Genomic DNA, 70195 nt, shown 5'->3' with positions numbered 1-70195 from the left:
ATCTTGTTCTATCGATGGACTGCACATGGCCAACGATTAATTATAAAACAGTCAATTCATCACAAATATATCCTTCAAAACCATGTTGTTTATTCGATAGCCTGCATTTGATTACGTATACTTCCTATTACGTTCCCCGCGCGGTTTAGTTTTAAAACTTTCATTGGTTGAAAGGCTCTCAGGCAGCCAATCCACAGGTTGTATCCGTCCATATCCCTAGACGTCAGAAGTGTGCACCGACGTGACGAAGCTTAGTCATCATGGCCCACTCCCCACTTATATTATTTTAAAATATAATATAATATAATATAATATAATGTAATATAATATAATATAGCGGTTGATTTCGCAATTAAATGAAAATACTTAGGCCTGTGTAGCCTAATAAAATGTAATATTTGAAATGCATTCTTCTTCTTAGTCCTCATATCAATAAAACCACTTTATTCTGTGTAGACTATACCACAAAGTTCATGTGTTGTGAAATGGAAGCTTTCCAGCACATTTGCTTGAACATTTGATTTGAATGCGTTTAGCATTTGTCAGTGCAAAGGTTTCAACCGTTCAATTTGGTTCAATGAATTTCAATTCTTCAGATAGGCTAGATTTTAAGGGTGTGTAGGCCTAGTGGGGAGGGTGTTAATCTAATGTTCAGTAGGCCTACCTTACTTCCCAAGAACCGCTAACCATTCTGTTGTAACCGCGATTTAGGCTATGCCTGTCATTCTGCCTAACCAAACTAATTTATCAATTTAATACCTGAATTTATGGGTGGCTATTTTGAGCAGTTCAATGTTTATGTTTAACCCTCTTTTGTGACTGCCAATGGAACCCTTCAGCATATATTTGCCCTGTCAGAGAGCTGCCCCTGCTGGTGCATAGCCTATAGCCTACTGTAAAATAAGCCAGTGCTAGACTTCAGTATCTAGGTTTGAAAAATATTGAGCGTTGAGACAGGAGAGAGACAAGCAGATCAATTGGTATCAACATGGCCAGTAATGTTGCATGGCAAATGGTGCAAGCGTGTCCCTCGGCGCCCTCTGCCTCTCAGCTCAATGGCAGAGCTCTTGCCAAGTACTGCCTCTGGTGTGGATATGGGTCTGAGTTGTTTTCAGAGTAGGCCTCTTTCTGGTCATCTCTAGTGTTACACACATAATCGATCCACTCAAGGTAAACACTACTTGCCAGTCCATTAGAGACATGCTGTTGCCATGCTGACACCTATTTCTAGTAAACTATCAAAAATTGATTGTGTAGGATCAATGTATACAAACATACAGCACAATAATGTGTCTAAGTGTGTATGTGTGTGTGTGTGTGTGTGTGTGTGTTGCTGTAAAAAATAGGAATAGGTGGGGTTATAACTGCACCTCCTCAGGAGGTATGAAAACACCCTTCCTAAGCCTTGGCCAATATTGTGTTTGAGTGCAATATCAGAGCTATGAAGGGGCGATTGTTCCCATATGGACTCCCACGCTTTTCCCTCTTGTCGTGGTGTTCCTGGGAAGCCTGGCACTGCAGCAGGGAGGATGGGCTTCTGAGAGGTGAAAAGATCCCATTAAAATTTAATCAACACCGTCTCATGAATTTTTAAGTACTTTCGCTATTGTGCCATGAAACCTCTGCGCACACAGCAAGAGCCGCATGCTGCAGACACAACATAGAAGGCAGGGGGATCACCCGTCAGCCCGTCAACTGCAGCTGACACCAATGCCGTTGGCACACCATCTTGACCATTCCTCCAAATGGATGTGGCACTGCCCAGGCAGAGGAGAGACTCACCTGCTATTGAATCAAATACCCCATTTTTGTATTTTGAACCTGGTTATCCTGTTCCTGCAAAATTATCTAAAAAAAATTTGCTTGGATTCACAGCACTACCTGTTAAAGAGTGAGCAATGCACACACACACATATGAGAACACATACATGTCATGCACACACACACACACACACACACATTTATTCTTTCACTTGTGCTGGTGCTACATCCAGTAGTCTGACAGAGTCTTATGAGTTACACTCTAGCAATGTGAGTGTGTATATTTAGTTCTGAGTTTGAGAAGAGGTGGGAGAGGGAAAGGACTGCAGACTCTGCAGTAACTCAGTAATAACTCGGGTAGGTGATGGTGCTACGGGTCACGTAGAGTTGCATTATGAAAGTCTAAATAAGCTTTAGTTGATACAAAGGCTAAAATAGAACTTGAGAAATTAGTCAGATAATATGCTGACAATTGTGTGTTGGCGCATATTTTTCATATTGCGAGTAGAATACAATGGTGATCAGTGTGAGACAGAAGTTCAATGGGTGATGTGCAAAATGTGTATTTACCATAGACTGTAAAAAAGGTATTTACACATGTAAAGGTAACTGAGAGGAGAGCTGATGTCAACAGCCATGAGAAATCAGGTCAAGTTACCGTGGCAGCCGGGAGAGAAGTCAGATACTTTCCCCCTTCACCAGCATTGGAGGTTACTACAGGTCGTTCCCTTGATACAGATGTAATCAAAAATGAAACTGAAATGTATTTTTTAGAATACAACAGGCATTTGGTATACCAGAGTGTTTCTTAAATCAGGAATCCTGTCTTTTTAAACTGGTGAGCTGGTGAGAGAGGAAACCAACAGCACCTCTGACTCCCCCTATCAAGTGTCGTACTGAGTTTCAGCTCGTGTAAACATACATCAGCCATCAAAATATCAGAGTAACTCGTGATGAAAAATAATCCAGCCACATAGGAGTCTTTAGAGACGATACAAGAGCATCCATATAGGGATACAAAGCAACAGTGGTATACTGTGCTTGCTGTAAGTGTGTTAGCTTGTTTGGTCACATAAAAAAACAACTTTGATCATACTTTTGCGATAAAGAGTAGAGGCCTGACTAAAAGATCATTACATACTTAATGGGCCTGTTTCCTACAGAGTCACTCAAAGACTTAAGTGTTGACAAAGCCTCTTTAAACCAAATAATTAAGCGCAGCCTGTAAACCCTGTGCTACATTCCAGTGGGTCCAGCCAGGCCCCTTATGGCAACGCACTTTGAGCCAACAAAGCTACAACTACAAATGCACAGCAGATGTGATCAGTAAACAGCTGTGTATGTGGAGGAGAGGGGGGTAGCGGGGAACAGGACTCATCCACCAAAAAAATCAGCACCATTCTGCTAAATCGAAAGCATTCTTCAGTGCTGCGCTGTCTAAACTGACATGTAGACCACAGAATTTCCCCCACTCGCTTTATGACTCAGTTAAACATACACCCCTGCCTGCCCAATCCTGTCATGACAAGTTCTGTGTCAGTCTCACCCGCACCTCAACCCCCCCTCCCCCCTCACAATCACACCCACACACACTCGTCCCGGTCACATGCAGCAGCCTCTTCCTCTACTGGACTTTGACCTCTGTGTTTCTGCCTTTTTTCTTAGTCATAAACAACAACCACAGGCTGAGTAGGTTAGCCATTTCCTCATAAAGACTGTTTTGAAAGAAATAAGTGTGGGGCCATGCTAAGCAACAGCCCCTCTCTAGCCTGGCAGGAAACGCAGATAAAGAGCTTAAAATTCACACTGACTCAACGACACCACATGTGCACACAATGATGCAAATATACTTATGGAAAGCAGCACAGAGCAGGACACACATTCAACACAAAACAGGTTCCTTTGAATAACAAAATGAAACCAAATGCACTTCCAAAAAACACCCTCAGTATAAAACCAAAGTCCTCTTTGACTTATGAGAGCTTAGTTTCTAGATACACCACTGAAAAAAACTTAATTAATGTGCTTTTGGCAAAATGCTTTTATTTATACTTCCTCTTTTGCATTATTCAAGTACATGGATTCTCAGATACCCTCCTTTGAATCCAGAGGAACAATCAGCAGGAACACCTTTTTTGACACCATATAGAACCTTACACTGCTTACAATTTCCACCTCAAGAAAACACAGTCGCAGTCTCATTCCGACAACACAGACCATTTGTAAACATGATACATGGCAATCATTTCAATTACAAAAACAACCAAACCAAAAAATCTCATAGAAAAATATCAATCTTTTCATAAGTATCTCTCTCTGTGTTATTTACATGATTTTTTCATTTTTACTTTTATAGGAAAAGTATAAGAAAAAAATTTAACCGAAACAGGGGCCAGGGTCGGAAAAAAAGGCCTTTGGTTTCAAGACAAAAACAAAAGAGATCACAGTCAATTTACAGGTACGGTTCCCTGTGAGCAGTGTGGCTTCACTGTACGTACATTTCTTGCTCAGACCTGTTGTAGAATGTTTCCCATGGCAGCTCTCCAGACCGGTAGAATCCTCCGGGTGTGTCCAAGGGACGCCGAGAGTGTTTTGGGTGGCTACAATCAGGCGTCGGTCTGGGCCAGGCTGGCAGGGGCTGAGCAGAGGCGCCGGTAGGCCATGTGCGCCAGGACAGTGAGCAGCATCTCCGAGGTGCTGCTGAGGGCCACGATGAAGGGCGCCTGGGAGGCGTAATCGGCCTCGGCCCTGCGGAAGGACAGCTGCATGACCGCCAGGGCCAGCAGGCTGTTCTGCACGCCCACCTCGATGCCCACCGTCTTCCTCTGAGCCAGCGGCAGCCCGGCGCCCCGTGCCATGCACAGCCCGAGTGCCAGGCCGAAGAGTGGCACCGTCACGCCCGCCGCCACGATCTGCGGCCGCACGTGCGCCAGGATGGAGGCGCCCATCTGGTAGGCCATGAAGATGCCACCCACGATGAGGACGAAGCTGAAGGGCCGGATGAGGGTGAGCAGAACGCGGGTGAGGGCCGGCAGACGCAGCTTCACCAGCATGCCCAGGGAGATGGGGATGGCAATGAACAGGAGTGTGCCCAGGATCTTGACGAAGGGTACATGCAGGGCGGCATGGACACCCAGCAGGTGCCCGTACAGCGCTGATGACAGAGGCATGGCTGCTGCTGCCACCACCGTGGACACCAGCGTCATTGAAATGGCGAGGGTCACATCTCCGCCCAGCAGCAAGCTGTAAAGGTAGCCTCCACCGCCGCCTGGAGCTGAGCAGGTGATGACCAGACCCAAGGCCAGTGGCTTGGGCAGGGACACCAGCCTGGACAAACTGTACGCATAGAGAGGCATGACCAAGAATTGGCCCACTACACCAAGCAGCAGTGGCACAGGCCTCTTCAGCAGGCCTCGTAACACCTCAACCTCCACTTTGCACCCAAAAGCACACTTGTTGATGAATATAAGCGGCAGCAGGGCGAAAAGCACAGGATTCTCTGAGAAATGGGACAACCCACCCGACTGTATGAGCCGGGTGGCGGGGTCGTCGTCTCCAGGCGCCACTCTGATAGAATAGTCCGACCGCTCTTCGATGAGAACAGGATTTGAGTTCTGGTCCAGGTCTATTAGCTGGATGAGCAGCGGAGCCCGGCCTGCTAGACCTGAGCGAATGCTGATAATGTAACTCCTCACAGGTCCCGTGTGTCCGCTATCAGTAACGTTCAAAATGGAAAGCACATCTGGGTCCAAAGAGCGCACTTGGACTGTTTGCTTCCAGCTTTCTCGGCCCTTCCTACTCGCCGCACTCCCGTACTTACTTGATAGAACAATCACGCCTTTCGTATTCTCGGGGAACTCGAATTCTTGAGATGTCCCATCTCCAATATTCAGATACCTTCTGTTGCTGTCGGCCGTCACGTTCTCGTCGATGTTGCTGTTTGCCGTGGACCTGTCTGCCGTTGTATGGTCCGCTCTCCCCGTTACGAAGAAGAGACAACAGAATGCTAATAGCGTCCTCATCGTTTTGACGGACAGGGGGCAGAGGGGCGCTACACAACGCGTCCCCTGTCTGCCGTGTCCCTGGTCCGTCTAGAGCCGTCTTTCGTTCACCGTACCCCGAAAAAACTTATCCAGTCCGGGAATACAATCAGTACGTCGGCAGCCGCGCCCGGTAAATTCCGTCTGGTACCCATTTGGCTGTGCTCGCTTTCTCTCGCTCTACCGGAACTTAGACATTACCCCGCCCCGTGCAGCTCAAATGGCTCAATTCCCCACGGATATGAAATGTCATATTTGTGTCGAATTGACCTAGCTCACATTTCTCCTTACGTGAAACAGAAAAAAATGTCTACCGTCCAAAAGTCGACGTTGTGCGTGCGTGCTCCTTTTTGTCTGTTTGATTGCAGCTGTCATTACCCCTGCCTACCCAGCTTCTATCTTTTCCCATTCACTTGCTGAGCCTCGGCTAATCCAATCAGAGCAGCCCAAACCGTTAACTCTCTGGGTGCCTTCCTGAAGAAACGCCAACGTCATATGAGAGAAATCACATACAGGGGGTGTTCTCCCCCGGATCCCCTGGATAGCCTACATTGTGTTGTGTGGGGGATGTAGGCTATGCAATTATGCACACAAAAGCGGCTCTAACTGTAGATGGGCTGAAGATGCTGTCACAGATGCCGCAGTGCAATTCATTGGCGAAATAAAAGGCTTAATCATTTACGTAACGTAATGGGACCTACATATTTAGCCTTGCTTTTATGTTGAGATAAATAAAACCAGAGCAATCCTGACCAACCAAAATAAACAAAGGACAATGGTTTTAAGGTGGCTTGATTTCAGTGTGCCAGTAACCTACGGGATGGGGCAAAGGGATATTCCATGTTTTGTTGTGTTGTTTTGTTGTTGTTGTTTTTTTTAACATGTCACGACTCTCACTTTCAAATTAATTTCCTGTGTTGATGCTGTATTTGGTTAGTGAGGCTAGGTCTATAATGACACTCACATAGGTAAATATAGCTATCTCCATAATTTGACATATATTAAACTCATTCTTCAAATCTGACCTAGTAGGCTCAAATCTGCCCATGAGCTCAATGAATAATTTAGAGCTAATATCCTGCAGGCCCACATTTTAATGGTGTCCAGTTTCAGGTCTTGCATAACAGTATGTTTGAGTAGGCTATAAACTAGCCTACATCAGACTGAAATCCTACCCACCTATTTGCAACTGAAAAGTAAATATCCCCTCCCCAACACACACACACACACACACACACACACACACACACACACACACACACACACACACACACACACTCCAAAGACATTGCGACATCAAAAAAACTGGCTGGTGGCGCAATTGTTGCAGCTTGCTTTGAGAAGTCACAACAAAGGTTTGCAAGGCTGTAATCATAATCACATTTTTAAATCGTTTTGAATCGTAATCATAGTCATATTTTTTCCTTGCAGATGGTGTGAACTAGTGTTTCCCATTTTTTTTTCCTTAAGCCCCCCTTGCCTGTGTCTAAGACAAGCAAAGGCCCCCTAGCCGAACTCCTTACTCACATACACACACAACACATCATTTTATTCAACAATTCAACAATTTTATTCAACAATGTTATTCAACAGGGATGGGATGAATTACCAATGCCTTGTCTTGTCTTGTTGAAGGTTGCTTACACAAGTTCAGAGGTCAGATAATGGTATAATAGCTACATGAATTTAAATGTGGAATGTAAAATATGTTTAATTTGGATTACAGAGTTTTGACTATCCAACTGGGTGTGTTATTGAGTATTGAGTGTGTCATTTAATTTATTGAGTATTGAGTGTGTCATTTAATGTGCACAAATATCATTTTGGGAACCTCACATTCTTAGCCCAAGCAACAGTGTGCAGACCCCCTGCAATCTCTGGCGACCCCTATTGGGGTCTCCAGACCCCAGGATGGGAATCACTGATGATGGTTTGTCATCAGCATGGATGGGTAGTATTTCTGATAGGCTAAATGTGTTTAAAATACAAATACTAAATATTATTTTGTAATTTGTATTTGGTTGAGATAATTGAGATGCCTTCATATTTTGTATCAAAATACTTCAGTGTTTTGTATTTTTAAAATGCTGTGAAATACTTTCTGAGACATAGACCTAATGTTATGATATCATACACAGTAGAAAATAAGTGTCAGGGCTGTCCCAATTGATCAAACTATATTACACTGCACTTACATAAAACAATGTTTGGAATGAAATACAAGCTTATTGTATTGTCAAAAGAGGGTTTTCCACAGTTAGGCTAAACGACAAAACATGAAATTAAGCAAAGCATGTTTTTCTTTCAACACAATGTTATTATGTTAAACTCACCTATTTTTCAACAGCAATGCATTTATTCAACAGAATCATCTAAGACCAAGGTGAAGCACCTAAGGTCTAAGCCAGTAAGGCAAATTAACTCATAAGATGTCTTAGTGTGTCACCATTTCATTGTGTTTCCATGACACTTGTCTTAAATATTATATTTAGAGACCAGTGGAATTTGGAGCTGAGTTGTATCTTATCTTATGCTTTGAGATGACCTATACGCTTTGTGAATACTGTTGCACAACATTCTTGTGCAACCAATGTACGCAATAAAATCAAGTAAATCCAGCAGGGTTTTTTTTCAGTGTGGCCTCTAATACTGTAATTCTCATCATTCATTTGAATTATACATTGAATCATTGTTGCCGATGCAAAGTAGATCACCTATTGCTGATCAAGAAAGTAAATTAGGATATCATTAAGTCAAAAGTTCTTTGAACATGAGTTACAGTACTTTAAAACTAACTTTTATCTGGATAGTCTGCTTACTTTCACAGTGGACTGTCCAACAGGGTAGCATTGCTGAAAGCCAGAATCAGCCTCATCTTCTTCACCTGCACCCTGCATATCAGAGGCTGGTAGGAGAGTAAATGGTTAAAAAAAAGAGGTGTGTTCTACGGAACCTGGGACCATGACTGCATCACTGCATGGCTTCCCAACCCAAGGAGGGACCATCATCACTCGGTGAGAAGAAGGGCCGACAATGTGTCAACATTGAGTCCCTGATCATGAACAGGTCAACCTCTGCCCTGCCGATGTGAGACCAGATCTCCTCATCCACCTGGGGGTGAAGTCTCCGCTCTGAGGGAGAAGAAAAGTGAGTCCATTGCCACAGACCTGTGGCCAGCTTACAGAGAGCTGGAGAGCCCAGGCCCCTTTGCCTGTTGATATAATAGGCATCCACTGTGCTATTGGTCCTGAGGTTGACATGTTGACCCCTTGGCCTCGGCGAGAAGCAATGAAGGCTGAGCAGAGCAGCCCTCAACTCCAGGGCCTTGATGTGCTCGGACACTGGGACACCAGATCAGACGTTGATGCCACAGCCTGCTGCGGACATACCGGAATACCAGGTCCAACAGGCCGTCTCTCCCTGATGTTGGCTGGATCCCTCCACCAGCACAGGTCTTTGTGAAGCGTCCGAGTAACCACCACCTTGGTATGGGGTTGAGGGCACAAGCTCAGCAGACACCTCTGTGTAGGCCGTATGTGCATGAGGGTAGGAGTACCTCCTGTCCCATAGTCGCCATTAGGCCCTGTCATTACATTACATTACATTACATTTGGCTGACGCTTTCTAATTTTAACCAAAGCGACTTTTCAAGCAACATTTCAAGCTTTTAAGAGCAATTCTAACAACACTTTAAAAAACACAATAAGTGCATCAATGAGTGTAGCAAGAGCATCAATGAGTGCAACTATCAATATAGACAACCCTCGAGAGATGTAAGTGAAATAAGCACATTATCATGGTTATGCACTTTTTTTTTAATCTACTTTGATCAACATGGATTTGAGTCCAGGTGAATGGAGGCCATATTTACATCTAGCATCCAGCAGCAATGACACAGATCCACAGTAATATTTTGCAGCAAAAAGCACACGCAGACCTAAAACAAAATTTACCAAATGTTGTCTCAATATTCACACTATGAGCTGTTCAATATTCACACGACTTTGAGCTGTCTTGACTTTCAAATGTTGGTCTACTATATTAACCCTTCAAGGAATATTCAGGAGCAACAACAACCTAGGGTCTATTTCAAGAAGCTAACTGGTTCAAGCAGATGTTTGAGAGCATATTTACATTAATTGGTGCAGTTTTGAGCAAGTAATTGTGGTTATGGACATTTTGTAATATAAATAGAATGCTATGGGGGGGATGGGGTAGTATAAAATATGTTTAAACATATCACTCCATCTGTTCATGAATTTGTATAGGATGTGTGGTCCCCCCCCCCCCCAATGTTGACTATATGGCCTTGGTTTGCAATATTTAACCCTTGTTAAAGAGTTCCCAGCGCTAATGCTATGTCACAGAGAAGGCGCACTGGCCTACTTCAAATCATGACTCACACATCTCAGGACGTGGTTCCGAGAAAGACAAAAGAGGTTCTGTCTCGCTGCGGCACTCTGAACCTGACAACCTGCTGATGTGGAGAGCTCTTGTGACATTAGCAGGAGTGACAGCTGCGGAGAGTGGCAAGGCAGAGGCCGTGCCTAACCACTGCAGCTGGGGGAAACCAGCTCGTACCTGACACAGGAAAAAACAAAACTGCCCCAAGTCAATTCGTTCCCAGGCTGCAATGCTCTTTGTGATGAGCAGATTCACATCCCTTCCTAATGCAGATTACATTAGCCTAATGGGCGATGACAGGTGTCACAGCAATATTACAGATAATGTTAAAGAGCAAGATCAACTGTGTAAACCATTACATACAATAATAAAACAAACACACAAAAAATTATATCAGAGGGAATTTTATTTCCACAAGTTAAATATACAAAAGAAAAATCTCTGCCGCTTTGAGTCATTTTTGTAAGTTAAAGTACAAATAAACCCCATGCCCTACCATCTCAACTGAGAGACTGGGAGAGCCACCAAACAAAACAAACTGAAATTAAAATCATGATAGTCATCCTGGCAGAAGGAACCAAGCAAAGATTTACCCAGGGCTGATTGTGGCAGGACTACAGAGTGCGTGAGAGAGAGAAAAGGGGGACTTCCTTGTTTCCATGACAACATGGAGCCAGTAATGGTAATGATGGTGGATGGGATGAGATGGGAGGTGTGTGTGTGTGTGTGTGTGTGTGTGTGTGTGTGTGTGTGTGTGTGTGTGTGTGTGTGTGTGTGTGTGTGCTGGGGGGTGTTCTTATTGTCATTACAGCTCTTAAGCTCTCTATGGGTTTTCTGACTGAGGCACTGAGGAGGAGCACCCAGACAAGCAGCTGTGTGAAAGTAAGGCCTTCATGAAATAAAACAACAACAACAAACAATTCACCAAAGCATCCAGACACATCAGAACAATAAAAACATGAAACACTGAAAGACAAATAAAAAAATGAAATTGAATAATCCAGCAACCAAAAAAAGAAAATAACCAATGTATTACATAAATTCAAAAGCTGTTTTACAGAGCAAAAAATGATGAATTTTACAGCAGTATTACACTGCATGCAATGCAAATGATGACTGTTTATGCTGTGACTAAGTCCCATGACTTTAAATTATGTGATATAGGAGCGAAGGGGGGGGGGGTGGTCTAAAGGAAACCAGTTCCCAGATGTCTTAGTGTTCCTCCAAAAATATCCATGTTCCTGTCCTGACTAATATCTACAGCAAAACAAGTCGGAGAAAGAGACATGACTCTGTTCTGTGGTTGGCAGCTCTCACGACTGCATCAGAACAATCCCCTGCAATCCTGATTTTCATTTCAGCTCTCGTATTATCGTATTCCTGCCTCAGTCTGAACAAAACAGGTATATAAAACTCTCGAGGAGACTCTCTGTGAAACCTAAAATGCTATTGGGGAAAGGTGAGCTCCATCATCCAAGGATATGGCTGGGCTGAAAGCAGCACTCATTCCTAAATACAGTAAACTTAAACTTATATGTTTTTTTTTTTTTTACATTTCCTTTGTACATACTGAAAACATCTCTGGATAAAAGACTATGTTGAGATCGGCTCCTCTGATCAAATACTGAACCTCACATGTGAGGGGCTCACACTGAAGACAGCATCTGTGGGGGCCTGGGGGTGGGGGGTGGTGGCAGAGAAGAGAACAGAGGAGAGAGGGGGACATATGGGGAAAGAGGTGATGGGAAAGAGACAGAGGACAGAAATAGAAAGAGAGGACAAAAAGTCACAGGGGAGACAGATTGTTTACAGCGTAAAACGGGAGAAAGTGAGTGTGTGTGCGTGGGTGGGAGAAAGAACGAAACACACACTCAGTAGTATTTTCAGCCACACCGAGTGCCAATGTGTATATAAATAGACGAGGGGGTGAATCAATACAGGCTTGTCAGGTCTTCGCTGTAGGAACAGTTCAATAGAATTGCAGCGAGCCAAACTGTCCTGGTTGTCTCTTTCTCGGCGAACATATAGCCTCTGCTCTCTGCTCTTTGAAACAGCCACTGAGACGGGGCCTCAGTTCCGCAAGGCGGCCAACCTGGAAAGAACAAGAACAAATCCATATATGCCTGGGCGTCTACTAATGTGTGTGTGTGTGTATGTGTGTGTGTGTGTGTGTGTATGTGCGTGTGTGTGTCTAAAAGTCACTGCAATTCACTGTTTAGACACCTAATTCTAAACAATAACACTGACAAAGCAGTGGATTAATTTGGATGTTTCTGAGAGCACTAAAGTACTAAAATAATCGCCAGTTATTTTGATAATTGTTTAAAAATAAAAAGGCAAATTATGATACTAGCTTCTGAAATGTGAAACCTGTCGAGTTTTTATACTACAGTACTTACTATTAAATAGTATATTTAGGGGAGGAGACAAAACAATTCATTGAGAATTTTGATCTTCGACTTCAGAAAACATAATTTTCACCTATTTGTGATATTGCATAAGATAAGATCAGATAAGACTAATAAATCCCACACATGGGATATTTACTATAGACCACACAACCAATTAATAATAAATCATGGGCATACTATGCAGCCAGATAATATATCCATAGTACATCGATCAGCTTCATCATTATGACCACTGATGTGAAGTGAACACTGATTATCTTGTCACCGGCTAGTGGGATATATTAGGTAGCAAGTGAACATTCTGTCCTTTAGGTTGATGTGAAAATGGGAAAGCATAAAGATTTCAAAGAGCATCACCACAACTGCAGCTCTTGTGGGGTGTTCCCGGTCTGCAGTGACACCTATTGCACCTGCACCTATCAAACGTGGTCCAAGGAAGGAAGGAAAAAGCGGTGAACCGGCAACGGGCCATGGGTGGCAAAGGCTCAGTGATGCACGTGGAGAGTGAGGCCTGGCCCATGCGCTCAAATGAAACAGAAGAGCGACTGTAGCTCAAACACACAGTGCATCACAGTTTATTGTGTATGGGGCTGTGTAGTCGCAGACTTGTCAGAGTGCCCATGCTGACCCTTGTCTACTGCTGAACGCGCCAACAATGGGCACATGAGCATCAGAACTGAACCACAGAGAGCAACAGAAGAAGGTGGAATGGTACAATATACCAACCAATGATTTCAGAGCGGCTGTGTAGCATTCAATAATCTTTCCTTGAAAATACTTTACTTTTACTGCAGTAAAGCTAATAACCAAATGTACTCCAATTCTGAATGGATTATTCATATATTTTGGCGAGTCAATTTTAAACTGCTAAAACTGCATTTCTTGACATTCCATGACTTCGCCCCCAAAAAATGATCAAATTCCCTGACTTTCCAAAATTCCATGATATTCCAGAAATTCCATGACCCATGGGAACCATGGATTAATCATGTTTTTAATTTGGGCAATGTTCTACTAGGAACCTTGGGGCCTGCCATTCATGTGACTCGTACCACCTTCCTTCCTAAGAATTGTTGCAGACCATGACCACCCATTGGAAACTGTATTCCCTGATGGCAGAGGCCTCTTACAAAAGGATAATGCGGCCCACCACAACGCAAAGATTATTCATGAATGGTTTGAGACACACAACGAGTTCAAGGTGTTGACTTAGCCTCCAAATTCCCCAGATCTCAATCCAATCAAGCATCTGTGAGATGTGCTAGACAAGCAAGATCCATGGAGGCCCCATCTTGCAATTTACAGGACTTAAAGGATCTGCTGCTGACGTCTTGGTGCCAGATATCACAGCACACCTTCAAAGGTCTAGTGGTCCAGGCCTCGACAGATCAGGGCTGTTTTGGCACCAAAAGGGGGACCTACACAATATTGTGTGTATGGTCAGTGTATATGGTTAGTGTGTGTGCATGCGTGTTTGAGTGTGTGTGACCACTTACCTGCGCGAAAGTTGGTCCTCCTTCTCCTGGGCCCGGGAGCTCTCCCCCAGAGAACTGGCACCAGCTGGCAGCTGGTTGAGCTGGTCCATCACCTCCAGACCGCTCTCCTCAGCTATCTGCACAATCAGGTCGTCCACCTGCTCCTGGGGTGTGCTCAGGGTGGTGGCAGAGCTCATCGAGTCCTCCATCACCTGAAGGGGAATGTGGAGAGGTAGGAATTGGTGTTCACTAGCTGGACTGACAACAACAACAACAACGACAACAACAACAACGACAACAACAACAACAACAACAACAACAACAACACAACAACACACTGCTGGTAATGTGGCTGCAATATGATCTAAGACTGAAGGACAAAGACAGCCACAACCAAAACCAAGGAATAGTGTAAATAAAACTACCCGCTAAGAGATATTAATACTTGAAGCAGATTTTTAAAAAATCACTGCGCAATATAAACTAAGTACTCAGTCTAGGCTGGTTAGGTGGAACTTACCGAGGTGTGAACATCCAGGTTCTGCACCTGTGTCTCAAACTTGTCCATGACGGCTGACACCTTCTGCAAATCCATGGAGCCAAGAGCCTTATCTAGGGCCTTGGTCACCTGAGTCATGTTCTTTGTGACCTATGTTATGAGAAGTGGAATATGATAACATGTTTTATTTGGCAACATGAGTATCTCGATTCTGCAAAACGGATTAATCATCTATTCATAAGGGTGCTACACAAATACAAAACAGTCACCAGTGATGTAAACGCCCCTTATGTAAATCCCTGCAGGCTGCAGTATCACCATGCAAATAAGCTTCCAAATAGCAAACTTTAATTCTTTGTATGGTCCTTGTCCTAAAAGGCATGGTCCAACTCTGATATTTCACATTGTGACCCTGCAAAGCGAAACCAGTCGCTCTGGTAAAATGTACAAAATTAAGTTATTGTGCTCACATGAACGGCCATAAACTAAGCTTTCTAACGATATGTATATCGAGGGTATTACACGAACTATCGCTAAGATAACCGCATTCAAAGTTGACATGGTTCTCCCGTCACGATATGCCAGAAGAGGAGAAATCTCCTTTTTAAGTGGTGTGGACAACGGGAATGACTGCTAATGTGTTGAATCTTCACCAGGTTTAACAGTCAAAACGTATGTTTTTCCGTGAAATGAGTTCACGATATGAACCTGTAGACTATATACTGTCGAATTATGCGAAAGCGTGAAATTCAACATTTTAACCCAGAGGTTTGTTTATTGTGCATCTTCTCAAAATATTATCGTGCGCAAAGCGACTGATTTCGCTTTACAGGGTCACATTTTTGATTACCATCACCATGATCAGCCAAGGCAGCATCATGGACACTTTTTGACCAGGGATACGCACATTGTGACTCATTGGCATCACACATGTCAATCAGTGAGCTGTGTATTGGTCATAGCCTGCAAAGCCACTCATACTCACTCCTTTCATGGTGACTGCAGTCTGGACCTTAGAGGCCACAGCATCCACACGTGAGGCCATGCGCAGCCAGTTAACGCCCTCGTTTTTTTTGCGAATGGCGTTCTCGGCATACACCCTGGCGCACTCCACATTCTTCTGCTGGAGGGCCTGGAGTCAGGAAAGAACACACACAAACACCAAAACAAAGTCAACAAAGTTAACCTTATTGAGCTTGTTTTGCTGATAATCACAAAACACAACACATGCTACAGGCCATTAGAGTTCAGACACTGGAGAAAAGCTGTTGTTTGATACAGGAAACTATCCTTTAGCACTGTGAGTGGTCTTGATGCTGCTATCATATGTAGAGACTACAGAAAATTGAATACCAAAGACCTTCAGTCAGACACATTGCCAGAGTAATCTTCTGTGCCTGTCTTTAATCGTAAAATCTGGGGTTAATACAATGCCAAACATCTAGTGTGGTTCACTTGTGGTAATGTTATATATATGCAATGGACTTCCTTTTCGACGGTAAACATGAAAAACTGGCATTTCTACATCTGTTTTGGATTTCAGTCAATGACCTCTTCTAAGCTGTATTTGTTTTACACTGCTGGGAAACAGCTTGTAAAAAGAACAGAAGTGTCTTTAAGCTACAACAACATTTTCCATTAGGTCAGAAAAGTCATTACATTCCAAACCATATGATGCCCTGCCCCCTGCTGGTCACCAATTGAATTGTATACAGGGTGCTTGCTCTTTTGTCAACTAAAAATTCCAGACTTTTTCCAACCTTTTTCCAAACGTATATTTTTTTCTTCAAGACCGACATTTTGTAGTTTTGAGAGTCAGGCTGCCAACACGCAATAATTTTTACTAGAGATGCACCGATTGCAATTTTTTGGCCGATTCCGATTTCCGATTTTTCATCGAGTTTGACCGGCCGATACCGATTTTAGCCGATTCCGATTTAATTTCTTCTAACCACTTTACAGCACAAACAAAGAGTTATTTTCTAGCCTATATTTTCTTTAATACAACATGTTAGAAATGTAATCAACTTATCAATGGCTGGTAGAAAAATGTGAATAGACAGATTCTTCTTCAAGTCTTCTTCAGCTGCAGTAATCCCAGTGTGGGACATTCATTTCACACATGTAGAAATGCACTAGGAACACTTTCTTTCTTCTCACATCCATATGCAATATCCAACTGTAAATATCTTCAGAATAGCCTACTGATAACTGAAGTTAGTGCTACATAGGCTGAGATGTTGGAAAATGACAACAAAAAAAACTAATTTTGAGAAGCCTTGAAACACAGCAAATGACATACATTCTCAGTCCACACTCTTCTTTGAACTTTCGCGATTGCTTGCGGATACTAAGGAAGTGTCCATATTTGGATGGCATAACGTCATGCAGGAGATCGAAACACAGCTTTCCAACGACACCACGCATGATATGTTTTGTATCAGGGTCGCGGTATGGTTTATGACACGTTAGAATGCTAACTTTTGGCGAATTTAGAAGAAATATACAGGCGTGATCAGACAAAAGGTAATGAAATAAACCTCTAAATGTGTAAATCGGACTTAGTTGTTGTAGTAGTGTGAAAGAATACATGATAAAATGGCAAACCGAAGCAAAACTATGTTTATTCCTGCCGTGTCTCGCCTTAAGTTGAGTAAAGGCTATGTCGCTGCTTATTGATAGCGCTTGTGGTTCAGCTGTGGGCACGCAATTAGCGGCAAGGACGGGCTTTTGACCGCTGTAACCTGAAGTGACGGCTTAGTATAGTAAATTCCACACAATATGGCAAAGCACAGCGTTCGCTGCATAGAAAAACTCAGTATTAGCGCTTTATCCAGCCCTGACTGTTGGCCTAGCTTCATCAAACTTTGCAAACTCAGCTGTGTGAGTGTGATGTTGTTACAAGTACGTGCGAGTGCATTTGACCGGCATAAAATCGGCATGTCTCAGACTGACCGGCCGGTCGCCGGTCGTGGCCGATCACGTGAAAATCGGCCGATTCCAATCGGCGGCCGGTCGATCGGTGCATCTCTAATTTTTACTCTCAAATAGTAGTATAATGAGATGTAATGCAGATTGCAGCCATACCGAGACCCCCATGGCAGGACCATCTCCCTCCCAAAGACCCTCTCAGATGCCCATGGCAGGATCGACCTATACCCCACCCCTTGATTCAACACTAACTCTGGACTAGAGTTGCTCGATTATGGTAACAATCATTATCACGATTATTTTGTGCAATATTGACATCAGGATTATTAAACGTGATTACTCAGTGATTTTGGAACTATCATCCATATTCAAAATATTAAATTTAAATTGATTGTTTAAATATAATCCAACAAGGAAAAAAACATGTAAACTCAAGAAAAAAGATCTTTTTACATCATATTGAATATCATATTGGATATTGCCTCTGCAAAATCTATGGACATCCTGTAGCCTACCCTAGCTACTGATTTACTGCATGGGTCAGCCCCTTGAGTTGTGGAACTGCACAGGTTTCTTCCTATCACTGAATTGAATAGAGTTGAATTAATGAAGACAATCTTGAATCTTGAACAGACTTGAGACTGATATCTAGAGATCATCCTAGATGAGGTTTAAAATGAAAAACATTGCAAAAATAGTACTTGCATCAGTTCTTCATGAGCTACACTTCCAAGACTTTTCCGAGACTTTTCTACAAAATTCCAAACTTTTCAAGGTCTGGAAAAAGGCACTTTAAAATTCCATACTTTTTAAGACTTTCAAGACTTGAGCAAGCACCCTGTGTATATGAGGGCTAGGGTGTACCCTCAACCCTTGAAGCTGCTGTACATACATGGTGGTCACGTCACGCTAACTTCAACCTGGTTGGGTGACTGTCAGTCTCCAATTCCTTCCATTAATGTACAAAAGCAAAACAAACAGATATTTGGAACGACCTTCACCTTGAAATTCTCTCATCTACAACACAACTGTTTACAACAACATTAACACAATTGTTTAAGAGTCTAAAGGCCCTTTCAGACATGCACTGGACTCATGATCCGAGAATCAAATGGGCGGGCTGTATGTGTGACACAATGTCCAAATTATTTTACTTCAAAATCACCCTTGTCTGAAACTACCAGCCCCGTAGTACTAAGTCCAGAAGTCACACAGGTGAGCGCATATTTGACCACTGTAGATTAAACAAATAAGGGGCCACGGTGATGACGTGCCATGCAAAGCTAAAGGTGTCTTTTTGGCTTAACAGTTTTTTAGAAGTTTGTGACACTGTCATAATCAAGTTCATCCATTACTCATCATGACAGACTGGCTCTAATTTGCAAAAACAGGAAGAGATGGGAACATTGTAGGCCACTGTTCGGATGCAGATTGATTCACTATGTAAACACAGTTAAAGAGAAAAACAAACTGTTTCGTGAGCCAAGATAACAACCATTGCATTGTAATATAACGGTAGGCTATATATGGTCAGATTGCCGTGATCGCCTTTATGTGGACAGGGTTTTGGCGATCACTTTGGCGATGACAATGATAACTTAGGTGCTACACAAACTATAGCCTATACTGAGGCAAACTTGAGGCAACTTGTGGTCCACAGCGTTTTCGTATAGTGAGTACATCTTGAGGACTGATGGAAAAGTGTCAACATTTTGTTTCAACCATAGACTGTATATCTATACATGTATATACAGTCTATGGTTTCAACGATCTGGACTTGCCATATTAACATTATCAATCATCGTTTTTGATTGACATGTTGCCATGTGTCATACCACGACAACATATTCTACATCAATCCTGGATCCTCCCCTCATTAACTACCCAGAGTATTTACGTCCCACCCGTGCAATGTCCGTGTATAAGGATCTTTTTTTGAACACCTGACTGCTTTTAAGGTTTGGACCTAATTACTTGGGCATTGTGCAGAGGTCATGTCTGAAAACAGCTCAAGAATCATCTGTATGATCATAATCCTCATTTTTGATTATAATCAGACAACACATTTTAAACAAAAAAGCATTGCAGCAGCTTCAAGCTCTCATTACGGTGTGTGCTATCTTTGTACTATCCTCCTGAGACCCGGCCATTCATTTTTGTCCTCTGTAGGGGACATCAGTCTGAGTCTTATAAATGAAATACCATTCATGCCAACTATTCAAATCCTTTTGTACTCTCAAGAGGACATCCTGGGGGTCATTCCGTGTCAAATCACCCAATTTCAGCTACATTTGGAAAGTGACCCTCTCCAAAAAAATCTGAAATAAATCACAGGTGTTTGTAGACTAAACCTATGCATAAATCTTAAATAGTATGTCTGGATCGCTAATGGTTTAAAAACTACAGCCCTTTGAAGCTTCAAGTCATTTTAAGCATTGTGGTGAACAATCCTTTTTGGTCAACTTGCAACATTATTGGTTCTTTTGGTATTTCACACACATCAGTGAAACTATGTGAATGGAAGCACATTTTCCTGTTGAATTAAGAAATCTAATCAGATGAGACGTGTCTTGTGTAATGTCCCCTCTGCAAAGCTCTGAAAATGGCTATAAATTCATTATGTGAAAAGACTATCACTTTTGAAGGCTTCTCATTCGAAAGGTATGTGCCACAAATTTCATCAGGTTTTTTCCCCACTCATATATGGACTATAAGGTCATGTCCATGCATCAACTTTGGTTGTAATCGTTGTCATATTGTCAGAGCATTTTGTTTTAATTGGGCTTGATTTTCAAAAAGCCCATTTTCGTCCTATCATTTCACCATGTGGACAGTTAACAGGATTTTTTTTAATTTTACCATAACACATTCTGTATGTGAGGATAATCTGTTCAAAATTTGGGCTTGTTGCTGAGTTAATTTATTGGAGATATGATTTTTGGAAAATATTCTCTATAAATCCACTGAACTCGCATTGGATCTGCAGTACCACTTTGCACCACATGGGATGCTCTTTTAATACAATGGAAGTCAATGGAAGAGTAAGAGATTCACTTGTTTGCTGCACATATCCAATCTAAACACAGATTGTATGGTTCATAGTTGAATTTCTCCAAGTAATTATTGCAACATGAGCAACATACTACTCATAAATAAATCTTATTTAGAGAAAATAAGCGGATCAAGCAAATTATACACACATAAGACTGACTGGTCATCATACATGCAGCAAGAGGATTTAGCATAATTGCCATCTTTGGCAGTTCCCACTGATATAGATAAAGAATGATGGGGCGGCAACAATAGGATAGCATATCCAGTGTTAGTTAGATCAGTGGGAATGAGCCTGGAGGACCTTCCTCCAGAGTTGAGGAGAGAGGTTGAGAAGGGGCCTATATGCTTGGTATGCAGTCCTCTGTGAGAGACAAAGAGCATCAAGGTGGATCAGTGGGTTGTCTCCATGTTATCTGGGAAAGAAGTGGGAAAATGAATGTCATGAAGGAACATTAAAAAGGGGGGGGGGGGTTGTCAGGTATTTTAAAAAGATACTTGATGAGTTATCTCTTTTTCATGAATGCGTCTTGGATCCAGGCAATAGCGTTTCGAGCCCTCATACCTTTTGATGAATACTTTTATGTGATGGAAACATGCATGGTCATCTTCATCAAGTGAAATACCTGAACTGCATCTGACGCTTTTTCTGCATCTGACAATGCACTGAATTCTTGAAACCCCTTTTTTCTTGAATTTGTTCATGACTTTCATTTTCCAACTTCTATGGTGGTGTAGAAAACTGTTACAAAGATGGCAAGCTAAATCCTCTTGCTGCATGTACTGTATGATCAGTCAGTCTTATGTGTGTATATTTTGCTTGATCAGAAAATTTAGCTAAATACGATTTACTTATGAGTAGTTTGTTGTTCATGTTGCAATCATTACTTGGAGAAATTCAACTATGAACCATAAAATGTGTGTTTAGATTGGATATGTGCAGCAAACAAGTGAATCTCTTACTCTTCCATTGACTTCCATTGTATTAAAAGAGCACCCCATTTGGTGCAAAGTGGTACTGCAGATCCAATGCAAGTTCAGTGGATTTATAGAGAATATTTTCCAAAAATTATATCTCCAATAAAGAAACTCAGCAACAAGCCCAAATTTTGGACAGATGATCCTCACATACAGAATGTGATATGGTAAAATAAAAAAAAAATCCTGTTAACTGTCCACATGGTGAAATGATAGGACGAAAATGGGCTTTTTGAAAATCAAGCCCAATTAAAACAAAATGCTCTGACAATATGACAACGATTACAACCAAAGTTGATGCATGGACATGACCTTATAGTCCATATATGAGTGGGGAAAAAATCTGATGAAATTTGTGGCACATACCTTTCGAATGAGAAGCCTTCAAAAGTGATGATGTCTTTTCACATAATGAATTTATAGCCATTTTCAGAGCTTTGCAGAGGGGAAATTACACAAGACACGTCTCATCTGATTAGATTTCTTAATTCAACAGGAAAATGTGCTTCCATTCACATAGTTTCACTGATGTGTGTGAAATACCAAAAGAACCAATAACGTTGCAAGTTGACCAAAAAGGATTGTTCACCACAATGCTTATAATGACTTGAAGCTTCAAAGGGCTGTAGATTTTAAACCATTAGTGATCCAGGTATACTATTTCAGATTTGTGCATAGGTCTAGTCTACAAACACCTGTGATTTATTTCAGATTTTTTCGGAGAGGGTCACTTTCCGGCACTGGGTGATTTGACACGGAATGACCCCTGGGCTTTCTGGTGATACCACAATTATGTGGGTTGGGTTAACAGATTTCACACATTTTATTTTCAAAATGGCGGCTATTGAATTTTTTTAATTTCATGGCACCATCTACATGCTCCCCCTTGGACAGATAATCCGTCAACATGGACTCAGCTTTCACTGCTATGCGGACGACACCCAGTTGTACATCAGCACAAAACCCTCTTCCCAGCTTCCACCCCTGCAACTCAACAACTGCCTGCAGGAAATTAAAAACTGGATGACCTCTAACCTCCTAAAACTAAACAGCAGCAAAACAGAGCTCATGGTGGTGGCTCCAGCACCACTGCTTAAGAAGGTTGGAGATCTTGCCCTGGTCATAGATGGCTGTTCCACCTCCCTATCACCAGAGGCGCGGAATCTGGGTGTTATCATCGACCCCACCCTCTCATTCCGGTCTCACATCAAGAACATCACCAAATCTGCCTTCTTCCACCTGCGCAACATCTCAAGACTCCGGCCATCACTATCCGACTCAGTTACTGAGACTCTCATCCACTCATTCATCACCTCCCGCCTGGACTACTGTAATGGTGTTCTGTCTGGGCTGCCTAGTAAGGCCCTGGACAGATTGCAGTATGTCCAGAACTCAGCTGCCAGGGTGCTAACTCACACCAAGCCCTGGCAGCACATCACCCCCATACTCAAGAAACTCCACTGGCTCCCTGTCAAAGCACGCATCACATACAAAATCCTCCTCCTCACGTACAAATCACTACACTCACTGGCACCCAAGTACATTACTGATCTCCTCCACCCCTACTCCCAATCACGGTCCCTGCGCTCCACAGGCAAGGATCTACTCACCATTCCCCGCACCAAACTAAAGACCTTTGGTGATAGGGCCTTCTGCGTAACTGCCCCTACCCTATGGAACAACCTACCATCTCCCATCCGTTCTGCCACCTCCCTGTCAATGTTCAAAAAGCACCTGAAAACACACCTCTTCTCTCTGACCTACCCCTCTTAGCCCCCCACCCCCTCCCACCCTCCCCACTCCTACTCTTGTTAAGCGACCTTGAGTATCTTGAAAGGCGCTATATAAATATAATTTATTATTATTATTATTAGCAACAGAGGTAATTGACCATTTTTGGTCATTATTATGTGTTTTATTGCACACAGTCAATTTGTGTCATGAAAATGACAGTCTCAACTTGAATTCAGAGAAATTTCAGAAAGATCCAACAATTCTAACACCTTCAAAACATAACTTTTGTTCAATGTCCCCTGTAGCGGACATCGGGAGTCAGTACCCCTGCTTTTTAACCAATTTCTACATTTTAGAAGGCAGAGGGTTGAGTGAGACAACAAGGTCTTTTCTACTTATTTCTAATAAATAAAAGGAGATACAGGATAAAAGGGGATCCCTTAAGGTACAATACAGCCCCAGAAGCAGTGTGTAAGCTAGAACTTTAAGGTTTATTAAGAAATAAGTACATCGTAGGTGAATTTGCCTCAATGTACATTACCCAATTTGTATTTTGGGTAACTGATTACTCCATTTACCTGTAAATGATTATTTGCCACTCCTAAAAGTGCTTTCACATTTACAATTTATCCATCAAGCATCCCTTTAGTGTACCTCTGCCATCCTAGAATGCCCTGAACACTAACGTTTCATTCGTCTCTTGGGTCTTTGGCACAGGGGTCAGAGGTCAAATAATGAGAGTCCCTATCATGGTGTATACTCTCTGATGCCCTCACAGCAAGCCATTGCACTTCTTCAACACATGTTCATTAAAGGGAGAGTGTAGTAACCCCTCCAAACCTAAAACCTAGCTCTACAGTGTGCCATGTATGCAGACTGGCTGCAACACCGATGAGCCAGGCTCATTATTATGGCCGTCTGAATGCTAATTCAGCCATTATGGCAACACTTCATTATAGTAGCCATCTCTGAAAGCTATGTTAAAAAAACTTGAGGGGGAGCAAAGCCTTTCTTGGCCACCTATTTGCCTGTAATATCTCACATACCCTAACACTCCATTGACTTTAATGCAATACTATTACTATTCCCATAGGGATAGGACATTCGGATAGTCCCGATGTCCTTTGCAGAGGACATCTGATAACTCAGCAACTAAGAAAATTTTTGGAATTTTTTTTGCTGCAGCATGTTTCTTTAGACCAAAATACTTAAATCATCTAAAAAAAATCTCAAAATTAAAACTTTTTTTCCCCGGGTCTCAGGAGGCTATACAATGAAACGAGTAAAGTGTTCGGCATGTAAATAAACATCCGGACAAGGAAGCAAGAAGGAAATTTCATTACAGGGTTAGAAAAATCAATTAGCTCCCTGGTGGAATTTGCACAGTGCAGTCTATAGGACAGTATCTACACATACACAGCATTCAACAACCATGACTCAGGATATTTCTATTACTACAGAGATCACGCCCTTTGAAAATATGACTGATGGGAGATGCTCACATTCACTTTGTACCCAAGAACAATATATGTCATTAGAATGAGTATGATGCTGCTACAGGGAACAAGATGCCACTCGGGTTACGCAGTCAAATTATATTATGTTACAACTAGTCTCAAATGCAACATCAATGGTTAAACAACCCTAATTGTACACACCTTCTTAACCTTGGCTTGTTCTGACTTTGAGTCCTTCTCTGCCTTCTTTGACAGTCTTTCCAACTGCTTTGCTGTGAACTTTAAAAATGAGAGTTAATAGTCCAATAGTCCAACAAATCTGTACTTGTCCTTATGCTATTCATTTTCTTTGGAGGCAATTACACCAGTTCTAAGGTACAACATTTTTGATATTCAGAGTAAAGTAGTGGTTATCTACCTTTAATTGAAAGAGTGTCTCTATTGGGGAAAGAAATACAAGAGAAACATTACATTATATTATATTGCATTACATGACATTACATGAAATTACATGAAATTACAGTTTTTCACTCTCACATTGTCCAAAACTGTTTTTGTGCTGATTTACAGTTTATAGACTGTATAAAGCTCCAGCCACCACTTCATAATCAATTATGATAATTGACAGCAATATACACTTGATACAACCCCTGACTGCGTATCTGTGGCCTGAACACGCAGGTGCTGAACCTACATTATCTAAAATAGAGTGTTAGAACGATTAGCTCACGGTCACTGTCTCACACAGGTGCATTGACATCATTCTCAAATCAGCATACAGCATCATGGCATATTAGGTCGTTGTTGCTCAGGGAACATATTTTGCATGAAACACCGTTGATGTTAGCTTGCTAAGTAACAGGTAGTTTTGCAAGGCATCTAACTTAACTTAACCTTATTGAGTATTTTCAAGGAACGTTATGACCTATATTTATACAATATCTAGGTAGGTTTAAAAAAAGAAAAAAAAATAGAAACGGGTGAGGTTATAAGTAAAAACCAAATTAGGTACAGTTGTCTTACAGTACGTACTTAATACACTAACGTTAGGCTAATTAAAATTATCCAACATGGACTAACGTTAGCTAGGCGGCGGCGGATAGCAGGATGGCTAGAGGTGTGTAAAAAGTTTGATAAGTGAATAAAATACATAGTCAGTGAAGCATAATAACACATTAACAATATTGACAGAAATACGTGTTCTTCCTGTCTGTTATGTACTGTCAACAGCTAAATCACAATCATATAATTAACCTTGCCTGCTAAGCCAGCTAAGTTACCTCCCTGGCTAGACTGCTAACGTTAGCTTTTAGGCTAAACATTCAGACAATCAATACAAAACACGCTGGCCAGCAAGTGGCTGGTCTTTTGAAGGATTAAACGAGAATATTTTACCGTCCATGGCAGTGGATGTTTGTTCTTTCCTTTCTGTTAATTCTCACGGCGCTGACACAGCTACTTCTAATTTCAGGTATTTGTTGTTTTCCTTCTTGGCAATCCTCTTCCTGGTTCTGATTCAGTGTTGTGACGTGATAAATGATGGCCAAATGAATCCACCAAGAGACTAGGCATCAAATATTGAAAAAGGGAGGCCTGATGTTATTACAAGCAATGGAATACATATGTCAGCTAAATAAGATGATTTTATTATTTATCTAATAATGTCCAGTCGCCTAGAATAAATATATAGTCATATGGCTCTAATTTAATTTACATCTTATAAAAATGTTCCAACAAAAGAGTGTGAAAATAAGCCCCATCTCATCCTATTCAGTGCACAGGCATTGACCTAATTGTTTGTGAACCGATTGTCCGACAGGGATGGAGACAGATTGTTGGATTGAGTGAGTGAGTGAGTGGGCAGAGAGAGAGAGAGAGGGAGAGAGAGAGAGAGAGAGAGAGAGTTAGAGAGGGAGGGGGAGAGAGACTTTAGTCTACAGTATCACAGTAACAGCAGTTTGATGTAGCCTAGATGCCTGCCACATCGAATCCTTTCCTTTTCATGGGGAATGGGGTCTGGAGTAGGCAAGAACACCAACAGTGCCGGTGAGTTGTGATCAATAGGTTGTTTTGTCTTTGTTCAAGGTCTAATTTCTTCACAAGAGAAACGGATGATTGTTGATGTGCTTTGGATAAATGTATATCAAATTGTGCAATTGCTACCTATTACCTGTATTGGCGTTAAAAGTGAATGTGAGTAATGTTAGAAGACATTGTGAACATTTTAAGGGGCATGACTTGCTTAGGAAAATGCCAGTAATCCACTTTAGAGATTCAGCACTGCTTTCTAAGAACAACGCATACTTCTCATTGTCAATGACTGAATCTGAAGCTCTGTATGCTAGGCTGTACACCTACATACAATAATAGTATGTTCATTTGTTTGCGCTAATATAATGTAAATGGTGCATGTTTGTATTAATGTAAACTCAGTATCCCAGACCATATAGGCATAATATTTTTCAGCTGACCTAAACAAACTTGTTATTGACACCTGATATGTCAATCCGACTAATTATGTTTAGGACTATATCATATAAAATAATAGAATCATGGATTATATACACAGCAGTGAACCCATAGCAGACTTCATATACATTCTCATAACTGATGCTGAAGAATGAGCCATGTCTTCCCACTTTTCACAGTTGCAGCTGAACCCAATTCAACTACATCATTACAGAGCAGTAACTCTTCGTTAAATTGTGGCCCTCCACCTGTCCCAAGCATCTTAATTACAGCCCCCTCAAGAGAGGACCTGCTGGCTGGCCCCCCTGCCAAAACTATTGAAGAGGCTGGACGTGAAGCAAGGGAAGCAATCCCTAGAAGATCACCTGTAGTTGTTGGACGTGGACCTATTACCGCCCGTTCTTAATGTTTAGCCTACATCTAAAATATGGAGATTTCACACAGGTATCACCTCCAACATTCAGGCTGTAAACAGTGTTGTTTCTAAGTTTTGTTTCATTGTTTAATCAAATTTCTAATTACCCTTCATTCATCCACTCACACATTGTTTTGATGTAGCCTAAACTCATTCTCACACACTCTCTATGATATAACAACAACAACAATAGTGTTATTATGAATTAATTAACTTAGTTATGATGCTTATTACACTTATTCATATATTATTATCATCCTCATCATCATCATCATCGTGTGTGTGTGTGTGTGTGTGTGTGTGTGTGTGTGTGTGTGTGTGTGTGTGTGTGTGTGTGTGTGTGTGCGCACGCGCGCTTGTCTGTGAAATGAATTCATTGGTAACTCCGCGAAAGTTTATGGTTGGCTAAGCGTTGCTCGAAAAATATTCTTTTCAGCGTTAAAGAACAGTCCAGTTATCCGATGGAGACAACGACAGATGCGCACCAGGAGCCGATCAAATTGAAATCTCTCAAAAATGGCAAGACATTTACAGTTCCACAAAAAGACAGGGTGAGTGTTCGGAGCGTTAACAGGAGATCTTCCTGCAAAGCATGTTTTGTGTAAAGCGCTTATCCCTTTCTGCAGTTCCTCCTTCATTGACTAGCATTTAGCCTAACCTTAATCACAGATCGGTTAAATTGATCTCAATAGGCCTTTAACGTCAGTGGGGTAGTTTTGAAAACCTCTTACGTCAATCACTTGACTCTCTAACAAGTTACGTCAATCACTTGACTCTCTAACAAGCTTTACCTGTACCTGGATGACGAAAAACACTTGTAAAGATTCCATTGCACTTATGAGTTTGAATGAAGATTCTTTAATGTAGCCTAACATGATGCCAACCATATCTTGACAGCTGGGGAACTGCAGAAGTGTCAAGGAGTTTGAGAAGTTTAATCGGATAGGTGAAGGAACATATGGAATTGTGTGTAAGTAATTCATTGTCATGGAATTTCTTACATGTGTGGCAGTGGCCACAAAGAGAGGGATTTTACATTGCTATGTTATACTCTCTAGATAGAGCTCGTGACACAAAGACAGATGAGATTGTGGCTCTTAAGAAAGTACGGATGGACAAGGAGAAAGATGGTGAGTGTGTCATGTCAACAAACACATTTAGGCTGATTCTTTTGTCTTCACTTTGTTTACTGCTGACATGTGATGCTTCCTCACTTGAGTAAGATGCACTTTTAATTTTGGGTGTTCATTTCAGGTATACCAATCAGCAGTTTAAGGGAGATTACCCTGCTCCTCGAATTGAGGCATCCTAATATAGTGGAACTTAAGGAGGTTGTGGTAGGCAACCATTTAGAAAGGTAAGGTAGCTTAACACACGTCTGATTCTGAATCAGCACCAGTAGTTTGGACTGACGTCTGTGATTTCCTCTCAGCCTCTTTCTGGTCATGGGCTACTGTGAGCAGGACCTGGCAAGCCTGCTAGAGAACATGCAGTCTCCTTTTTCAGAGGCACAGGTATACATACACAGATATATAAATGACATGTACCTACATCCACATGCTGATTTTGCATGCATCTAAGTGCTCAACTGTGCTGTCCTTTTTTGTAGGTGAAGTGCATTGTTCTTCAGTTGCTTAAGGGACTGGCTTATCTTCACCATAATTTCATTCTCCACAGGTAAGACCTCTGGCTGTCTCAGCCAGACTCCTAAAGCCCTAAGCCCTGGCTAGTCTGTTTTCCTTCAGCCCCTGGCACTCCTAATATGTGCTTGACCTGTACGCTGCCAACCAGGGAACTGTTTCAGATGAAGTTGCTCTGAACTGTCCAAAGCAGTAGCTTGATTTGTTTTATATAGATGAGTTGCCTTTGTTTGTTTCTGACTGGCAGGGATCTTAAAGTCTCCAATCTACTCATGACTGACAAAGGCTGTGTTAAAATAGGTGAGTGGCTGCATACAGATGTGGCTCAAGGTCATTATAATTCAAACAGTTACTCAAATCCTACAGATTTACTGATTGTTGTGCAGACCTGTTTTACAACAAAAGGCTGTTTTTAGAAAAGCCTGATTTGTCTTACTGTTACTGTTGTTGTTTTCCTCTCCTTTAAGCTGACTTTGGTTTGGCACGGGTCTATGGTGTTCCCCTCCAGCCTATGACGCCTCGTGTGGTGACGCTGTGGTAAGCCCGCAAAATGGCATGGGATCTCCTGTCCACTGATGCCCTCTCAATCCTGTCTGTAGTGTTGTCTCTCTCTGACACGATCACTCTTTATTTATCTTGTCCTGCAGGTACAGAGCTCCAGAGCTTCTACTTGGGTCCAAGACTCAGACCACAGCCCTGGACATGTGGTACGTCTCCCATGCTGCTAGGGTTAGGGTTAGGGTTAGGCTGACTGTCCACGTTGGCTAACTGCCCAATCACGCACTGATTTACTGGAGGTCCCGTCTTGAGCTATTGGATTTCCTCCCCTCACAGGGAACAGTCAATCCTCCACATGCTGACGCTGTTCTTTCGAACTAGCCCTCCCCGCTCAGGAGGGCTCCTTTAGTGGTTGTAATTCTCATGAGCTGTGCAGGTGGTCATACAATCCCTGTGAGTTGTGGTGCTCTGTAATAAATCCCCCTGCCTCCCTCTCCTCGCTCACAGGGCGGTGGGCTGCATCCTGGCAGAGCTTCTGGCCCATAAGCCCCTGTTGCCGGGTGGCTCAGAGATTCAGCAGGTGGACATGATTGTGCAGCTCCTGGGGACGCCCAACGAAAACATATGGCCGGTACTGTCCGATCGTCTCTGTTTATCTTGCTGGATCTTAGAACCAATGAAGAAAATCATGTTGCCATAAAGTTCTACTGGGTTCCTTTTCAAGCACATCCTAAATGTGGTTTTGTGTATGGGTATGTCTCAGTCGATGGAGCATGACTACCTTCAGAATGGTTTTCTAACTGGAGCCCTTTTATCCTGGTCATCCCGTCTGAAGCCCTGACTTGACTCATTTATAAGGGTTGCATCTTGTGGAAGGGCGGCATGAATGCTTGCAAAAAAAAATGCATTATAAAAGCTAGGACCGCCACTGTGTATTTGTTTTCTGCTCTCGTGCCATTACCGTATGTTATGACACTGTATCTCCCTGTGGTACATTTGTTGCTTGCATCGCAGGGTTTTTCCCGGCTGCCTCTTGTGGGTCAGTACAGTCTGAGGAAGCAGCCGTACAACAACCTGAAGAATAAATTCACCTGGCTCTCGGAGGCTGGCTTGCGTCTGCTCAACCTGCTTTTCATGTACAACCCTCAGCGCAGGTAGACACCTACTCAACCACGGCCCTACGTCCCTGACCCATACACAGTTACAGGGACCTAGCAGTAAACAATTCCAGCCAATCAGCACGTTGCTTCTAGAGCATAAAAGGAAGGGCTGTAATTTGATTGCCTATTGAGATATCACCTGCATTGCACTTATATACTTATTTGTAAGTATAGTTTTATTGAGGAAGCAGTTACGAAGAAGTATGTAGACATTTAAAAAATCAATGATTTAATGGGATTTGTTGTGTATAGTCCCTGCATGTTTAACCTCTGGCTTTGCCTTTTTTCTTAGGGCCTCTGCTAGAGACAGCTTAGAGAGCTCCTACTTTAAAGAAAAGCCTTTGCGTAAGTATGGTTTTTGACTTTGCAAAAAATAAAAGGGTTGATGGTAGTTATCTTGTCATAATCAGTCTATTTCCTTGTCTCCCTTGCAGCATGCGAACCGGAGCTCATGCCAACCTTTCCGCATCATCGCAACAAAAGGCACGGCCCAGCCGCCGAGGGCCAGTCAAAACGCAGCAAAGTATGACCTCATTCATCCCCCTCTGCTGTCAAATAAATAGACTGGGGGTGCGGAGAATTACATGACAAAACAAGGACAGTTTACTGTATGAATTACTGTATGTATGATAACAATACTGAGGTGTGTCTCAGTGTACAAGAACAGAACTAGCTGCTAGCTGCTATCTGCTTGTGAAAACTATTGGCATGAATACTTTTTCAGCCATACTACTGCTAATTTGTACATAGCTGCAGTGCGAATATGTGTGCAGAACCCATCAGTACATGTCCACTTACATTACACCATTCATGTCAAGGAAGTCGAAGTTTGTAGATCTAGTCCGTCTGATGTGTGAGCAGTGTGCATCCGTCTGGTCTGGCAAGTTTTTAAATAACTTTGGAAACGTCAAAAGGGTCACTGGATAGTAAGGGACCATTGACTGACTGTGCCTTTCTGGCCTTGGAGGGTCTTTAGGAGTATGTGTGGACAGCAGATCATTGCTAACAAACAATCTCATTAGCTAACAGAATTTCTCTCCAGTTTGCTTTCCCTCGATCCAGATGTCCAGTATGTCTGGATGCATGCATTCGCTAGCCTGCTTTATCGTAATTCATGTTTACAATGTAAGATGACTGGACAGATTTATGTGTATAAGGACATCATATTTTGTATACTGGATTACGTCTTGATGGCCTCAAACATTTGATCCTCTTTGGGAGGAGGGGCTATTTTTCATGAATTAAAGAGCCTTATTGAACCCAAGTTGTCTCTCGGGATACGTTTTTTTTCAGGGAGATACATTGTGTGTAAGTGTAAACGTGTCTTCCGTTGTTGCATCCTTAAAACAACACAGGCGCTCAGACTGTTTTAGAATCGCAGTTTAATCAGATCAGGCAAAGTCTGTAGTCATGACAGGTGACGGCTGCCTCTGTGGACACCAAGGCTGACATCACTATCTGCACCATTAACTATCTAGACAGAGACAGATAGAAGAAACGAGCGCATCTTCTGCAGTGTGACTGAGGCCTTTTGCGTATTCAGTCCTTTCGTCAGGTAAACAAAAACATCACTCAGTCAATATACCCCTCCATACTGTAAGACTTCTGGGGACTGTGGGGGACTGTGAGGTACTGCCCCAGAACTTTCAATACTATCTCCGTTAGGTTAGTGGAGAAGACTAAACAAAAAGCTTATGCTGTTTCTTTTAGTTGCCCAGTAAACATCTTCAGTTTTTAGTGTCCTACATGGCAAACAAATAAATAAATATAAATAACGTAATACGGTCTAGAACAGAGAGCAACAATTCCTCCTTCACAAGGTGAGCATCGATAATCGCAACAGAGCCGGAGTGATGGAGGTCACACTCCGAATCAAACAATAGCAGTCTTGGTACGCATTCACACATCTCACACACAACAATAAAAAATAAACATTTACAGACGGGGACATTCTTACAGTAAATGCACAGGTACCCACACAGCAATCCTTCAACATAAAAATGATTAGCTTCTTGTTCAACGTGCCATTGGTTCGTCCTTTGAAATGATTCTTTTTTTTTTTTTCCCCGAAAACATCAAACAGCACTGGTGTGGTGCACAGAGAGATAAAAGTCCTTCAGCCTTTTTCTTTTTGTTATGCTTTGCGCGATCAAAGAGAGAAAAAAAGGTACACATTAGAGAAAAGGTAAAACACTCCTTCATTGTCACCATGGTGGGTTAGTCTAGAGTAGATAGTCCAGTGGTGGTCAGTCGAGTTTGCAGGTGCTACTGTTTGAATGGGATGGGATTGTATGAATGAGAGAGGATCTGGGTTGTGGGAGGGGGATGGTACTAGGGATGCCGGATAATAAGGTTGGTGTCCGAAGCTGGGATAGATACGCCACCACAACTCTCTCGAGCCCTCTCAGCCCTCCTGTCCAAAGTCGTCTGTGAACTTCTTCACCTTCAGCAGGTCCTCAGTGTTCACCGTGGGACGAGTGGTGGCCAGAGACCGCAGCATATCAGACTGAGGAAACAGAACAGGTGTGCACCGTTCAGTCACACTACAACAACAACCAGTGATCACAACAATCTGGGTATTTAGATAGTCCATTCATTGGGTTTGGCAAAAAGCCAAGATGTGTGCTGACACCAAGCTTACCATGCACACAATGGGTTCTAGAAGCTTGTCGCTAGGCACGTCCATCCAGGTCAATTCTATGGCAGCGGGGTCACCAGGGGAGCAGGGAGTCAGCAGGTCGTCCACCATCATTGAGCTGTTTGAGCGGGATGGGCCTCTTACCTGCACATGCACAGCGCCATTGCCAGGTGAGACCAGGTATGGGTGAGAATTTACTTTACTTTCACTGACTGAGCTATGCTCAGCAGCTGTGTCTAAAAGCCTGTTCTGTATAAACATACAATCCTCCAGCTGGACACAAACAAACATACAGGTCTTTCAGCAATGCATATGGAAATATAAAACTCAATGCTATGATTTTGTCTGCTGACTGAAAACACCAGCCTGGAAGGTTTCACTTTACGCCACAGGGTGGCACTGTCTCATAACACTAAGCTCATACATATAGAAATTAAGACTTGTAGTGCATTTACATGTCAAATGCTATGTTCTGACATACAGACATGTCATTGGGCAGCCTGCTACATTATTCCATTGCATATTCAGAAAACAAAATTTAAACAATTTCCTACACCATCTGCTTAGCACACTCCAATGTCAAAAAAACAGGGACGTATCTCAAGTGCATGATGTAGTGACAAACCTGAGCAAGATAAAAAGGAGTAAGGTGCTGTGTCCACCAAACGCGTTTTTAACAGCCAGAGCGCCCTCAACCTCCTTCTCTCGGCGCTTCGATAAGTGTTTATTGTTGCTAAGTTACCAAAACCAGAGACGGTTTATAACGAGAAGTGCCATTGACGAGCCCGGCGCTGTTCTAAAAGTTGAACAGATTTCAACTTTGAGCGCTCTGAGCGCTGCGACAAAAAACGGTCAGCGCCGACAGCTTTTTTCCGCCGAGGGCGCTCAGTGCTGTGAGCGCTGAGCTACATAGACTTTACATTGAAAATTGTCGCCGTCGGCGCAAAAAACGCGTTTGGTGGACACAGCACCTAAACCTCCAAATAGAAACAGCTTATGGTTTCATTCTCATATCAATACAGCTAACAAGGGTTTAACAAGGTTCTTCTATTAGTTTTGCACCACTTCATCATCCAGGTTTGCACATAAACACAACATACCAGAAAACATACAAAAGCAACTCAACATAATGACCATCTAATCATGATATACTGTACATCATAGCATCATATACACTATAGCCATATGCAATGCAATATAATTATAGTAATATGTGATACAATTTGTGACATTTGGCTCTACCTTGGTGGAGGGTGGGGGGTGGTTCTCAATTGTAACAACTTGATGAAATACATATGGCTCCGACCCTGTTCTTCTATTGACCATCTGCTATCAATTACCTTCTTGAAGTGCGTGGCCGACTGGACCTTCCGCACGGGCTGCATGAGTGCGTCGCGCACGATGACGCTGATGTCGGCGCCCGAGTAGCCGTCGGTCTTGCGCGCCAGCTGTCGCAGGTCGGCGTCGCTCAGGCTGTGCGGCGTGTTGCCCAGGTGCAGGCGGAACATGGCCGAGCGCGCCGGCTCCTCGGGCAGCGGGATGTAGATCCGCTTCTCAAACCTGGCCGCGTGATATGAAGGGAGATCAGAAACCACACCACAACTAAAAAAGCTTTCCCTGCATCGTGCTCACAATATGGAATTATACAACAAATGACATGTTTAAGACAAGAAGGTACTATAAATGTTGCGACAAAAAGTAAGACAAGATAATGAATGGCAAAAGGTTCCTGAAAATGACTGCCTTTAGACAGCAAGATGTGCTGTGCTTAAATGTGCATTACGGAATGATAGGCTCCACTGTGTTTATGTGCCTCTCCGATAGATCTACTGACCTCCTGCGAATGGCTGCATCCAATACCCAAGGGATGTTAGTGGCCCCCAAGACAAGGACCCCATCATTGTTATTTCCCACCCCTGTAAGTAGGACAACAAAACACAACACTGCATCATTCACTACTTAGGCTACGTTCAGAATAGACGAAAAAGACTCCAAGTCTGAACATCAAACTCTTCACTGTACTCCTCTGCATCTTTCTCTTTCGGATAATAGATGGAAGCGGAAAAAGAGGAAGATGACACTCACCCTGCATCTGGACTAGGAATTCGGTCTTGATGCGCCGCGCTGCCTCACTCTCGTTCTCATTGCGTGAGCCGCACAGAGAGTCCACCTCGTCTATGAAGATGATAGAGGGCTTGTGCTGGCGAGCCAGGTCGAAGAGGTTTTTAACGAGCCTGAGGGAGGAGAAGAAAGAGGATGGTAACAGAATGGAGCAGAACAAACCCCATTTTACACCTAGTAACTAGACATACTGTATGCACTGGCTGAGGGCCTCACCAGAACCACCATACCCCAGCCCTCAGTTCCATCATCTAGATTCTAGATGACACACACACACACACACACACACACACACACACACACACACACACACACACACACACACACACACACACACACACACACACACACACACACACACACACACACACACACACACACACACACACACACACACACACACACACACACACACACAGCAAATTTGACCATTTCAAACTGAGCAGTAGTGTAGATCTATGTGAAGACTACTAGTGAACAACAGTCCACTCACTTCTCACTCTCTCCCAGCCACTTGGACATCAGGTCAGAGGAGGAGACGGAGAAGAAAGTGGAGTTGTTGGCCTCGGTGGCCACCGCCTTGGCCAGGTAGGACTTGCCCGTCCCTGGAGGCCCGAACAGCAGGATCCCTCTCCATGGTGTCCGCTTGCCTGCAAAAACAGCGACACATTAGGCACCCCTCAAGACCATCCACATGTCCACTGCTGACTCCACACTCTCCACGAGTTAACTGTGTAATATCCACATCAACGAAGGGATGGGGACTACATTTCAGCATGAATTTTCAAAGAAGTGGGCCAAAACTGCTTGTAATAATGCTTTGCTGACCAGTGAAGAGATGGGGGAATTTGATGGGGAGGATGACTGCTTCCTTGAGGGCCTCCTTGGCTCCTTCCAATCCCGCCACGTCACTCCACCTCACATTGGGCTTCTCCATCACAATAGCACCTGTGTGACCGCAAAACAAAATAGTGACCGCTAATCCTGGGCAAACAATGCTGTCAAAGAGCTTGAACAAGCTTCGTCATAACTGTTTGATTTTGTTATACTTTGATTTATATTATTTCTTAAATGGGTGGGCTTGTTCTATCTGTGGCAACAGGAGACAATCAGACAGGAGTTCTATACGCTGAAAACATCCACTTTCAGAAGGGGAGTTTATTATTCAAGAACATCCACTTCCAGTAGTGGAGTTTGTTATTACAGTAGTGGAGTTTGTTATTCAAAACTCTACATGTCCATGGACAGATGTTCCATTTGCAGGGGTGGATATGAGGCTTGATTCATTTGGATTGCAGGCCATCTCACTCCACAAATGAGTACCACATGAGTACCACAACTATGAGTGCATTCTTTCTCTACAAATCAACAGTGCAATTATGTGAAGTGGACAAAAGGCCTCCCATGGATTCTTGTTACGTTCCACGACCATGCACATAATAACCAAACAGACCTATAGAGTTGAACATATTCTGCAAATGATTCTTTGTTTTTCAGGATGTTTCATTATTCCTATAGGAGGAGACAGAGGGGATAAAGTGACTAAAAGCCTACTCACCCATCAGATGCTCCTGGAGTTTCTTCTTCTCGGGATTCTCACCCTCACTGTCACTGTCACTCCTTTTAAGACACCACATAAACACACAATATTTACCAAATACCCTCATGCGTACATGTGCAATGCCAGCGCATGGACACCAAATCATGATTATGGACTTTAAACACCATTGTGTGACTATGTGACTGTGTATGAATTGGAAGGGGGGCATTGACCGACAGTGGGGGGGGGGGGGGGGGGGGTCAAGGAGTTTGAATAAGAGAAACGTTTAAAAGAGACACATTGAGAGTGAGGGAGAGAAAGGCATGTAGTAAATGATATCAGAAACCCCATACTTGTCATTGCTCTGTGCCTCCTTCACTGGTTTCTTGCCCTGTTTTTCTTTATTCTTCAGGTAGTCCTTTAGCTTCTCAGCTCGGTCCAGGTACTGCATACATTTGGCTCGGATGCTCTCTTTCGCTTTGTCACTGTGAGCCTCATCTGCATTTAACATCAAGATGACGTTTCAGGGAGACAGTAAAACTAATTTAGACTTCAGACAAACATACAGCATTCGTGACAATATCACCCACACTGTTGCATACACGGGTTATGGTATGTGGTACAGAGTTACCCGCCTATTCCTCTAGAAATTGATGATAATGAAACTTACATTTGATAGCATGCAGAAAGTACTCCACTGCATGCTGGTACAGGCGCAAGGCCTCTTCATAGTTCTTTGCCTTGTCTTCCTCTGTGGCTTTCGTGACCAGATCAATCGCTTTCTGCATAGAGCAGGTGGGAATCGGTAAACAAAGACACTATGTTGTGCAGTTTGCATATGTCAAAGTAACAAGTACACTAGATCTTAATATCTACTTAGCCGACTAAAGTTAACGCTATGCATACACCGCTAGACAACACATAATTTCCGTGAAGTTGTTAATCTGTCAACTGTCAACTAATTTTCATAAATAATTAACCACTAGCCTGCTACCAGTAAAGTACCATTATAATTACTCTGCTAGCGAGCTAACATAAATTGACATAACAACAAAGGGTGCAAATGTATTTATTTAGTCCTATCATGAAACTAAATCAGAACATTATGCTTCACAAACAAATAAGCGATGACAGAACAGAACAACTTAGAAGGTAGCAGCTATGTCTAGGCTACAATCAATACAAGCTGAGATCACCAACTAGACTGGAACCTCCCGTTAACGTTAATTAACATGCCAGTATAGAGCACGATCGACATATCACCAAAAAGATGAAACCACAACGAATAGTCCATTTCGACAAAATAACCAATGACGTCGAGCTGTATCTACGCCTGTCGAATGGGCGCATTTACAACGAAGCTAACGGTTTCAATCCGGTAGCGGTTTGCAATGTTTACTATTGCTGGTTAGGAGCAAAGCGAAAGGACAGTAGGCTTGGCTAGGCTAGCCTGGAAGATAACGCTACCTGTAATGTTGACGTTGTCATTTCATCTCACGCTTCTGCTGTTTTCCCCAGTCTTTTATCCAACTAACGTAGCAAACTTGACGATTTATTAAAAAATATCGTTGTGGCAAAATAAGTGGGCGCTTGGTGCCTATGACAATACTAGCTAGCTACATGACAAGCTTGGCCCAGCAACAGAGGAAAACACGAAAACAGCATTAACCATAGATACCGATTCCAATCTATGATCCATTATGCCCCACAAGTACACATTACAAATGCGGCAGTGCCATCTACCGGTCTGGCCCAGATGGACATGCAACTCAGTTTCCTCTTTGGAATTTTGTGTTGGTTTAATTGAATATCAGCAGATGAAAATAGCCTATTTGAGAACATTTCATTTGATTCACTGATATTAACAGAGGCATTTTATATTTTGTGATTAAATACCACAAAACCTGAGTAAGCTTATTCCATTGCTTTCCATGAATCCCTAATCAGGCCAGCCAGCTGTCATCCGATTTGCTGTCATCAGCTTACTTAGTGGCAATTGTCCATGAAATGGATGAATTAAATTGCAAGTGTGCTGAGGCAATGTTCATGTATAGCCTACAAAAACATGTTCATTTACAAACAAAATGATGAATAACCAGAGAGGCAAGGGTACTGGTGTGTGGTTGTTTTATTTACAGTTTGATGAGAGCACATTTCTTAACAGACATTTTTTGCATATCTTAGGAGAGCTTTCAAGACTAAAATACTTTGTATAAAACAACTTTGCAGCAGCAGTGTATCTGCTATATTTTCTCTTTTTTGATCTATAAATGATTGGATGTCACGCAAGCTGCCACAGAATATAACCTTTGGTTTAAAAAAAAAAAAAAAAAATCTATGGAACACTAATAATTAGCCTAATGGCCTCATGCTCAAAGCACTGAACAGAAAAACATAGGATGAAAACATGTCACTGGTCAAAATGCAAACTCTTCAGTCATACATCTGGAGAAGCTACTACATTCTTGGTTAATAAGGAGACCAGAGCATTAGTAAGGTCAGATGTTAAAATCATGCCATCCATGTGCCATGAAGGACTGTGTGCATGCTGCGGTCGTGAAGACAACTGTGAATTGCTCTAGCTCGGATAACTCCGGGAGTGATTTCCTTATAACAACATGCAGAAGAGTTGGCAAACAGGGCCTGGGATCTGTCGGAATCTTCAGTAAAAGCCTTGACCTTCAGCGAGCCCAGAAAGGGTTCAGCCGAGGACTGGACTGGCCTGGCCTGCCTGTCTGGACTAGCTGGGAGTCTGGCGTGGCCCCAGATTTGAGCTTGAGAGTGTCTCAGGTGCACGCCAAGTCCCTGTCTTTCAGCAGGAGACCTGCGGGAGAACAGAGCCGGCCCTTTGAGAGAGAGCCGGTGCTGATACCCACACCACGCCGTCGGTGGAAGTCCAGCAGCGATGCGAAAGAAAGATATGTCTCACATTTCGGTCAGTGAAACTCTGCAGACCAAGGAACAGAGTAGAAAGAGTTTGGGCCGTGGAAACAGGCCCATGCACAGACACCTGATAACATACACACAGAGAGACAGGTGATAATAACGGCAGACAAAGACAGGATGTGACATGTATTGCATATCAACATATTTCAACAACTTTCCCCCCCTTTTGAAACTCTAGAAATATTCTCACTTGCATATGTATTAATATTCTTTGGGGAAGGGAGGGGGGGGGATGATTCCACTTATTCTGAATGTAAAAGGCCACTGGAATGATTGGAGTCGTGCATGTGCTGTGATCAATCCTGCTCTGGGATAGAGGATGTGCATTCGTGCAGCTATGTGGAGGATCTTTACAGAGCTATGGGTACAGTCAGAAAGGCATAGTTAGCGCCCCCATTGCAGTAGGAAGAAATCAGTATTGGTTTCCTTTCAACGCAACACATCACTCCATCTGTACACGTTTGTGCTGCCCCGGCCAGGGAAGGGAAGGAATGTGCTTTGGGGAGCATTTTTTTTTGGTCACCCAATCACGGATGGCAAGTGCATGTTCTAGGAATGTAATTTAAGGCGTCTTTTTTTTGTTCTGCCATTGCTGGATTGGATTTGCTTTATAAACTTGAAATACAGTATGGATGACACTCCTCGCCTTCTACTTTCACACAAATGCCTGGATGAAACTTGGCACAAGATTATGTCTGCACTTAAGAGCAGCCACAGGGGGCGATGTGGTGTCCTTCGGATCCAAAGTGCCTCGGGCTCTTTTCACTGACAGCTATTAACCTTGACAAGTGGTGGAAAACAGGCATTTGGAAACTCATGTGCATTTGAATGGAGATGAAGGGATTGTTCCCCAGAGTGTGTGTGTGTGTGTGTGTGTGTGTGTGTGGGTGGAGAGAGGCGAGAAGCTTCGAGCCCTTTGCCACTTCCACAACTCCCTCTCTCTCTCTCTCGCTCTCTCTCTCACACACACACACACACACACACACACACACACACACACAGGTACACACATCCATGCAAACACACACATACATGCACATGCACGAATGCACGGACACACACACACACACACACAGACACACACACACACACACACACACACACACACACACACACACACACACACAGACACACAGAAACACACACACACACACACACACACACACACACACACACACACACACACACACAGTCAGAATCCCTTATGCAATTCCCCCTAGGCTGGGTGGCAGCACAGTCATTAGTGTGGGATCACTTGAAATCCAATGATACAAGGCAAACAGGGATCGTGGAGATGGCAGTGATATGAGGGACTGTGAAAGTGAATGACTTTCTTTTGGCTTGGGGAAGAGGCTCTAGGTGTTGTTCTACCCACATAACAACTGCTGCCTTAGACTGAATAACTACTCGGTCAGTTACCCCTTTCAACTTCACCAACGTGAAACCACACGCTGCAAAACAGGCGAACCGAGCACAACACAGGCACATACAGGCTACGCCAGTGAGAGTTTTTAAAGTCAAACAAGGCAGCTCAAGCACTAAACTCCTCAGCACAACAACAATACCTTACTCACTGTGCCCTAACATGAAAAAAAAGAAAACATAAATACAAAATACAGGAAATGACACATAAGGTAAGGACCAAAAACAAACAAACACACATATATGAAAGTAATACTATGTGTATGTGTGTGAGTGAGAGAGTGTGCTTTTTCAAAGCTAGTTTTGCTTTAGCCTCTATGACCCTTGAAAAAACTGGAAAAAGTTTAGAAGAGAGTATTTAGACTAGCTCTACAACAAGGCACATTTGGTAATCCTGATAACAGTCACATTTCAATATGCTAAAAATGGAAACACAAGCTCACTAACACACACATTCTGGTGTACACAGCATGCTACCGACGGTGCTCGCAAGTCCACACTGCCACTGACCACGCACGTGCATACACAAACACACACACACACAAACCCTTACACTGACATGACAACAAAGCAAAAATGTGCTTAAAAAATGTAGAAATAAAATGGAAGGCGATGATAGATGGTGTTGATATCAAGACGTATATGTATATATGTAAAGAGGCGCTGTGACACTGAGCTCCTGTTGTCCCCATTCACGTCAGCAGGCCCATGCGAGTGAGTTTAGCTGACAGGAAGGAATGGAGCACAAACACCACAGGCTTTGGCCCCGATCTCAGGTCAAACACCTGCCACAGATAGAAAGAAAGAGACAGAAAGAAAGAAAGAAAGGGTGAAAATGACTATACTGACTATACATGACTATAATATATATCTGTAAATTCAAACTGCACTAATATAATATACCATAACAAACAAAAACAATAAAAAAAAACAATAATGTAAAACATGAAAGTACTATGAGGACCTTCTAGACAACTGAAACTCAATTACAGTTAATTTAGAGATGATTTTTTGACATACCAGTTCCCCCTCGGGACCACCAAAGTCCAAGTAGAGTTTGCGGACCCCGTCGTCAGCGGACATTTTGAGCTTTTCGTAGGGGTAGCGGAAGAGGACCATGGTCCCAGCCGCCTCGGCTGGCTCCCGGCTCACCGTGAAGCCCTTGTCATAATGCAGGGTCAAACGCACCTCCTGTCTGTTCAACACACAACCTGGAACACAACAAAACCACACGACTGTCTCACAAACACAGCTTGGCGTGTGTGTGTGTTTGTGTGTAGGAAGAAAGAACTTGAAGACGAATGCACATCTCTGAGGTTCAAGGATATTGTAGAACAGGACAGGAAACAAGTGAACTTTTCCAGTGTTTAATTTTGGCCGGCTATTGTTCTACGCATAAGTGGGGGAGAAAGTCGACCCACTGGCAGAGTGCCTTATTTCCAGTCCAAGTTCACCCTAATCAGTACTGTTCTGTTCAACTTTGCAATCCCTCTCTCAGCCTATTGCTCTTTCCTTCTCTTTGTTTTTGTTTCCTTCTTTCTCTCTCTCTCTCTCTCTCTAGTACATGGGACACTGTATTTCCTCTCCGAAGAGGTGGGTTTGACTCATTGTGAAATGTCAGCATATAAAAGTAGGATAAGTAAACACACTCACAGGCTCACAAGTCTGTACAATGCCCACACACGGATGCACACGAGTGCAACAGGAAGCCTACATTACTCACACATAAAGCCAAATGATACAACCACACGTAACGTAATGCACAAACACACACCTCTTTAAACACACATGCACACAGACGTACCTATGGACACCTCTTTAATCAGTTCTGCGGCGGCGTGCCCACCCTGCACCAGGGCCCGTGTCCATGACGACAGGTCCCAGTGGGTCTCCACGCGGAAGACGTGCGACTCGATGCCACGGCTCGTGCCCGTCCGTGTGGCAAACACCAGGTCCGCCCCCAGTGCCGGCGACCCGTGGGAGCTGCCCGAATGAACCAGCCTACCAGGACAGCAGGAGAGGGCAAAGCTCAGAGGTCAGAGAGACAGTCAGGTACGCACTCCTCAAAGCACACCTTGGTTACCATGGTTATGTACCAGCAAAACCGGAGGATGGAGAAAACTGAAAGAGAGAGAGAGAGAGAGACCTTGTGGCGAGGACAGGGTGCGTGAGCAGCGGGTTCGTCCAGGCCTCACGACTCCAGGGCACCGAGTCGAACAACAGGATGTCTTTCTCGGTCAGCGCCATGACGACCGGGCGGTACTGCATCCGCCCACCTTCCAACTGGATCTAAAACCAAACAGGGCAGACAGTCAGGCTGTGTGTGAGTACTAGAGAGTGGGTTTGTGCTTGTGCTTGTGCTTGTGCTTGTGCTTGTGCTTGTGCTTGTGCTTGTGTGTGTGAGTGTGTGAGTTAGTGTGTGTGTGTGTGTGTGTGTGTGTGTGTGTGTGTGTATCCAGTTGGATGACATGGTATGAGGCTTCCCAACCTCTGAGTCCATGGTGTCTGTTTATGTGTAATGGCTGCTAGTGTGTGTGTGTGTGTGTGTGTGTGTGTTGTGTTAGCAGGGCCCGGAGGAAGTAGTTAACACAAACGCAGCTTCCTGTGGTTTTCGGTCTTCACTGCACCTCCTGTAACCCCTCCATGCCACTGCCATCTACACTCCCCGCTTACATAACTCGGCACAATCTCAACACTCCCTCTCCATTTTCACAGAGAGTTCCGGAATAACACAAGACCACACCGTGAGAATCCCTTAGCGCAGCCGCAGACCCTGTTGCAGTCTTCTAACTGGGAACTGTGCGAGTGGTCTGACCGAGTGCCATCACCGCGTTTCGTTCATGTTCCATGAACTGAGTTGTTTCAAAAATCCTTTGTGACAAGAGGAGAGCACAAAAGCTCACATGTTGTGTAACAATAGAAAAACAGGCCCAGGGAAAGAGCTCACTGTTGACACGCTCGCCTGACACCAGCTGAGTATTCTTGAGATACTCCAGTGATGTGATGCCATTGGTATTTGGGTCAGGTTTTTACACAGGCGATACAGAGAAAATTTTACCAAAGAAGGCACAATAACCAAAACCAAGGCTATCTGTGATGGTTACAATCTATTCGATAAAATATTATTCTAAAAAAGATATGACAGCATTGAAAGGATCAGTGTGTGCTAAAAAATAAAAAAAAACCTACAGTAGAGTAGCATTGCTTTCCTAATGTGTTGTCATTAGAATGTGGGTCAATATTTGTGCAGGTGATAAGAGGGGATTTCCTGGTGTTGTGTATATACAGTACATGAATATACTTGGATAACTTGAGTTGTGCATGTATGTGTGTATGTATGTGACTCGACTGTATACATGAAGAATACTTCCATTTGACGACACGCGCCATTTGTCTGTGTCTGACCGGCTTGGCCCTTGATCAGCGCGTACTGTACCTGCTCGGCTAGCCAGCCGATGTGCTTGAGCTGGGGGTGTGCGGCGGTGGTCGGCGCGCTCAGGTAGGCGTTGACGTGGGCCAGCGTCTGGGGCAGCAGGGCGGCGATGTTGGTGTGGGTGGCGGTGAACCAGGCCTGCGCCGACGCACCATCCTTGCAGCGGAGCACCACCGTGTGCTGGCCGTCAGGGGAGTGCAGCTCCAGCAGCCTGGCAAAGGGACAACAGAGAGGGAGGGGGAGAGAGCGGTGAGTGTGTATGGTGGCCTAGGAGGGACACAGAGAGAGAGAGGGGTGAGTGTGTATGGTGGCCTAGGAGGGACACAGAGAGAGAGAGGGGTGAGTGTGTATGGTGGCCTGGGAGGGACACAGAGAGAGAGAGAGGGGTGAGTGTGTATGGTGGCCTATAGGAGGGACACAGAGAGGGAGAGAGGGGTGAGTGTGTTTGGTGGCCTATAGGAGGGACACAGAGAGAGAGGGGTGAGTGTGTATGGTGGCCTAGGAGGGACACAGAGAGAGAGAGAGGGGTGAGTGTGTATGGTGGCCTATAGGAGGGACACAGAGAGAGAGGGGTGAGTGTGTATGGTGGCCTGGGAGGGACAGCCATAGAGAGAGAGGGGTGAGTGTGTATGGTGGCCTGGGAGGGACAGCCATAGAGAGAGAGGGTGAGTGTGTGTGGTGGCCTGGGAGGGACAGCCATAGAGAGAGAGGGTGAGTGTGTATGGTGGCCTAGGAGGGACACAGAGAGAGAGAGGGGTGAGTGTGTATGGTGGCCTGGGAGGGACAGCCATAGAGAGAGAGGGTGAGTGTGTATGGTGGCCTAGGAGGGACACAGAGAGAGAGAGGGGTGAGTGTGTATGGTGGCCTAGGAGGGACAGCCATAGAGAGAGAGAGAGGGGTGAGTGTGTATGGTGGCCTGGGAGGGACAGCCATAGAGAGAGAGGGTGAGTGTGTATGGTGGCCTATAGGAGGGACACAGAGAGAGAGAGGGGTGAGTGTGTATGGTGGCCTATAGGAGGGACACAGAGAGAGAGGGGTGAGTGTGTATGGTGGCCTGGGAGGGACAGCCATAGAGAGAGAGGGGTGAGTGTGTATGGTGGCCTGGGAGGGACAGCCATAGAGAGAGAGGGTGAGTGTGTATGGTGGCCTAGGAGGGACACAGAGAGAGAGAGAGGGGTGAGTGTGTATGGTGGCCTGGGAGGGACAGCCATAGAGAGAGAGGGGTGAGTGTGTATGGTGGCCTAGGAGGGACAGCCATAGAGAGAGAGAGGGGTGAGTGTGTATGGTGGCCTAGGAGTGACAGCGATAGAGAGAGAGGGGTGAGTGTGTGTATGGTGGCCTGGGGGGGACAGAGAGAGAGAGAGGGAGAGAGAGAGAGAGAGAAAGAGAGAGAGAGTGTGTGGCAAAGGCAAAAGCCAGTCTTATCAGCTATATTGTGGCTGTCATTATCAGGCTAGGGAAAACACATGCAAATTAGCCATGTGTGCCAACTACAGTTTTACAGTTTATTAATGAGCCTGTCAAGTGTACCCATCAATGAGTCATTTAATAGTAAGCATATTCACACACACACACACACACACACACACACACACACACACACACACACACACACACACACACACACAGAGATACACACACACACACACACACACACACACACAAAATGAAACAATGAAAATATGCAACACACATACTGATGGTGAAAATCCACATACATCCAAATATAGACCACAGAGTACTTTTAAAACATTATTGGATGGTGGACAAATTACACACACACACACACACACACACCTGTTCTCCAGGTCAGGCATGGTGAGGTTGCGGCTGATGAAGCTCATCTTCAGTGGGATGATCTTCCTGTCCTTGGTGCCAGGGCTGTGTTTGGGTAGCTCATCGCCACTGAGGCTGGGGGAGTGGGAGCGCGTTCCCTCCCAAGGCAGGTCTGCCACCATAGAGGGCTTCTTGAACAAGGGAGATACCTCTCTGATGTACTTCACTGTGAGAAGAGAAACAGAGACACATAATCAGTATGTTTCCTTGTGTGTGGGTAGTTGTGTTTATGCTCGGCTGTGCTTACTGTGCAACGCCTAGTGGTAGTAACTACCTACAGTAGGAAGAAGTGAGTGTTATAGCACAAATGCATGAACATGTGCATTAAAACGTTTTGTGGTTTGTAGCAATCAAAATGTATTTCCATTTTTCGTAGATTTCGTACTTTGAAATGCCACAGACCATGGAGGACTTGTCTGGAAAAGAGGGTAGCTGGGATATACTACTTTGTAGCCGAGACAGTACAAACACATGCATGCACAACAGACACACACACACACAGACACACACACAGACACACACACACACACACAGACACACAGACACAGACACACACACACACACACACACACACACACACACACACACACACACACACACACACACACACACACACACACACACACACAGACACACACACACACACACACACAGCACATGGGCAAAAAAGGACAAGTCCCTTCCTGTGTGACAGACCACACTTCAAAAGTTGTATATGTTCCACTCTGTGTTTCAAGTGTTCCATGCTGTTTTGGTTGTAATATGAATGTACTGCTGTTGTCAAGAGTTTGACGAAAAGGGATGGCTCTCACATTCCTCCTCCGGCACGGTCGGTAACATGTTCGATGCCAACGACCACAAAGGGAAGAATGTGGAGAATAGGCGTGAGTCTCCTGAAGCCACATATATGGCGGCTTCTGGCCCACCGCATTACCAACACCGATAACGCTCAGCGCTTTCGAGCGAAGTGGAACTTCCATAGGAAATGATACCCTGCAACTGAACAGGGATTCGGAGTGCTCAGCACAGAGCTGTCTTTGGGAGGAACATCTGGGGGGGGGGGGGGGGGGGGGGGGGGGATTGACACGGAGCTTCTGCTGCCTCAGCACGAAGGCAAAAATTGTCGTTCAGCGAGGAGGAATGGCTTCAATTTCCCCATTTTTGGTTGGATGCCCTATGCCACAGTGAAACCACAATAATGCAAACTCTTGCTTTCTCTCTTGCCATCCATACTTTCTTGTGCACACACTCACGCATACACATACCCACACAGCCACACGCAAACATTCACTTTTGCATGGAATGTCTGCTTGTGAGTGTGAGTGTGTGTGTGTATGTGTGTGTGTGGGGGTGGTCTTCAGGATGGGCTATTGAAGAGGGAGAAACTCGATCTGAGTTCGAAGAGATGAGGTCACTCATGGAAGGGGATTATACTTGCGAAAGCAATTGGCCAGCAGGCATGTGCATATGCATGTGTGTGTGTGTGTGTGTAAGTGTAGATCTGTGTGTGTGTGTTATTCATCTAGATGGAGCTGAGGGCTGGGGTATCGTGGTTCTGGTGAGGCCCTTGGCCAGGGACCTCCACTAGCCAAACTTCAGTGTTCAGTTAGCAGATGACAGGCTAGGAGAGGAGGGATCAGTAAGGCAGATCTGGTCTCTGTGGTTTGTCCTCAGCTGAAGGCCTCAAAACTCCTCTCTGAATGTGCCTACCCAGCCAGAACAAGCCCTGGTCCGGGACAAGGCACTGTGAAAAGCAGACTCTTACAAAAGAGGGTAGCCTTAGCCTAAGACCGTCTGTCTCTCTGCGAAACCCATAAAATCACAATCACTAAAGCAATTAACCCAATTCAAATCCAGCTTGGCTGACAAGTGGAGGAAAGGAAGCACTATATGACAGTGTCAGAAAATGGGGTGGCACATGCAAGCCCAATAGACATTGCAACTTCAGTTTCATAAAACCTCCAGCCCCCCAAAACTAAATGACAAGCCGGTGTCGAGAGCTTACTACTACATGTGTACAGTTTTCTTCCCGATCTGGAGTCCTTTTATAGTATCCTAGTATTTCTGCCTTCTCCTACTTGTTCTTCAAGTATGAAACACACATTGGTGACAGTCATAGCACTTCTTACTGTAAAATCACTGAGGAAATCCATGCATGCACACAGTGACCGACAGCACAAACCATTAATAGATGCCTTGTCTGTCAATATTTGCCCCCATATCTGTGCAAACACAATTAGAAACTCAATGGAGTAATAATGCCAACACAACATAGATAAGGAACGGGATTCAAGGGCAGACAATATCCCATGTCATGACATTGCCAGAGCTCCCTGCATACCACAGTCAACCATAGCATTATTATGGCACGAGGATACGTGCTCTACATGTCTAAAGGCAACCATGGCATGGAGTTGGTTTTTAAAAAAGTGTGGGAATAGTTTGATTACTTTGATTGAGGTATTAAAAGGCCAGACTTCAAAGTAGCAGAGCAGTCAAACAGAGAGCATAGAGGTGCCCTGTGCTTTGGCTGAGACGTGGGCAGGTTTCGAGTGGAAAGCGGAGCCAGCATTGCTCTCACCATTTCAAAGAACCGTCTTCGGGATGACTGTTCTCGTGTTCTCTTCACAAGTTGCACAAGGCCTGGATGGGCGATGCTAGCAACCCGCTGACCGGCCAGCTTAATCAGAGAAGCAGCGCTGGGATGGACAGACATAATAGCTCACGGGCCAATGTTCTGGGACCCTGCAGCCGAAGCCAAAGTGAACCCAAACTCACAAGATCTGACTGTTCCAGACTGTCTCTAGACTAATTAGAAGGGATTTTAATTGGTTGGAACGAATGCGGCCTGTTTTTTTCTTTCAATCTCTCTCTCTCTCGTCAGTCAATGTCCTCATCGTTTCAAAATAACTGTGTTCACATTCACATACATAAGTACAGTCATCTGTCTCCCTTTTCCTCCAGATTCCAAGTATGACCCTGTTGACATCTAATCCAGTGCAACATTAGAGAATTCAAACTGATGTCCTTTCTCAATCACTACCACTGGACGCAGCTCGATCTCACAGACCTACAAGAAAGCCGATGCCCGATGCACCATATGACCGAATATCATAGATCTGTTATCCGCTGTCCTCCACTATTCACAGGAGTACACACAGGCCTAGCTGTGGTCATTCTCATATATCTACATTAAGTCGATCCCTCACTGACTGTGACAGGCCTACCAACAATGATATGTTATTGACTTTGTTTAGATAAGGAAACAATGTGGGGCTTAAAACATACTGAGCCATAAACCATCTACAGTTAGAATCTCTCTGTCGGACTTAATAATTCACTATCTCAAATCTGTTCCCTTTCTCTCGCTCTCACTCTCTTTCTCTCTGTCCTCTCCATGTCAAGGGTTAGAGGTGACACGACAGGAAGCACAGGTTTCCTATGACTGTTTTTTTCAACGCGTTGTGTTTTTCTTTCAGGTCATCTGAGAGGAATTTTCCACTCAGAAAAGCATTCTTTTCTTTCACAGCAAAAAGATTATGGGAGAAGCAGCCACAGACCGAGGTGCAGGAATGAGACACACACAGAGAGAGAGAGAGAGGCAGAGGAAAGTGCAGGGTTCCAGCGACCCAGCGCGAGTGAGCTCGGCAATCCTCCAGCATCGGCGGCCCCTCTTCTGCTCTGCTCTGTTTAAAGATCTCATTAGGACCGTCGGTAGCATCGCACAGCTCCAGTTCTAATTTTAATTAGGGCACACCGTACAAAAGAAGACACCGAAGAATTCATGTGTGTGTGTGTGTGTGTGTGAGAGTGAGTGTGTGTCTGTATGTGCATGAGGGATACTGTCCCAAGTGGTGCTGTCCCATATAACGATGCTTCTCTGAATACGCAAAGAACAATGCAAGAGAAAACTACTACAAGACACCAAAAAGTTAACATGCGCACCGACCAAACACACACACACACGAACATCATAACTAGAATCCAGTACAACAAGTCACTACCACTCCCTCCAAAACAATCACAGATAAATCACACAAAAACACTACCACACCATCGGAATGTGATCCACACCACACAGACACACACACACACCTAGTGCTTCTCCTGTTATTTTTGCCTCCTTTATCAGACAGAGGCCCCCAGAATGTTACTCTTCCACTGAAACCCATACAGGCACAACTGCTTCTCCACTGGCCAAATTCCCCTGCAGTCTGTCCTTACTCTTTCTCTTTCTTCTCTTTCCCCTCCTCCCTCCCATGGCGCAGGCTGCCAGGACCTTAATGAGAACAGTGTGTCAGACTCCTTCGAAAGACTGTGCGGGGAAAGGAGGAGGGCGTGTGGGAGGGGCGAAGGAGGTGGTAGAGGCCATGTCACACTTTTCCACCGAGAAGCTCCCAGTATTTCAAACCTAACCGACCACCTATGCTTACACCAACACAAAGACCACTCAATCCCCCCACCCCCCGAACACACACACACACACACACACACACACACACACACACACACACAATCACCTGCCACCTGGACCGAGTTTAGTGGGAAAGAGAGTGGTCCCCACTCAGAGAAGTCCAGTTCCTGCCAAGAGCGCCGTCGTCCATTGCACACTGAAAACAATGTGGTTCTGCTCTGCATCACAGGCCTGTCACAGACACATGCCCCTGCTCTGACATCCGTCCCCCCTCTCTGCTCTCTCTGTGCTCCTGCCATCCGTTCCCCCTGGCTCGGCCTCAGAGACAGGAGGCTTGGACCCACAGACCTCTGCTCTGCCACTCACAGGAAAAGAGCTGTGGTCAACAGAAGAAAGAGGAAAGAAGAGATACACACAGAGATAGAAAGAAGCGGAAAGATAGCACAAGTGTAAATGTATGGAACAGAGTTGGAAAGAATGATATAGATAGATAGATAGAAAGATAGATAAATAGAGAGATGGAAAGAATAATAGATAGAGAAAAAAGCATGAAAAGAAAGTAAATAAAAGATAAAACAAGGCTGAAAGCAAGCAAAAGAAGAAAAAAAAGAACAAGACAACTTGATCAGAGTTCATACTTTCCTCTACCCTCATAATCAGTCAGTGGTGGTAGTGGAGCGGCCAATTACATAACCTGGCCCGGTTCGGTTCATATTTAAGTCTGCGGTTTTACAGTACTGTGAACTGATGTTTGCTCAGGTTCTCTGCCTAATGCTACATTCCCGGCAGTCATTCGGTGTTTGCCTTTGGGGAAACAAAAGGAAATAACTGTCTCTCATCTGAGCACTCCTGAGATGCCCTCATGAATGAGGGGCTTTGTCTCCGCACTGTTTTCAGCCCCAGTCCACCCTCTGCGCTTCTTTCTCCCCCTGGCCAAACAATGGCCACATCTTCCCATCCACCACTGAGCACAGACACTAAGTGACACGGCCGGCTCAAGGTCAGTGTCACCTCAGGCTCTGCTCGGCCACTGCTCCTCTCACTCAGCTGCTTTTGTTTGGATCACTTCTTGTTTCTGTGAACTGAAATAAACATACGTGACCACATGTTCTCTTTTCAGTGTATCACAGGACGTGACCTTGTGTAGATTCCCGGGCAGGAGCTAAGTTTAAGTGTGAAGATGACAAAATCATTTTTGAGGGGTCAACTCCTTCCATAAAAGCATGACTGGTTCCTGTCTTGTACATCGGAAATAATTATGACTATCAGCCATATTGGTAGTAAATCAAATTAAGTATACTGTAGATTTCAAGTGTATCTGGATGTGTTTGGTTTCTCATAGCTTGGTCTTAGCACATGACTAGATGACTGACAGAGCAGTTCAAATATCCCCCGACTTTGCTACCAGGCCCATGCATCAATTTAAGAGCAATTGGGACTCACACTCTAAGTTACACTGGCAAACACAACAGCTCATTTTCTGTAAGGAAGGCAAACACTGTCATGGAACTGCCACATTCTTCGCACACATTCACAGGAGCATCTCAATGGAAGCAGAAGACATTAACAAGAACAACTTCCCATTTATCTTTTGTCTTATAGCCACGACAGGTGGGTCCAAACAATAGCTTGTCTATTAATGTTAATTTAGAGACACTGACTTGGTGAATTAGCTGAGCACGTGGTGTTACAAGGCGTGAACAGGACGTTAAATCACGAGGGCACGCTAACCAGTTCAATTCTTTCCAACACATTAACCACAACGAGTCTCGGACCACTGCCCTTGCCGGGCCCCTGGACATTTTAACAATAAAATGTCCGACGTGTTTCCAAATCTCCCCAGGTTATTGGCAGTGTTCGTGCTGTTGCATCAATCAGCACACTCCCTGTGGGCACAAGTTGTTTTGCAACAGTAGCTTAGACCACATGCGGTAACAGACATTGTAACAGCTGCCAATACGTGGATATTAAACTAGCCCTCATAATAGCATAGTTTGTTACAAAGTAATAACTGCGGATAAGCAAACGTTCCAATACAGTCTAACGACACGTAGGCTAGGCTTTGTCGTGTATGAAGCTGTTGCAGTGTAGCCGAATAAACAAACACTTCCATAATGTGATGACATACACCCCGCCCCTCTGAAATCTCCACAAGCACTTCTGATAAACCACGCACGCACCACTGTAGCGGTAAGCATCGTGGTCTCTCACTTTGCCTGTTGATTAAAATATAATCTTGGCTACACCTAGTCCCAGAAATAATCAATGCAATATGTACAGTGTTGCTGTGATTTAGCTGGCGATTATTAGCGTGGCGTAAATCCTTCTGTGATCATGATAGGCTATTTGTTTAAAAGAGTGCCTATTTGTGTTGAGCGGGACAAATAATAAACTGAGACGTCACCCCGGGATGTGTACGGATCTGTAAAATAGACTGAGTTGCGCAGCAGCATAGTAGGTGAGCACAAAAGTAAGCTCAAGAGTTGACTACTTTTCGTGTCAACCCAGGCCTTCATGAATCCCCGTTATTGCGTTAGACAACTTACCCTCGAGCATAACCTCCTTTCCGGCCTTTTTAAGCGCCTGCACCGCCACGTCGTGTGTGGCTTCGCGTAAGTCATTGCCATTGACGGACAAAATTGCATCGCCGACACGTAGAGCTCGACTCTGGTCCGCAGCAAGTCCGGGGAAGATCTTGGATATGAGGATGGGCATTCGGTTTTCTCGACCACCTTTGATACTGATGCCTAAACCACCAGACTCCTGTTTGACAACTCTTACTTTCCGTATTGCTTCCGACCCACCAGCTTCGAAACTATTTGGTGTCTCGCCATGCCGTGAACTAAAACTAGACCCAGGGCTACCATAACTAGACCCAGGACTTCCAAAGTCTGAGTTGGCTCCGTTATCTCGACTGAACTTGCCAGAACCTGGACTATTGTAGCCGTAGCTGCTGCTGTTGTCGTAATGACCTCGGGTGAGTGCCCCCCGCGCTGGGCTATCACTTCGCCTTAAAGCTCCGTGGTTGGGGTGGATGTCCGAGTTCTGGCTTCGGTTCGGATTTCCTGATGTTAATCCAGGTTCGCCACCGTTCGACAAACCATTTCTTAGGCCAGCTGACGAATTGTTGTAATCCAAGTTATTACCCGGACCACTTAAATCTGCTTCTGCCGTCAAAGTTAAAGTTTCACGGGTGAGCTCAGCCGCTACTCGAATCCAGCGGTCCCGTAGCAAAAGATCCAGTTGACCATTTTTGTCCGCTCGAGTCCAGATAGCCATTCTGGTCCTCAGGGCAGGTTTCAAACTAAACTCATAATGAACTTTTTCCTCTTTTTCGGAGTGCGCACTAAGCTACTCATCGACACACCCACTTACGCACAGAGTTCGGGAGCCGAGGGAGACAGAGCTGTTTCTCAAAAAAAAAAAAAACGAAAGAGGGAAAGGAAAACAACATCTATTGGGCTATCGTGTAGTGAGCGCCAGATTCGGAGAGCGGTCTGTTAAGTACCTAAAAAAACCTCAAGGCCGGATGAAGCAAGCAACCAATGAACGTGCGCCCTAGCCTTTCTGATTACTTATTCATGTCCAGAGGCGGAGCGTTTCATACATTGTTTGCCGCTGGAGTTTGCATTGGTGAGTTACTGTGCTACTGTCAGATTTCTTCCCCAGCTGATTACGAAGTGGCTCGTCTAAGTCATAACACGTCTGCTCTAAAAACATTAGCAAGTTGCTCCTACTCTCTGTTAATTCAGTGTTCTCACAAATGCAGATGTCTCTGTGATTCGTGACATACAGCTGAGGCTGAGGCTGCAAAAACAAGAAAGGTTAGGAGTGGACGGACACTGATCTTTCTCCAGAGCACCATTTTTTTGCAGGGTGCTGCACAGAACAGCAAGCCCCTCTGTCAGCATAAACACAATGTGTTTTTGTCAGCAACCCCACCCCCCACACCCCCAACCTCCACACACACACACACACACACACACACACACACACACACACACACACACACACACTCACACAAACACATCTCCTGTCTCGAAAAAAGCCAGCTGGAGTGCCTTGTACTCCACCTCAAACCAATTATTTACACCAAGTCCCCAGAGATTAAACAGTCACCTCACAAAAGGGCACACTTTTTCAGTTTGATTTATTGCAGTTGAGGTGTTTACAAAATACAAGCAGATCACACAAGACCATGTGGCGAGTTGGTGGGGGCGACGGCGGGCAGGGCAAGGACAATCCGGCCTCTTTCTGCAGCGGGTTCAGTAAGGTGCTGAGGCGACAAGACTTTTTGCTCAGAAACTCTTTGCCAGAATGTCAAGTATGTTACTGTCTCTACCTTCCTACATTCAGACAGTCGCACAGTGGTGGCAAAGCACACTAGCGCCCACCATCATGGGTGAAGTTCTTTTTTTCATCAGTTTTAAAAATAGTTCAGAAGTGCTTGGAGCAGCTCGTTGATCTGGCAGTCATGTCCAAAGTCCGTTCTTTTTCCTCCTGTGGATCCCCACGTCTGTCACACAACAGTCTAGGCCAACATGCCTTCTTAGTGCTAAGGGGCTGTGTATTGGAGAGGTGCCAGGTTTGCTTGTCAATAGCTAAAGTAATACATTCAAACATAAAAAAAAAAATGCAAGGCAACTAGGAGTTTTCATTTAGGATAACCCTGCTCCTCTCGAATTTTGTTATCCTACTCTTCGGTTACTCTTTGTCCAAACGTGTGCCGAGAGGTGAAGGGTCAGTGTGAAGTGAAAGACGAGCTAAGGCAGAATGGCGTTCGCTGCATGGTCTGTCCTATACGTCCAGCTCTGGAACACAGCCTGAATGGGGTGCAGCGATGTCAGACAAGCGCATAATATGCTGGGGACACAGGGGGAGAGAGGGAGCAGGGGGTTGCAGGCTGAGGCAAAGAGGGCAGCAAGTGTGGGGCTGGGGGGCATTCTGAGCAGCGCGCTAATGGGGCAATCCCGGCCCGGGGCTGGGATTACGTACGAGTCCCAGTTGATCAGCAGATCAATGTGTCAAACTCTTTGATCAGTTTCGATGAATGAATGAATGAATCAATCAATCATTCATTCAAACAGACTGCCATTCAAAGCAGAAGCGTTAGAAGTCAAGTGCGATAGTTCATTCGATTGTCAGGACAGCACTCAATCAGACTCAGTCAGTCAATCCATCTCTGCCATGGAAGGTGTTAATGTCTTTTTTTCTATTATTATTAAAGCTGGGGGTCTTTCATTAGACAGTCAAACAGGCGGTCAATGTATGTCTATGGGGGGTGGTGGTGGTGGGGTTGGTCAGGGCAGGACAGGGCAGGGCAGGGCAGGGCAGGGCAGGGCCAGTTCACTTGATCTTCTTCCTGGGTGTGGATGGCGTTTGAGTGTGTGGCGTGGGCTGGGGCAGGTGCTGAGTCTGAGGATGCTGGTTAGCTGAGGTGACGGTGGGGGCTGAGGACGCAGTGGTGGGGGGCGCCTTCTCTCTCTTGGGCGTGTTGTTGAGGATGTCCAAGCTGCGGCGACTGGAAGAGATGACGTCGGCCACGAACTTGGTGCACTCGGCGCACACGTCCCGCAAGCTGCAGCCGTGAGCGTACAGGTGTGGGAACTCCTCCTCCACCGAGCGCCGAGAGAGAGAGCGCAGAGATCTGTGATGGAGAAGACAGAGAGAGTCAGCGTGTGTGTGTGTGTGTGTGAGAGAGAGAGAGACAGATAGAGAGAGAAAGATAATAATACATGTGACTGAACAATGTGAGATATGAGTGTGTGTATTATCTGTTACTTAGAATGTTATTAACAGTGTAACATTTGTTGACAGAGTCTACCAAGTGCCAGGTGAACCACTGTGCAGCATCTACAGTACATGTGGGGATTCCAGTGCAACGCAAAGGAGACCGGCCATGTTAGAGCGAGCGAGTGCAGAGATCCAGAAAACCTGGCAGGGATTATGTAATGGCTACTTAGTGTCGTCACCAGATAAGAGGAGGGGTCATTATGCAAGAGTATTTAAGGATCTAGGTGATGGACTCTTATTAGGCTGACACTACTGAGCACTGCTGAGAAGGGCGGTGGTTAAAGCCAACCGACGGTGGCAGAGGCAGAATGCAGTGACAGACCAATTGTCTACCTACAGTAGAACTGATAAGAAAGAGAGTCAAAAGATAATTGTAGAGTTGAAATGGATTCGGGCGTGTCTGGAAGATCAGTTGCAGGGATATTATTGTCAAATCTCATTAATCAGGACTAATCGGGGGGTGGTGGGGTGGCAGACTCACTTGTAGACCTCGCTCTTGCGATGCTGGCTCCTCGGGCTGCTGTGGAAGCCGACGGTGTAAACGGGAATGTGCGCCATCTTCTTGGAAGGAATCTTCATCTGCGGAGACGGGGCAAGAAAAAGAAGTGAACAACGAGGGTTGGGGGGGGGGGGGGGGGTCAAGTAGCGTAGCGTGACCTACAGTAGTGGCAGTCCAGTGCAGTGATACGGAAAACAGACCAGCAGAGGATAATAATATAATAACAAAGCCCCACATGACCCCATGAGAAACACACACACACACACACACACTTGGAGGGACAAGGACTGACACATGTAACCCCACAAACCACAGCTCCAGACGACACAGCACAAGAAAAGATATCATCGTGAGGTACCCACCAGAGATAGGACAGGTATTGACAGGTAATCTATGCAAGTCAATGCATAACAGATGATACTGACCAATTTAATACGTTACGTTATTTTCTTCATTTCAATCAGCTGCTGCCATTACAAGAAATACAATAGAATCTATCAATCATTAATGCTCCACTTAATAGAGACCATCCACCACATGGTGCATAAACATCAATAGGAATGCCATTTGATGTGGAACACACAGTAGATACCTTTGCACTGCAAGAACTGCAGACAGACCTGCGAAACACAGAGGACAAGGCATTAGTTTGCACTGTATGTCTGCTGTTCATAGCCACCATACACAAACAGCCACAGTGCCCCTCACCTTTTACACAGAAGACAAGTGGATGGCCAGGAGAAGAGTGGAAACTTGACCCGGCAGCAACAGCATACCTGGGCAGGTAGAAACACACACAAACACACACACACACACACACACACACACACAGACACACAGACACACAGACACAGACACACAGACACAGACACAGACACAGACACACACAGACACACACACACACACACACACACACACACATACACACTGAGTGAGAGACTGTGGGAATAAAAGGTCAAAAACAAACTGGTGCCACTGTTTTATTGAGTGACTTGTTGTGCACCTTGCCCTTCCTCAAATTGTTGTAGAGCTCGTTGTTCTGCAGAAACTTCTCCATCTCGGCCTTCACCAGCACTCGGCGCACGTTAATGACCTCATCCACTGTTAATGCGAGGCTCTCCACGGGGTGACTGAACTCCTCCTTTCATGACAGGACAGAGAGAAGTGGAGAGAAAGCGAGAGTGAGAAAAAAGGGAGAGAGCGAGAGGTGGGGGGGGTGGGGGGGGGGGGGGGTATGAAAATCAGCACTAGTGCTCTGACACGGCAGGCATGTCCCGCTGCGTGTGAGCGGAGTGGCGCTGCGAGGCAGGGAGGAGTGCACGGCTGAGTGGCTGAGAGGCCGCGTCAGGAGAGGAGCGGCGCTGCAGTAAAGGGGCATTCACATACGTCGCTACTCGCACATCGCTCCTCGCTTCAGTTAACTGTCAATCATCTCTATTCTACATTCTGATTTGGTACTCGCTTCACTCGCTTCACTCGCATCGCTGGAAGTTAAAATTATTTTAACTTCGTACCCGCCCACATCGCATCGCTAGTCCTCGCATCGCCTGTCCTGGCCACATTCAGCTAGAACACATTCACTTTACATTGATAGTTCTCGCTCAGAGATGGGCGAGTAGCGACGTATGTGAATGCAGCTTAACCAGCCCCTTTCCCACTCACCATCCACTGGCGTTTGCTGGCCCCTCGAGAGGGAGAGACACTCCCCACCCCTTCGGACGCCTCCTCCACTGAACTCAGGGAGCAGCGAGCCGGAGAGGACGGCATCCAGCCAGCAACAGGAAAAGAGGCTACAGCGAGAGAAAGAAAGGCAGAAAGAAAGAAAGAAAGAATAAAAGAAAGAAAGAGAAAAACTAATAAATAATTCAGCTTGTACAGTTCTAGGCAGTTGAATGCCATAATGGCCCAGAGAACATTTACGTCCCTTTCATCAAATCATAATCATTTGGGTCAAACACAAAGAGACTCATTGTGGGCCCAATAGAACATCAGAATCATGGGTTAGATGATATGTTTCCATCTTCAAGGCCTTGCTACCCTTGAGAGAGGACAAGGCTCTGGCTCCCCCTAGTGGGCAGTATCGGAATGTAATGAAACAGGCTGTCACAATATTTGTTTTCATATCCCAGAGACAGATTTTACATGGGCTCTTGTTACACATAAGGACAATGTAGTCAACACCACCCACATAAACTGTTATGTGAAATGTCTTTGACCTTCAGACAAGTGAACACACCTTTTATAACTTCTAAATATATACCGCAGGTTATTTTGCCGGTTGATATAATTAATTACTAAAAGAATATTCATTATTTATTCATTACATTCATCACTTGGATTAAAAGTCTAGGTCAAAAGGCATCAAATCACTCAGTTTGAAACCTTCTGATGACATGTTATATAGATTTTCTTAATGATTAAAGGACAACTCAAAAAATAGATTCTAGATGGTTCTTTAATGCAGATAAAAAACATCTTTTGGATATTATCTGTAAATACAACCTCTACGCTTTTATGTCCCAGAAAAAAATTGTTGGTTGCATTTGCTTTACTTCTCCTTGCTACGACTTCCATAAATCATGCTTTTATGGCCCGTGGCTCTGGCACTGACTGACCTCTGTAGGTGGGGAGTGGCCAGGCCCCTCCCAGCGTGTTGGCGCGGGGCCTCTCTCCTCTCAGCACCACAGGGCCGCCCAGGTGCCCCGACTCGGACAGCGAGGGCAGGATCTCCCCCCGCAGCTCGGCCAGGTCGTGCTCCGAGAAGGAGCGGTCTCGCTTCAGGGGCGTGGGGGAGCTCTCCGCTCGGCGCATCTCCCCACTGTCCGGGGAGTCTTCCTCCTGCAAGAGGCAGCAGCACAACAGCAGCACACTGAATAGGAGGCACATAACATGGGACACGTGGGGTATACAGCACCTTGGAAACCTTGTGTTTGTTTAAATTGTGCTACTGTAATTTCCTGCATATAAGCCGCATTGTGTATAAGCCGCAGTACAGTGTTTCATGCCAGTTAAAAGAAACAAAACCATATTAACACCATATTAACTGCCCCCCTGTATTAACCTCATAGCTGAAGAAATTTTGCAAAATCAATGTAGAAGCCGCGGCTAATAGTCGGGAAATTACGGTACTGTATATAAATAAAGTGGATTGGATTGGATTGGATTGGATTGGATTGGATTGGATAGCAGTGTACAGGTAAAGCACTACTGCTACAAACAGCACTACATACACCAAGACCAAGATGACGGTGTCTATTGTTCATATTACACAGCTATATTACATAGCTATATCTATTCTGCTCTGATAAGGTAACTGCTAAACCACCTTCTGCAAACCAGCTGTATACTACCGTCTACACTGGACCATATTTATTGTCCTGCCTATGCACCACCTGTCTATACTTCACATTGCACTATCTGCTTTTTTTTGCACTTCTGTTTAGACGCGAACTGCATTTCGTTGTCTTTGCATCTGTACTCTGCAAAATGACAATACAGTTGAATCTTATCTAATCTAATCTAAACAGCATACCACTGTGAGACATTACCAACCACAATTTGGCAATGAGCACACTTATCAGTGATAAGGGACAAAGATTGTTAAGGCGGAGCAAGATTCTTCATCAGAAGCCACTCGCGGCTCCACCTTAACAATCTGTTCAAGGGATGAGTTTCTGAGGCAGCATTATCTGATGAACAATATCAGTCTGTCGAGTGGTTGAAATCATTACTGAAACTGTGGCTGTGGAAATATGACTCAGGAAATGCCAAACCCATTTTTTTTTGTCTGTGAGGCAAGATCACAGTATTGGGTTTCCTGTTACCTCAAAGATGTTCATCTCTTCCATCTCCTGCAGAGTCGGTGCTTTCAGCAGGACTCTGGGTCGGGGGGGAGGGCGTGACCCAAGCTCTGTGACGGACAGGTCTATACAGGAAGTGGACTTCATGTCACACAAGCAGGTGTGTGCCAGGCAGGGCAGAGAGCCGAAGGCTATAAGACAAGAGGGGTTGGATCATCATCAACATCATCATCATCATCATCATCAACATCATCATCATCACCATAATCACCATCATGACCATGATTACCATCATAATCATCCTCATCATTGTGAATATCAGTGCCATTTATTACTTTAATGCAACATGTAGTTTGTTTACTTTGAAATAATGGCTTCAAAACTCAAACACTGTCTTTTGATGACATTTTCAAAGTGTGTCCGGAACCCCTTGAATTGCACTGTGTAATGTCCTAATGACCTAATGACCTTTCCCATTGGTTTTAGACTAACTGGGATAACCCACCACTGGTACCCAGTACTTAAAATTGGTAAAATGAATGAGAAAAGGTAAAGGAAAGTGATGAAAATAATCCCTACATTGTGTTACTTCAAAGAATGTTCATACCATGGACCACATCCCACAAGGTATTAAGAAAAATCACACTCCACTTCAGTAATTTTCATACACAAGACTGCCATTCACATATCATTTAGGCTACTTCCTGATACTACACTGACACATAACCTTTTTTTTTTATCAGTTTCCCAGTGAACTATAACCCACAGCAGTCAGAGCACTGAGCAGAAGTAATGACTAACTGATTGGGCTGGGTAACGGCACTAGGGTCGGACTGACTCACCTCTCTTAGAGTCGGGAGGATCCACAGGCCTGAGCTTGCGCTCCTGTCGGATCCCCTCCAGCACGCGGTCGTGGAGGGACTGCGGCCGCTGTGGCGGCGGGGGCAAGCTGCGCTCTGACGCCTGTCAGTCACACGAGACGAGAACACACAGAGCTCATCAGTCCAGAACATCAGTGGGAGATACAAAGAACAGATTCAAAATGCTTCATATTAGGAGTCATTAAGATGCATGTTTCAGATACTTTTTGTATATAATAAAGTGGCATGTTATGAAGGTGTATTTCTTCCCCAGGAGTGGAGCCTATCACCAATGCACAGCTATTAACATAGTCATTACAGCTTTACAACATTATAGCTCCTCTGGTTTATATACACCCTTTCAACTATAAACAAACGGGTTCCTAGAGTATTTCCAGTAGCACAGAAAACAATACTGAGCTAATGACAAACTAGGGGACAAACAAAAGAAAACGTTTTAAAGTCGACATTTTGTAGGACATCACGCTTAAGTCCAATTCATTTTCATTTCAAAGTATCTCTATTTGTTTTGAACGTTTCAACAGGATACCTTTGAGGACAGACTAAGAGAAAGGGTCTATACAGTAAATCAGTGTATTGTTTGTGTGGTTCATTTGAAGGATATACAGTATGTAGGTAAATAGACCATTACAACCCATGTATTTTTGGTAAGTTCTTAACAGTCATGTAATCATAGCAAAAATCCTGAGGTATAGCTCACAGGTTTTAGAGGTGGTCTGGAGCGGATAAATTCCAGGATGAGTTCATGTGCGTTTCTCTTCACCCTCGTGGGAATATCACCATCCACCTGAGAAACAGGAAGAAAAGAGCCACAGAGGGAAAGCAAGGAAAAATGACAGAGAGAAAGAAAGAGAGAGGGAAGGAGAGAGAGAGAGAGACAGAAAAGGAAGGAAGAGTAATGGACAGGGAAGACACAAGAGAATAGCATCCAGCAATTACGTCTGGCGGAACAGAAACTCCATGCCCACTCACCGCCACTGTGGACTCTGAGACTGTTAAAGAGAGACGGCTCTGCTTGTTTGGGCTCACCATGACTTTGCGCAGCTTGTACTTGCGCAAGCGGATGTCCTGCATGAGCATCTCGAAGGGCGTGAGGCTGAACTCGGTGGGCAGCGGGTTGAAGGGCTGCTCCTCCACCTTCTTCAGCTTCACCCCCTGCCTCAGCTCCTTCATCAGCTGCACCCACAGACGAGCCTGTCACACACACACAGAGACACACACAGAGACACACACAGAGACACACACACACACACACACACACACACACACACACAAACACACACAGAGAGAGAGACACACACACACACACAGAGACACACACACACACACACACACACACACGTCACCAGTCATATTCCAGTCATATGTCGTCGTCATCATCATCATCGTCCTCACAGGAGCTTCATCCGTATTATATGAGTCACCTGTCTTTCTCAGGAGTGTCATCCTTGTCAAGTCAACATACTGTGATTTAAGTGTTGAAGTTATAGCACTGGCATTTACAGTAATAATCGTCTTTTTATTACCGCTTAGTCTAAACAGATGGCATTTTGAATTGGAGTTGATCAATTCATATCCTGTTATTGTGTTGTGAGTGAGACTTCAATACAAACAACAGACAGAGAGGGCATTTCCTACCGTTAAAGAAATGAGCCAGCTGGCATTTATAGTATGGACTCCGACAGCAATCCAAAGGGACTTGAATTGAGATAAAGCCTCTCTATGCCAAGCCCGTTCACACAGTTCTCAAGAGGAGAAATTAGGCTCACCGCATGTTACAGACCAGAGGACCATCTCACTGATCTTTTGGCCATGTCATTCTGAGTAACTAAATAAAAAAACAGGAATGGAGCTCGCTCACTGAGGATGGGGTCACCCGAAACGTTTGCGCTGCACATGCACTTTAGGTCTCCTTTATAAGAATGGTGGGCCAATAAATGACTTTTTTATTCTAATTCAAATTTTTTTAATATACTTTTTGTGAGAGAGCTCCATTCCTGTTTTAAATCTAGTACTTGCTAGGAGCCTACGCACTCACAAGGACAATAGTCACAGTTACTGGCGCAGATCCTCTCTTGGAAAATGATTCTGAGTAACCAAACACATCCAACACCAGTGCACCAAGTGAACGTGAACCACAGAGAGAAAGATCAGGACCATTTGGTCTGTGGTCTGTCCACCACAGCCTCGCTCCCTGAAGCCTCGCGTCCGCCCAGCAGCAGCAGTCTCTCACCCAGTCTGTGTGCTTGAGGGCGTCCAGCTCTGCCGCGCTCCGGTCCTCCTGGCTGTCCTCTCTGCGGATCTTCTTCAGCATCTACGGGAGCAGGACAGACATCCCCCCCCATCGGATCAATAGCAGTAAAATGGAGCAGCGCTCTTTCTGGGCAGACACTGACTCACCGCCATGATGACTGCAGCGAAGGAGCCCATGAATAATTCAGTGTGGTGATCAGCAACACTTAAAGCAAGGGCTCTCTGAAATCATGGAAACATGGGAAGAGAGGGACTCAAAGGACCCTTGAGGGAGTGTCGGGGTCACCTATGACTGCTGGAGATAAAAGGATAGCAGGGGCTGCAACGTGTGCAGTTTCCACTTGAAAATCTGTCTCTGTACTTGAATCTCCTTTCCACACCAAATAAATGCTTACTTGTCTTTACAAAGACCTCTTCTTATCTCAAGGGTATTTAAGCATTGTGTTCAGTTGTGGTGTAGTACTGTATTATTACAGCATGTATGTCAACACATTGTGCCAGATTTAAGTTTTTGTGTGAACAAAAATTAGAATAGAATAGAATATATACTTTTTTGATCCCGTGAGGGAAATTCAGTTCTCTGCATTTAACCCAATTTAACCGAATTAGTGAACACACAGCACACAGTGAACACACAGTGAGGTGAATCACACAACCCAGAGCAGTGAGCTGCCTGCCCAACCAGCGGCGCTCGGGGAGCAGTGAGGGGTTAGGTGCCTTGCTCAAGGGCACTTCAGCTGTGGTGGACTGGTCGGGGATCGAACCGGCAACCCTCCGGTTACAAGCCCGATGCGCTAACCAGTACACCACGGCTGCCCCAACATTTCCTTCATCCTTCTCCCCTCGATCTACCTCTCTCCCATCTTACTCATCAGCGTACCTCTTTGGCATCTCTGATTTTGCTCAGGAAGGTCCGCAGCTCTAAGGTCTCCAGGAACAGGGCCCTGCACACTGAGAGGTAGTGCTCCGGGGCGAGGGTTGGGTTCGCTAGCCTGGTTCCACACAGCGCCATCACCTGACGAAGGGTGCGCACTGCGCGAGTCGCCACCTCGCCTTCCTCCTCCTCCTCCTCTTCCTCCTGACCACTGTAGCCTTCGTCAGTTGCGCCATTGCCCCCAGGTTCATTCCCACCTTCGGTGGATTCAACCCCTCCGACCATGCGGTCGATGAGCTGCTCCAGCTGGGGGCTCAACTCCCGCTCCTCGCTCTCGTCCAATCCCCAGTCCAGGGCCTTGTAGATGGCCACTCCCAGGGACTGAACCAACTGGAAGAGAGGGTGTCAGAGAGAAGAGTGGGTAAGAAGGAAGAAAACTGTCCTAACTAGCCATAAAGTCCTATCGAGACCTTCAGTAATTATTTATGATACAATAAAATATGTAAAACCATGTATGTTAGGTAGGACTAAAGCATGTTTTTCATGACACTTTGCTTTGAGCTTTTGAATTTTTAGCCTCTATCAGCTCGTGGCTTGTATTATGTTTCTCTTGTAACACAATTTAACTAAGAACATCTGCCAAATAAAATAATGCCATCTGCAACCGAGAATCATATCAGAGCAAAGTTCCACAGGAGGATGTTTATTTACAGTAGATAAGGCCTGTCCACAGGTCGGACTTGTGAACCGAGAGAAGCGGGCGCTCACCTGGCTCTCAGCAACAGGCGGGTAGGACAGCGCCTCGGTGTCATCTGAGAAGGGAGGAAAGAAAGAGATGACAGATCTGAGAGCAGTCTCACACCACTGTGCCTCTTTCCCACAGTTCTCCTGTTCAAATGCTGCTGCTTGAGAGGAAAGGGACTCAGTCGCCTTACACCAACAATGAACTGAGCTATCAGACATTGGGATGCTATATGCAGTTTCCTCTTACAATTAAGGGCAAATGACACGTGGATGAAACATGAATGCGGTGGAAGTGAAAACTCTGTTAAAAAAGGGGACATTCTGATCCTGGCTCTCTGCGTGCATTTTCTCTGTGTCATTACGGGTGGAGCTGCTTCATGTTGATGTTATTAAGTCGTAGCCTGTGCTGCACACTCCTTGCTGTCTGGCCTGCTGTTTGCTTTTCCATGCGTAGAGCACAGAATGCCTGACTCAGATATCACTTAGGACACCCGGGGGGGGGTCGAAACATCACAATCAGCAGGGCAGCCAAAACCTGAGATGTGATACAACAAGCATGGAGGTCAGCACTGTCCTCTCCGTTGTCCACAGGAGCCCGGAAAGCAGGGCAAGGCCCTGGCAAAAACAAAAAAAGGGGGGCTGGGATGGGACTGCAGATGCACGTGAAGACATTTCCAGTCAATAGCCGCCCCTCCATACACACATTTACACCCTGCACACACACAAACACGCGCGCACACACACACACACACACACACACACACACACACACACACACACACACACACACTCTCACACTCACACACACACACACACACACACACACACACACACACACACACACACACACACACACACACACACACAGAATTGGAGATCTATTGGTCTAAACCAGTTTGGGCAGGTGCTATTTTGGAGGGTAAGAGTCCAATGACACAACAGAAACTGGTCAACAGAACAGCAGAATCCCACAAATACTGAACACAAAGAACTAAAGAGAGTGAGAGTAACTACACTGACACAGAGACTGAGAAAATGCAGAGAGAGGAAGAGAGAGAGAGAGAGAGAGAGAGAGAGAGAGAGAGCATGCATTAACTGGTCAGACTGTAATCTCTCCCCAAATAGTGCATTGTTATTTTTCATGCATACCCCTGAGACTGTTGATAATATTATTCATGCAACCTCCATTTCTCTGCTTTCCCAAGATTTGCTATCTGTTGCCATGGAAATTTTGAATGAGATTTCAATAAAAGAGGATCACATATAAACAGACACATATAGAGAAAAGATGAAAAACAGTATGTTAGAGAGAGAGAGAAAGGGAGAGGGGGAAATAAGAGGAGAACGGTAAACAATGTGAGAAAAGGTGGATGATTTCCTCCGCCACAAAAAGCCCACTCACCTTGAAAAAGTCCCTGATGTGCAGCAGTAATACATATGACCTCCCTGAGTCGCTAAATAGATCAGTCAAGATCCTGACCTTAACCAACAATAGCCTCAAAGCATTAAAGGCAAACTTGACCTTGAACTGTCACCACACCATTTGCCTATACTCACATTCCAAGCACAATTCTTGCAAGGCTGTCAGGAAAACTCCCAGAACCATCCATGCAAGCTGAACTGAACATGGAAATATTCACTTCTATTATGTTTCTATTAAGTGAAATGATGCCCAACTACAGACTAGATTAGTATGTGTTGTAGTCAGAAGTTGTATTTAGTTGTCAATGAGCACAGGTTGTAGGTCTCCACAACATAAGCTAAAGCATTGGTAAAAAGTAGTTTGATTATGTTCATACAGAGGCCAATATAATGTAGAATATAGTACTAAAATATAGAAACTGGAATCTGGAATCTTTAGGCAAGGCCTTGGCAACTCTGTTGCTTTACAGTACAGTTATTACAATAACGTGTTGACTATTCTGTACACTTTCGACACTTGTTAACTGCTGAAATGCCTAGGCTGAAGTAGGATAGTTGATTACAAAATAAGATTAACAACCTAAGAGTTATTTTGAAACCACACCAAAAGTAAACACGCTATGTGTTAATTATTACAACCCCTCTTTACATAGCCTACTTTAGGCCTGCTACCCCAATGCATGGGGGTAGGCCTACAGACTCTGAGCCATAACATCTTTTTAACTGTATGCCAGGGAATGCAACCTACAACTGCAAGGTCTATAGCAATTAGTGTAAATATCCAGAATAAATTAGCTACAGATGCGAGGGAGTCTTCCGTACAAGTATATAGCCTACATATATGTCATCTGTAAGCCAAAGAGAGACTGTAGGCCCACTGTATCCGATAAATAATGCATATTAAACCGGCATAATCCAGTAGTAGTCTATTCTTCAACGGGTGGCTACCAGATGAGTTATTATGACCAATTTTGGCTGATGTTTTGATACTCAGCCGCAGTGAGAGCTATCATAGCCCACAGTGACGATCTGATGACATAAAAATAATACCCAAACACCATACAAGTTAGTAAGCAAACTGACTGCGCTAACGATGTGGATGTAGCCCTTTCACCATTGAGTCGCCTATTAGCACAATCAGGAAGTTGGAAATCAATCAATGTGTTATTACCGTTATTGTTCCAGAGCTCCGGATGCAGTGAAACGGTCCCGTCTCTGTGAAGGAATATTGAAGATGGATCTTTCACCTGGTAAACTGTTCTGTCTTCGGCGCGGTCCAGGCGCGGCACCCTAAGCCAGCTGCAGCATTGATAGCACACCGCCCAAGCTTGCTCTTCATTTATGGGCTGCTGGTAGGATTTCAGCACTTCTTCAAGAGACAGTTCCCGAGGTTCGGCGAAGTCCCGGGCCTCTGCCCGTTCCGACGGGGCTGACACTCGGGAATCGCCTTCCTGAGTGCATCTATTGGCGGATCTGGCCATGACTGCGGCACAAGCAAGTCCATTCTCTATGCGTTGGCCATGATCAGCTCCTTATTTCCCTCGCTTTCGCTTCTTAATGAAATAGGCGTTCAACTGCCGCAGCCGCGAGTTTCCATACCAGCAAATGAAAGCGATCTTTGATCCACAGGAATGTCACTCAACGCTGAGCAAAACAGACGCGGCTATTGGGGAAAATCTATCCTCCTCCCCTTTTACAGTGGCACATCCGCGACTAACTGGTGACCACACAAGGGGGGAAGGACAAACTTGTTTGAAAATCTGGTACTTCCATAAAATGCGGGTAGGGGAAAGGGGAAAGTGGTCGTTGCCGGAAGGGGGGTTTCTCCTAGATTACGTATGCTTGTTAGGTGCTGACACCTTGCGTTCTCCGCAGAGCATCTTCCTTCTGCTCCTCCCATGTCTCGCGCAAGTGCCCGGCCCACAAATACAGAACCCCGCCGATCAATCAAAACATATCGCTCAGAACTCCAGCCCTGTATCCTGTAGTGTTGTTGTACCTAAGCTATTTAAAATGTATAGAAAATGGCTTGATCCAATAACTGCCTTTCTAAAAGTGTTCTCCTCATTTGTTGGCAAAGATGCGCGTCTAATGATAATCACCTCTGCATCATACACTACTGAATGACAATTCCATTAGGGCCCTGTTTCTTCTTCTGTATGGTCATGAAAACATCTGTGAATGATGGAAAACTTCAATTTGATTAAGATTAACCCAGGTCAGCTGTCAGGCACAACCGATAAAGAGGTTCATATCACACTCTTTTTTTAAAAAAGCTCTGGGTAGCCTAGGCATCAACCATCACAACAAGGTCTGCACTTAAAATGTACAAAACACATCTAAAGTTACTTCTAAAACAATGTTTCTGCAGGATCGGACAGTACAAGACCTTTTGAATCAGTGCTACTAGTGTAACAGGCAACCCACTACAGCTGTAGTACAGTATTGTGAGCCTTTAAGAAGTTGATAGCTGGAGAGATAATTGAATTTCTTGACAAGTCAAAAGAAAAATTAGATGGGGACGACAAGGTGTAATCAGATGAGATTTGGTGCAAACATAATGTGCTGACCCCTAATAATGCCCCATCCAACCTGGATATTGATGGAGTGGTCTCTTTGAGCCACATAAACGCCACAGAAACCTGAAGGCATGCTC

General features: G+C 44.6%; 7 protein-coding genes across 8 annotated transcripts in view; 1 reads left to right on the top strand and 6 right to left on the bottom strand.

Moving 5' to 3' along the window:
* The window catches only part of LOC134094355 (Fanconi anemia group A protein), a 26436-nt gene extending 26320 nt beyond the window's left edge, over positions 1 to 116 (bottom strand). The window contains 1 exon segment of the mRNA XM_062547851.1: positions 1 to 116. This exon segment is cut by the window's left edge and continues 115 nt beyond it. The gene's annotated coding sequence lies outside the window, so the exon portion shown is untranslated.
* A 3666-nt stretch (positions 117 to 3782) lies between these two features.
* Positions 3783 to 6199, bottom strand: slc10a3 (solute carrier family 10 member 3). Its single transcript, XM_062547848.1, has one exon. It carries the CDS (start codon positions 5781 to 5783, stop codon positions 4368 to 4370), a length of 1416 nt encoding a protein of 471 aa, XP_062403832.1. The 5' UTR covers positions 5784 to 6199; the 3' UTR covers positions 3783 to 4367.
* Positions 6200 to 10595: 4396 nt separating this feature from the next.
* chmp1a (charged multivesicular body protein 1A) lies at positions 10596 to 26261 on the bottom strand. Its single transcript, XM_062547847.1, has 7 exons — positions 26137 to 26261; positions 25160 to 25179; positions 24943 to 25020; positions 15576 to 15722; positions 14612 to 14740; positions 14113 to 14303; positions 10596 to 12297 (listed from the first exon to the last, which is right to left on the bottom strand). The coding sequence occupies exons 1-7, from the start codon at positions 26141 to 26143 to the stop codon at positions 12276 to 12278; spliced, it is 594 nt and encodes a 197-aa protein (XP_062403831.1). The 5' UTR covers positions 26144 to 26261; the 3' UTR covers positions 10596 to 12275.
* Positions 26262 to 27433: 1172 nt separating this feature from the next.
* On the top strand, positions 27434 to 32182 carry cdk10 (cyclin dependent kinase 10). 2 transcript variants are annotated; one of them, XM_062548073.1, is made up of 14 exons: positions 27434 to 27654; positions 28062 to 28176; positions 28523 to 28595; positions 28684 to 28755; positions 28880 to 28982; positions 29058 to 29139; positions 29235 to 29302; positions 29513 to 29565; positions 29733 to 29802; positions 29913 to 29972; positions 30271 to 30394; positions 30778 to 30917; positions 31216 to 31268; positions 31358 to 32182. In XM_062548073.1, exons 1-14 carry the CDS (start codon positions 27638 to 27640, stop codon positions 31450 to 31452), a joined length of 1125 nt encoding a protein of 374 aa, XP_062404057.1. In that variant the 5' UTR covers positions 27434 to 27637; the 3' UTR covers positions 31453 to 32182. The 2 variants fall into 2 exon arrangements, with proteins under 2 accessions (XP_062404057.1, XP_062404058.1); XM_062548074.1 differs by lacking the exon at positions 27434 to 27654 and having other exon boundaries at positions 28139 to 28176; positions 28688 to 28755.
* A 105-nt stretch (positions 32183 to 32287) lies between these two features.
* Positions 32288 to 38868, bottom strand: vps4a (vacuolar protein sorting 4 homolog A). The gene is made up of 11 exons (XM_062547843.1): positions 38690 to 38868; positions 37893 to 38004; positions 37576 to 37720; positions 37241 to 37302; positions 36511 to 36630; positions 36176 to 36332; positions 35647 to 35795; positions 35396 to 35477; positions 34902 to 35121; positions 33565 to 33705; positions 32288 to 33429 (listed from the first exon to the last, which is right to left on the bottom strand). The coding sequence occupies exons 1-11, from the start codon at positions 38708 to 38710 to the stop codon at positions 33328 to 33330; spliced, it is 1311 nt and encodes a 436-aa protein (XP_062403827.1). The 5' UTR covers positions 38711 to 38868; the 3' UTR covers positions 32288 to 33327.
* A 1845-nt stretch (positions 38869 to 40713) lies between these two features.
* On the bottom strand, positions 40714 to 54756 carry sntb2 (syntrophin, beta 2). Its single transcript, XM_062547842.1, has 7 exons — positions 53820 to 54756; positions 46821 to 47025; positions 45027 to 45234; positions 43737 to 43879; positions 43395 to 43591; positions 42611 to 42801; positions 40714 to 42375 (listed from the first exon to the last, which is right to left on the bottom strand). The coding sequence occupies exons 1-7, from the start codon at positions 54550 to 54552 to the stop codon at positions 42283 to 42285; spliced, it is 1770 nt and encodes a 589-aa protein (XP_062403826.1). The 5' UTR covers positions 54553 to 54756; the 3' UTR covers positions 40714 to 42282.
* A 650-nt stretch (positions 54757 to 55406) lies between these two features.
* Positions 55407 to 69203, bottom strand: spire2 (spire-type actin nucleation factor 2). Its single transcript, XM_062547840.1, has 15 exons — positions 68711 to 69203; positions 66142 to 66185; positions 65380 to 65763; positions 64480 to 64560; positions 63276 to 63440; positions 62947 to 63033; positions 62208 to 62328; positions 61390 to 61556; positions 60181 to 60403; positions 59228 to 59355; positions 58569 to 58706; positions 58274 to 58341; positions 58158 to 58185; positions 57548 to 57645; positions 55407 to 56920 (listed from the first exon to the last, which is right to left on the bottom strand). Exons 1-15 carry the CDS (start codon positions 69018 to 69020, stop codon positions 56620 to 56622), a joined length of 2343 nt encoding a protein of 780 aa, XP_062403824.1. The 5' UTR covers positions 69021 to 69203; the 3' UTR covers positions 55407 to 56619.
* Positions 69204 to 70195: the final 992 nt, after the last annotated feature.

This window comes from Sardina pilchardus, chromosome 10 (assembly GCF_963854185.1).
Source record: "Sardina pilchardus chromosome 10, fSarPil1.1, whole genome shotgun sequence".
NCBI classification, from domain to species: domain Eukaryota; kingdom Metazoa; phylum Chordata; class Actinopteri; order Clupeiformes; family Clupeidae; genus Sardina; species Sardina pilchardus.
The sequence above is the reverse complement of the archived record's forward strand: the minus strand, read 5'-3'. Positions and strand labels throughout refer to the sequence as shown.

What these genes read in the sequence shown, in the direction of transcription:
- slc10a3 (XM_062547848.1), bottom strand. Translation starts at nt 5,783, where the DNA reads ATGAGGACGCTATTAGCATTCTGTTGTCTCTTCTTCGTAACGGGGAGA.
- chmp1a (XM_062547847.1), bottom strand. An exon ending in AACAAGCCAAGGTTAAGAAG is followed by an intron (nt 15,723 to 24,942) that starts GTGTGTACAATT and finishes TCCTGACTCCAG; the next exon opens with GCCCTCCAGCAGAAGAATGT. An exon ending in CTGCAGTCACCATGAAAGGA is followed by an intron (nt 14,741 to 15,575) that starts GTGAGTATGAGT and finishes CTCATAACATAG; the next exon opens with GTCACAAAGAACATGACTCA.
- cdk10 (XM_062548073.1), top strand. An exon ending in CCTCGTGTGGTGACGCTGTG is followed by an intron (nt 29,803 to 29,912) that starts GTAAGCCCGCAA and finishes CTTGTCCTGCAG; the next exon opens with GTACAGAGCTCCAGAGCTTC. An exon ending in ATGTACAACCCTCAGCGCAG is followed by an intron (nt 30,918 to 31,215) that starts GTAGACACCTAC and finishes CTTTTTTCTTAG; the next exon opens with GGCCTCTGCTAGAGACAGCT.
- vps4a (XM_062547843.1), bottom strand. Translation starts at nt 38,710, where the DNA reads ATGACAACGTCAACATTACAG. An exon ending in CTTTCTGCATGCTATCAAAT is followed by an intron (nt 37,721 to 37,892) that starts GTAAGTTTCATT and finishes TGTTAAATGCAG; the next exon opens with ATGAGGCTCACAGTGACAAA. An exon ending in ACTCCAGGAGCATCTGATGG is followed by an intron (nt 36,631 to 37,240) that starts GTGAGTAGGCTT and finishes GCGGTCACACAG; the next exon opens with GTGCTATTGTGATGGAGAAG.
- sntb2 (XM_062547842.1), bottom strand. Translation starts at nt 54,552, where the DNA reads ATGGCTATCTGGACTCGAGCGGACAAAAATGGTCAACTGGATCTTTTG. An exon ending in AAAGGAGGTTATGCTCGAGG is followed by an intron (nt 47,026 to 53,819) that starts GTAAGTTGTCTA and finishes CTCTTCTCACAG; the next exon opens with TGAAGTACATCAGAGAGGTA. An exon ending in CACCCTGTCCTCGCCACAAG is followed by an intron (nt 43,592 to 43,736) that starts GTCTCTCTCTCT and finishes CTGTCCTGGTAG; the next exon opens with GCTGGTTCATTCGGGCAGCT.
- spire2 (XM_062547840.1), bottom strand. Translation starts at nt 69,020, where the DNA reads ATGGCCAGATCCGCCAATAGATGCACTCAGGAAGGCGATTCCCGAGTG. An exon ending in CCCTCAAGCACACAGACTGG is followed by an intron (nt 63,441 to 64,479) that starts GTGAGAGACTGC and finishes TGTGTGTGACAG; the next exon opens with GCTCGTCTGTGGGTGCAGCT. An exon ending in ACAATTTGAGGAAGGGCAAG is followed by an intron (nt 58,342 to 58,568) that starts GTGCACAACAAG and finishes CTACCTGCCCAG; the next exon opens with GTATGCTGTTGCTGCCGGGT.